At 43.8% G+C, this 60,948-nt stretch overlaps 1 protein-coding gene across 1 annotated transcript; it reads left to right on the top strand.

Annotated features, from left to right (window-relative positions):
- Positions 1-7,176: 7,176 nt before the first annotated feature.
- LOC143767386 (uncharacterized) lies at positions 7,177-33,765 on the top strand. Its single transcript, XM_077255691.1, has 5 exons — positions 7,177-7,254; positions 11,667-11,787; positions 11,871-11,968; positions 12,158-12,248; positions 31,577-33,765. The coding sequence occupies exons 2-5, from the start codon at positions 11,706-11,708 to the stop codon at positions 32,821-32,823; spliced, it is 1,518 nt and encodes a 505-aa protein (XP_077111806.1). The 5' UTR covers positions 7,177-7,254; positions 11,667-11,705; the 3' UTR covers positions 32,824-33,765.
- The last annotated feature ends 27,183 nt before the right edge of the window (positions 33,766-60,948 follow it).

Below are 60,948 nucleotides of genomic sequence, written 5' to 3'. Positions count from 1 at the left end.
AACACATACAGCAAACACACACAACATACAGAACACACACAACACATACAACACAAACAACAAACATACACACACACAACATACAGAACACACACAACACATACACAACACATGCAACACACACACAACAAACACACACAACAAAACACACACACAACAAACACACACAACAAAACACACACACAACAAACACACACAACACACACAACAAACATACACACACACAACATACAGAACACACACAACACATGCAACACACACACAACAAACACACACAACAAACACACACAACACATACAGCACCTTTCGACAATTCTCGCCTCTCTTTACAGAGCCACAAACTTATAATGGCAAAATGTTGATGCCTCCATCAGCACAAAGCTGGATTTTTGCATTATTTCACAGTGAATGATGAGTTCAGGAGGCAAAGGTGGAGGAGAAGTGGCCATGAGTGCAGAAGTATTATTTCTATAAAGATTGAGCTGCGGGCACGCTCACGGCTTGTGCCGTACTACCTTATATGTTTTGTTTGCGTCAGTTCAGAGAAACCAAAAACCATATCATGTTTGGTGCACTATATTAAATCACTACAAGGCCGCATGTATTTATGTTACACAGCATGGTGAAGACCGGTTAGAAATGTAACAAAGCTTTAAAAGTATACATAAGTTAGATGTTTTTTGAATAAAAATAATCTGTCTTATATTATTCACTGAAAGGAAGCAAAATTTACGGTATACATAGAACGCCAAAGAACGGCGACAAACTATAACTAAAAGTCAGATTATAAAGAAATTAAGATTTATTATCTGCAAAAAGTGGAGAAACAAACTTTGAATGTTTTGTAATTGTAATATTCAGGAGCCTGCACACTTATGTAGCTTGGTGGCTCTAATAGCCTATCTTGGGAGCAAAAATAATTGTAATGACTAACAAATTCCATGGAAAAATAAATAAATAAATAAATAAAAATAAAAATAAATAAATAAATAAAAATAACTGAATGTAACAATTGCCAAGTAGTAGAAACAATAAATGGTTTTACAATATCACCCAAATCAGCTAGGTCATTATTCTTTATTTTAATCCAGTTACATACAAGTTGAAAGCAGGAATCATTAGCTGCATGTTATAAAATATGACAAACGTTATTATATTCACTAATCCAACAAGTTCTAGAGCCAAATTTCTACACATGGTGTTTATTGTAGAGATCCATAAACCCACGGCATAAGCCTTTTTCACATTAACATCATGGATAATTTTCATCATTTTTGTTTTATAACCGGAGCGGCCAATTCTGTAGCATTATTCTTTCCATAACTATTATGTGGAAACCATGATAGAACCCCCTTAGACCCCATTAAAATCAGTGGTGTATGTCCGGATTTGAAAGTAGCTATTTGGCTCTATTTTAAGCTACAGATATTACAATAGTCTGAATGGGGCCTAAGATGTAACTTCATATGAAACTACTGTGATACATTATAAATTACAAAATAGTTTGAAGCTTTGTGTAGAAATATATCAGGCAAAGAATATAAATCTACTAGGCACTCTAAAAGAATAGTTAAAAGTAACTATTAATAAAATAAAATACTGTAACATATGTAAAACATTATATTCAATAATACGCATATTTTTTAAAGGAAAACTGTCCATGGTTGGGAATAGTGTACATTCAGAAGCAGCAAAGAGAAATGAGTGCAGTGGTAACGCTCAGCGAGCTGCGCTAGAAAAATCATGAGAAACACAGCTGTTATACAAATGTTTAAGGTCTGCAAAACACGGCTTCAAAATGGTTGTGTGCAAATAGATGGCACAGACATCTGTGAAATTAATGTGTGATAAAATAATGTTGAATTAAAGAATGATGGAATAATATACGTGTCTGTGGCGGTTGTAAAAGTCCTGCATTTGTTTCTTACGTGTCTTGGGCTAACCAAGAAGATTTTTATGGAAAATTTCATAGTCGTTCAATATTGACACAATTTTGCGGTGTATGATTATTATTATTATTATTATCATCATTATTATTATTAAAGTAACACCAGGAAAATAAAATACTGTGACATATGTAAAACATTATATTCAATAATATTCGTATTTTTTAAAGGAAAGCTGTCTATGGGTAAGAATAGTGTACATTCAGAAACAGCAAAGAGAGGTGAGTGCAGTGGTAACGCTCAGCGAGCTGCGCTAGAAAAATCCGGAGAAACACATCTGTTATACAAAATGTTTAAGGTCAGCAAAACACGGTTTCAAAATGATTGTGTGCAAATAGACGGCACAGGCGCTACGATATCCGATGTCAATAAAAGAGAATAAATATTGTTGGTACACTTTTGATATTATTATCAATTTGTTGGAAGCGTATCAGTAATCAATTTAATACATTTTGATTCGCTGTGATTTTGGTGTACTGTCTATTTAACACGCTTTATGCGCTTTTAATTAATTATCTGCAGTCCAAATAAATATTATTGGGGCTATAGGTTTATGAAAATGTCAGAACACTGGCTTGTCAAGCAAGACTAATCTTAATATATCATATAAACATCTAATATAAAACAATTACTGGGATAATATTCACTGTATTAACAAATTAAACTATATCACACAACCTGACATCTAGTTAGTGGTCAGTACAGATACATTTTAACAGCTGCTAGCAAGTTGAGTGCTTGTATCTGCACCACAGAAAATCTTAGCAGCTGTTAGCAGTTATAGTGCCCAGACTTCAAGCTCACAACAGAATAATACTGTAGAAACACACCCCGCTCCCCCTACAGAAACTGAGGTGGCCGGTTATACCACCAGACTCTATTACTGTGGTTGAGATCTGAGACAGCAAGCAGAGGTGGGATGTTATAGCATTAGAGCCTATTACGGCCGGGGAGATATGAGGCTATTCAGTAATATTCATATCTATACATAATAATCCCATACAGTGAGGTATAAATCAAATAATCAAATAATCGGGCAGAAACACAGAATATACATAATATACTCTATTTTATAAGAAGTGTAATGGTGTATGTTAATTGTACATGTGATGATTTTTACTTTTTATATTCATATACCTGTCATGTATAAAACAACCGCTTTATACCCTGTCAAAACACTGGTCCCTAGTTTCTGTTACAGAAACTCTAGCATTTAGTTAATGTATAGCATTGAAGTGGTAAAACAGACAGCAAAACAAATGTAACACCGGGAAAATAAAATACTGTAACATAGGTAATACATTATATTCAATAATATTCATATTTTTAAATGAAAACTGTCCGTGGGTGGGAATAGTGTACATTCAGAAGCCTCCAAAGAGAAGTGAGTCCGGTGGTAACGCTCAGCGAGCTGCGGCTACGGTCACATCTTTATGGCCTGTCGGCAGAAAAATGCGGCTTACAGAGGCAGCCGCACAAACAGCTACAAATAATGTGAAAATCTAATATGCTATAAAATAAACAGATAAAATGCTATAAAATAAACAGATAAAATACTGTAACATAAGCTCTAGCATTTAGTTAATGTATAGTGTTGAAATGCTAAAAATTGTGTCATCAAATTAGCAATGGCTCATTTGGGGATGAGTGTAATAAAAATACGAGCCATAATATAGGATAGCTTTTGTCAAAATTTTCAAGTTTAACCCGCTGTTCGGGCAGAAATTATCATTTTAGTGAACAATTAACTAATAATTATACATAATATGACCTGGGGTGAGTGTAATAAAAATACGCACATTAATATAGGATAGTTTTTGTCAAAATTTTCAAGTTTAATCCGCTGTTCGGGCAGAGATTATAATTTTAGTGAAAAATTAGCTAATAATTATACATAATATGTCCAGAATATACTGTGCTTGTCTGAAAGTTTCACAGTGATAGCTAGCAGTATCGCTCTGGTTGCAGAATGCCCTCTCAGCACAAATACATATAGAAGCACTATTCACTATATGTGAACACTGTGTATAAAATACACTGCTCTGATTACAGAGGCAAATTCATTTCAGCTGCCTTAGTAAATATCACGCCTGTCTGATACATACTTTATTAAAGTCTATTAAAACTCATACAGTGACTGTCATTTTTGCACTTCTACATCTGTGTTTTGCTTTTACCGCTTCGGTAAGTTATCACACATAACACAGTCCTCTGAAAGTTTCACACTGATAGTTAGCAGTATTGCACTGATAACAGATTGCACTCTCAGCACAATTGCATATAGAAGCTCTATTCACTACAGCAAGCAGTGTGATGTGCCATTGCAGTCTGATACATACTGGTACAGCAAGACATGTAATGTGATAGTTAGACTCTATTTAATACAACATATAATGAATAAACAGCATGGTGTATTATAAAACACAATTTTGTGTCATTTTAGTGAAAAATTAACTAATAATTATACATAATATGTCTTTTAAGCTAAATCATGCATGTGTACATACATATTTAATGTTTTTGCTTTTTATATTCTGTAAGAATTTTTATATTATTGAATTGTCTTTGTCAAAATTTGACATTGTTCTGTCAGAAATGATCGTTTTAGTGAACAATTAACTAATAATTATACATAATATGTCCAGAATATACTGTACTTGTCTGAAAGTTTCACACTGATAGCTAGCAGTATTGCTCTGGTTGCAGAATGCACTCTCAGCACAAATACATATAGAAGCACTATTCACTATATGTGAACACTGTGTATAAAATACACTGCTCTGATTACAGAGGCAAATTCATTTCAGCTGTCTTAGTAAATATCACGCCTGTCTGATACATACTTTAATAAAGTCTATTGCCTTGTATTGTATATCTACCCTTGATTATTGTCGAGTTATGTGTAAGCCGGTCACTGTTGGTGAATTGGCATATCATATCTGTATTTTATCTATTAACCACACGAGCATGTAGCCCCCGTATCACACATAACACGACCTCTTAAAACTCATGAAAATGAGAAACTGCGTTATAAGCTGAAAAAATATGCTGTTTCACTCTAAATGTGCAGTGGCCAACTGCACTTGTCTTCACTCACGATTATTTCGTCAACATTTTCAAATTTACCGCGTTCTAATTGCAATTATCAATTTAATCAAAACTGCACTTGTCTTCACTGATCTAACTAGTTGTTTAAATTCTTAGAGGACGTTCAAGGTGACAGATGCTTTGTGTGACAGCTGCTAGCAAATTCTGTGTTTTCTCGGCTAGTGGGATATCTACCATGCTTTATTTCACACAGTAAACTATTTTTAGCCAGCCTCTGCTTGCGCCCCGTTATTTGGGGTACCTGAGAAACAGCTGCGGGGAGCCCCACAAACACAGGTTTGAATCATACGCGGTCATTTTCCAAGCACAGTGATCCAGTCATTTTCCAAGCACAGGGATCCCAGCTGTTAGGGTAATTAAGTAGGAGACAGTATTCCATACTTAAATGCAAGCAGTTGTGTGGCCATTAACTAGACAGCCAGTGTTTCTGCAGTTAGAATGTGTTCAGTGATAATGAACCACGACTTATAGTGGATAAATAATCACATTATTTTGTAAGGCGTTTGTTGCTGTATAACCAACGTGTTATTTATTTTGTGCGTTGCAGTATTGATATTTATTTTGAAAGAAGTGTACTGTGTACAGGCTGCAGGGGCTCCAGTCAGAAAAAAAAAAAAAAAAACAGGTGTGTGTCTGCATGACATACATTCGAGCCAGAGTTTCTGAGTTTTAACAAGTGTTCAGAAAGTGATGATAGTGTGTTACATAGACATCTAATCAACGGTTACTTTTACAATACCCCGACTTTTGCTTTTTTATAAACGTATAAAACACCACGATTCATACCTGCGATTGTTGTAATATGGTCGCACACATAATGCGCCCATTATAAAGCACCTATAAATATAAAACTCTAATATAAATCAATTACGGGGGTAACACTCATGTTGTAACATGCCCAGGGGCATGTTGTAACATGCCCCGGGGATAATATTCATGTTGTAACATGCCCGCATACATAATGCGCGCATTATAAATACCCATATAAATATAAAACTCTAATATAAAACAATTACGGAGATAATATTCCCTGTATTAACAAATTAAACTATATAAAAAGGGAGGGGGAGCTGCCACACAGCTGCTGTTAGAAGACAAGGAGGCCAGCTGTCAGGGGGGAGGGGTTACACACTTTGATACAGCTTGATAGGGGCGTGTCCACCTGTCAAATTGAGTTTGACGAAACCACCCGACGCTCCACTACTGATGTGCTCCCAGGGTTGAGGACAACTTCAGGGGTTGGTTGGGGATCACTTCCAGGGTCCGTGGGGGACCATTTGGAGTCTGAGGACATAAGGTCTCCAGGTAGGTGGGAGAGATCTGGCTCGGTGTGTGGACTTGTGCTGCGAGCGCATTACACCCGTGCAGGCTGCATGTATCTGGTTTGCCAGGATCAGGTGTTGGACAGTTCAATGAGGGAGACCACCAGTCAAAAATAAAGTTTTTACTGAACATGAACTCGGGGAGGGATATATACAGGAGATAGCAGGTACCGTATTTTTCAGATTATAAAACGCACCTTTTTTCCCCCAAACTTGGGGGGAAAATAGGGGTGCGTCTTATATTGTGGATATACCTTACAGGGGTAGTGGCTGCAGTGGAGCAGGGTTGCAGGGTCACTGCTGGAGGAGGCAAGAGTGGAGCATTGCTGCAGGCCGCAAGCTGGGATGAGGGCGTGTTCGGATGTGCGGCGCGCCGCTGCGGGTGTTCGGTGCTGTGCTCTGCCAACATTTTGTGAAAGCCCAGATCTTCCGGAGTTACATGGTTTCCTAAGCTGTGGACTCCAGGAAAATGGCTGCCGGGGGCTGCGCATGCACAGTTGGAGATCTCGGCATCAAGATCTCGGGAGATGAGATCTCAGTGTTTTTTCCCATAGACTGGAAATCGTAATTTTCTCTTCAATTTAGCCCCTCCCAATCTGGGATAATCACAAATATTAAATCTAACTATCTTTACTGTCAAACTACACACATTATCAATATCATTATCACAAGTCACACTTCATAATATATTTCAAATTATACACTGAGGCCCCTGATCATGTGACCCCTGACTCCTCCCCTCCAGTGATATCATCACAGGTCCAGAACAGCCATATATGTGGAGTGTGGCTCTGCAGGTGGAGGTAGGTGCTGGATATTCCCTATTATTCCCTATTACTGGGCGCAGGGGACATTAACCCCCTCACTGCTAACACAAAGTAGGTGTATCTGTGTTGCTCCATTTGTTTATGCGCAGCTTTGCTCCGTACTCACACTGTGCATGCGCGGCTATTCATCATACATGCACAGCTCTCTGTACACATGCCGTACATGTTTAGCTCCGCTCGACACGCCTCGCACACACGCGGCTCCGGTCCGTACACTTCGTACCCACACGGCTCCGGTTCGTACACACACGGCTCCGCTCCGTACGCGTCGTACACATGCGGCTCCACTCCGTACACGTCGTACACATGCGGCTCCGATCCGTACACGTCGTACACACGCGGCTCCACTCCGTACACATCGTAGTACATGAAAAGAGACGCATGGCATGGAAATGCCAAGAAAAACGACCAAAACAGTCCAGTATACGTATAAAAGTGAAAATACTTTATTGATACATAATAATAAGGACAAAAAAAGCCATCAGGCCAAGAGATGACATGAAATACATGAAACCAACATGACAATGGTAAAAAAACTGCAGGTGTGCACACATGCCAGAACCACACAGCACAAAATAATGATGCCCATAAAAAGTCTCCCCGTCACAATATGGTGGTATAAGAGAGGGTGCCCAAACAGATGTAATCATCCAGCTAACAGAGTAAATAATGCTCCAAGAATCAGAGCAACATGCTTAGGCAATATACATGTTAAGGATACTACCTTATTGATAGATGGCACCAATGTGGGGGTTCCTGGGATGTGTGCACACACCCCAACGCACGTTTCAGATGTTATCCTCCCTCAGGGGGCCCCTCTCCTATACCGCCATATTGTGACGTGGAGACTTTTTATGGGCATCATTATTTTGTGCTGTGTGGTTCTGGCATGTGTGCACACCTGCCGTTTTTTTACCATTGTCATGTTGGTTTCATGTATTGCATGTCATCTCTTGGCCTGATGGCTTTTTTTGTCCTTATTATTAGGTATCAATAAAGTATTTTCACTTTTATACGTATACTGGACTGTTTTGGTCGTTTTTCTTGGCATTTCCATGCCATGCGTCTCTTTTCAGTATCTTGTGTAGCGACTAGTCCGTATTGAATAAGTCCTGTTTATTCAGCTGGTCATTTACTATGATTAATAATTATATATATTTTTTTACTTATATGGTACCATGCTGATCGTTTTTGTAAGTATTGTTTTTGCTTACATCGTAGTACATATACGGCTCAGCTCCGTACACACACGGCTCTGCTCTGTACACTTCGTACACACGGCTCTGCTCCGTAAACCCGCGGCTCCTGACCATGTGACTCGGTGCCTGATCAGTATAGGAGGATTTCTCCCTCAATGGGCATTGTTGTCTCCTATATCACAGGCAGATTGTACTGGAATAAATCCATCTCTACAGATCGGGGCATTTCTAGGTCCTCGGATTCTGGGGGGAAATTACAGTCACAGACTTTTATTCTTCCTATAAAATTTCTAAAAATGAGAAGCAATTACAGTAATGACGCAAATAACAGACAGATTTGTGTCCCTGTAATCGGAGCGACCGCACAACACCGAATCAGATTATTTACAGAGATTGGTAATTGGCGTGATTGATTTTTTTTTTTTCTCCATTAAACCCATGAAAGTCATAAATATGTAATGCTGAGGCCGAGTTCACATACAGCATAAATGGTGATTTTTTTTTTCTGCTGCTTCTTTTCTGCAGGTGTCTGCACCACACAACAATAACAATATTCTCAGATTATTGCAGTTTTCACCTTACTTCCGCTATTTGATGCATTTTTGGAGAAGATTTGAAGCCGCTTTAAAAGCAGTTTTGATTCTGCGCCTAAAAATGCAGCTGTGGTTTTTATTTCTCAGCAGCCTATAGAAAAAAGCCCCAAATCCACACAGTTCAGCAGCGTCTTCAGACGCCCGAGGACGGAGTTTTCATGAAATCACTTCCACTAGGACATTTATGCCGTGTTCACACGTTGCTGTTTTAACTGAAAATCTGCTGTGTTAACTGTCAAAGCAGAGTGGATGTCATGGTGATTCCGCCCCCTGTGCGTCTGAAGATGCCGCTGAACTGTGCGGTTTCGGTGCTTTTTTCCTCTATTTTAGAATCTATAGTACAGGGGACTTGGGGAAAAAAAAAACACGTGAAAAATGCAGTTTTGTTTTGTTTTTTTAATTCAGATTCAAAGCTTTTCTGTAGTATAAAAAAAGCAAATTAAAAACACAGTTTAACATTTGCTCCAAAAACACATCATATGCAGTGCCATGTAAATTTGTCATTTTTTCTTTTTACATTTTAAAAATTGTCATTTTGACCAGGTTTGCCCAAACTTTTACTTGCCACTGTAAGGAGGAAAATGCCTAAATAATGCAATAACCTGAGAAGTTTTTCACTGCTGGAACCATACAGTAGACAGAAAAAACACAGCATTTACAGTTGGGCTCAAAAGTTTACATACCCCGGCAGAATTTTGGCTTTCTTGGCCTTTTTCTAGAGCATATGAATGATAACACCAACACTTTTTCTCCACTCATGGATAGTGGTTGGGTGAAGCCATTTATTGTCAAACTACTGTGTTTTCTCTTTTTAAATCATAATGACAAACAAAAAAAAAAATGACCCTGTGAACCCTTTCACACGTCTTTATTTCCAGTACCGGGAAAAAAATGGTAACGGAGATATCTGTGTGGGTACTACATGTGGCACACGGACAGCTGCCGGGGAAGAAGCGCTACAGTAAGCGCTGTTCCCTGGCAGCTGGTGCTGAAGCTAGCTTTCATCATTCTCCCCTTCTCTGCCGGCGAGCAGAAGAGAATGATAAGCGTTTATATTAAAGTCCGAACGACAGCAGGTGTTTTTTTTGGGGGGGACTATTACCCTCATCATCCCACCCCTGCTGCTGCTAATAACAGTGACAGCAGGTGTGGCTGATCAGGGTATTCCACAGCTGCCGGCTGCGATAGTTCAGGCTGCAACCCCCAGCTGTCAGCTTCTGCAAGGTTGGTTATCAAGAATAGAGCGGTCCCTACACTGTTTTTTTTTAATTATTTAAATACATAGTTATCATTTATTTTTGACAACCAGCGTTGCTAAAGCTCACAGCTGGGGGTTGCTATTCTTAGGCTGGTAAGGGGCCATTGATATAGCCCCCTCAGCCCATCAAGCCCATGGCTTAGTAATGGAGATGCGTCTGCGACCGTCCTAGCTGAAAACCACGGGTAAATAAGATGCTGACAGCGCAGCATCATTCACCAGCGGTAACATCATCATGGCCGGGCTGAACTGAGGTGAACTCTGGACCGTGGGAAAAAGCCGGTGATGATGTCACCGCTGGCGAATGATGCTGCTCTCTCAGCATCTCATTCACCTGTGGTTTTCAGCCAGGATGGTCGCATCTTGGCACCGTCCTGGTTGAAAACTGTATATCCCACAGATATGGATTACGGCGTGGGACGCAATGACAGACAGGTATGGGTATATTGTTGGTTTATTATTTTACTTTTATTACAGGAGATCAAGGGCTAGGTGTTGCAGTAAGTATGGTTTAATTTAGAACATTAAAGGTGTCTGCAATTTTTTCAAATAAAAGACTTTATTCTGGCCGTGTCTCTATTTAACATTACAACTATAAATTTATTAATGGATTGGATGTCTTATAAATATCTCTCCATTACTAAGCTGTGGGCTTGGTATCACCTGAAAGGTGACATCAACCCCACAAATATTACCCCACTTCCACCGCTAAAGGGCAAGTGGGAAGAGCTGGGCACAGTGCCAGAAAAGGCGCATCTAGTAGATGTGCCTTTTCTGGGCAGCTGCGGGCTGCTTTTTTTAGGCTGTAGGGTCCTATATCAATGGCCCCTCACCAGCCTGAGAATAGCAGCGCCCAGCCGTGAGCTTTAGCAAGGCCATTTTTTAAAATTATTTAAATAATTAAAAAATTGTGGGATCCCCTATTCTTGATAACCAACCTTGCAGAAGCTGACAGCTGAGAGTTGCAGCCCCCAGCTGCGAGTTTTGTCTGGTTCGTTCAATGAATTAGGGGGAAACCCATATCGGGTTTTTCATTCATTTATTTCTGAACGATCGCAGCCGGCGGCTGTTGAGTACCCTGATCATCCACGCCTACTGTCACTGTTATTACCAGCAGTAGGTGTGGGATGATGGGGGTAACAGTCCCAAAAGCCCCCACCTGCTGTCGTTCGGACTTTAATATAACGCTCATTATTCTCCTCTGCTTGCCGGCAGAGCAGCGGAGAATGATGAAAGTCGACTTCAGCACCTGCTGCTGGGGAACAGCGCTTACAGTAGCGCTTCTTCCCCGGCGGCCATCCATGTGACACGGAGGACATCAGTGTGTGTAATTGACCCATCAAGGAAGGAGAGGATTTACACCTGGTAGGAGATTCTGATGTCGCATTACATTATTCTTATTGTATGTGTCAGGTTCCTATTAGGTGTCAGGATGTCACCATCTATTTCTCCATGGAGGAGGGGGAGTATTTAGGACACAAAGATCTGTACAAGGACGTCATGATGGAGGTTCCCAAGCCCCTCACATCACCAGGTAATAGACAGGACTAAATACACACGGCCTATAATTATCTGTATATAAAGAATGATTTCAGTTCCTGTATGTGTTTCCTCCAGATCTATCCAGTGAGAGGACAACACCAGAGAGATGTCCCCATCCTCTTCTTCCACAGGACTGTAAACAAGAAGATCTCGATGTTCCTCAGGATCATCAGGTAGATGGAGAGAAGGTGTCATGAGATCTCCACTAAGATGTGTAGATGGCAGTGAAGGTCTTGTGCTCAGTCTTGTTTTATCCACCAGTATTATATGTTTTATACTCGTGTAATGAGAATGGTGGAGATGGCAAGATTAGAGCTGATCATAGATATGACTTCTCCATATTTTTACAATATTTGTTTCAGGGTGAAGATTTGCCCCATATTAATACTACAGAGACAAATGTGAGAGGCGATGAGCAGTGTAAAGAGGAGATTCCTACAGATAACAGCACAGGTGAGTAATGACCACTAAATGTAGAGAAGTTACAGATTCTTTCGAGTCACTGAATGCTACAATTATGTGTTGATTTTTTTTTTTTTTAGTGTGTGTGACAGATTTTGAAAACTTTTTTTAATGTATTTGTATTGTTAAAATTGAAATGCTGTCTTGTTACAACACGGAAAAATAAAATCCATGGCTGGTCTCCAGAAATGTGACTTCTACTCCCAATCACCTGCCACAGGAGACTCCTTAATTTCATTTAGCCTTTCAGCAAATATGTTACCAATGCTTAACTCCTCCTTATTAAAAATTAGAATTTATTTCCATATATTAAATTAAAAGGCATTCGATTGTCGCATATAGAAAACCACAACAATTAAACGTAATCGCAATGGGCCAAGATAATATCTAGCAGCAGAAAAGATGCGTTGTTAACCGCTGTGTTTGCAGTGATCAGTGACATGCCGTTCCACCCAGGAGATGAAATCTAGATATTAACAAGGTGCCTGGGCAACATTGGAGGAAAAGCATTATGGGATCGGTAAGGTTAGTGTGCTGTATTCTGTTATTTTGATGCATTCTGAACTGCAAAGTAACAGAGGAACTCCTAGAGAAATGGTTTAGAATAAGAGGCTGAAGAGAAGACTCATGAAATAATGGAGAATCACATTACAGAGCCCTGTTTACAAACGTCTTGAGTTGCGTCAGTCCTTGTTTCCAGGCCAAGATGAATTGACTCATTCAGTTTGACCTTTGATCGAAGCTCGAGCTTGGCTTATAATAATTCACAGAATTCACTCTAAAACTTTGAAGCAAACTGTATACCACCATGAGAACCAGATGAAAGATGTAGTAAACTTTACTGTCAGACTTGAAGCTATTTGAAAACCAAGAGGAAGAAGAAAGTGCACCAATTCTGGAGAATCTGTCTCAAAACGCTCAAATGAATAAACAATCAGTTAAGCTGTAAAAATCTATTTTAAAGTCCCATAGTGATAGAGTCCATGACAAATTGGACACAGGAGAAGATGGCAAGTTTGAGGTGAGAACTGATTTTTAGAAGTAGAAGAAATGTTAATAAAGAAAATTCAGTGATTTGCGCACAGCAAGATGTCGGCCAACTTGAGGAAATGCTCCAATGATGGAATCCCTTTTTTTTTTTTTTCTCTTTGATTCTGTTGAACGATGACTATAGTCTCTCTCATAATACGATTGGGCATGGTAATGAATGAAGGGTCAGTAGCTTGGTCTGTAGCGTCAAGCTGAGGCATTCGCTTTAACATTTTTGTTAAGTAGGAAAAAAAGACAAATGAAAAGTAGTAGAACAAGACCCCTTAAAAACAAGCTCTATTATCAAGTTTTAAATTGTATTTTAAAAGAACAAATAATAGTGTGTCTATCATATACACTATATTGCAATGTAGAGTCAAAAATATCGACAGATAAAACTACCAGATTATTGTCAATCTAATCAACAAAGTCTATAGGGTGGTGAGGGGAATGTATTGACTCTCACTGACTCAACATAACCATGATGGTTGACACTGTGTTGATTTGGCAACAACCGCTCAACGTAGGCTGTCCATGAATGCGGCCTCCCTTATAACACTACCACCATCACCCATATAAAATACTAAAGTATTTGTAAATAGTGTAATATTACTGTGATTGGCTGGCCTTACAGCATCATAGGGGATATTTAATTCCTGCCGGCTTCATCTTGCGCACATTACAGCTGGACAAAGCATAGTGTGAGTGTAGGGAGAGTGAAAGCAGTGTATAGGGAGAGTTTGTGATTACAAAAAGCTCTTTTAAGAACTACTAAGGCTACTTTCACATTTGCGTTTGGAGCCGCTGCGGAGGGCTGTGGACTTCCTCCGTGAAGCCCCGCCCTCCGCCGCTAGCTCCGCCTACTTCTGCATGCGGCCGGCATGCGACCTGGGTACCTATATTTAACATTATGTACGCAGGTCGTGCCGCAGTATGCGGATGCTGCCGCATGCGTCGTTTTGACGATGCGGAGACGAGCGTAGGACGCAGCTTGTAGCAATTTTTTTTTTTTCCGCATCGTCAAAACGACGCATGCGGCAGCAGCCGCATACTGCGGCACGACCTGCGTACATAATGTTAAATATAGGTACCCAGGTCGCATGCCGGCCGCATGCAGAAGTAGGCGGAGCTAGCGGCGGAGGGCGGGGCTTCACGGAGGAAGTCCACAGCCCTCTGCAGCGGCTCCAAACGCAAATGTGAAAGTAGCCTAAGAGTAAAGATTAGTTCTCTGTTAGGTGGAGATAGCATTGAGAGAGATTTGATTATGAGGGAAAGGCAGGCACCTGGGTGTTATCATTGCAAGCACATGCTGCAGTTCTCTGCTAGTTTGAATTGTGTTGTCTAGTATAGAAACAGACTGTGGGATTAGGGAGAGATAGGCAGGGTTTCATATTTTGTAGAATATACAAAACAGCTCTTTTAAGAGCCAAATAATATTACTCAGTACTAGCATATACTAAACAATTTTTTTTGAGCTACATAATATTCCTGCTTGCAAGCATAAACTAAACCACTTTTTTACAGCTAAATAATATTCTTCAGTGCCAGCATATACTAAACACATTTTTTAAAAGATAATTGCTAAATAATATCCCTCACCTATTGGAGAAATAGCTAATATTTATCTAGCGGTTGTGCGACTGGCGCAAAACCCGCAGAGATACGCAAACATCACTATTTTCCAGTGCCACTAATTTTCTCGAGTCTGCTGTTGGCGCGTGTCATAAAGGTGATATAAATTTATTTTTTTCTGTGCTATTGGTTAAATAAATAGTGTATATTTATCTAGCAGTTGTGCGACTGGCACTAATCCTGCTGAGATACGCAAACCTGACTATTTACCAGTAATTTTCCTGGATGTGGTGGTGCCTGCCAAGGCTGTATGACAGATCAGAAGGTGACTCTCATTCTAGCTTCCTGTCAAAACTGGATGGCAGACAAAGGCTCCAGTGTGTTGACAAGCAGCACTACAAAGTCTTACACATGGTCCAGTAGCCAAGAGGTTGGGCCTCACAATCCTCAACCTGGTCCTCCTTCCACCCTTATCAAGAGTCCCAGTAGACATATGACCCCAACACTGGCCAATCCTAGTAACTGTTTACGTTCCCTTGTAATTATTCAGGTCTCTCATGTACTGGTTGCTTGTGCACCTTTTTCTACCCCACTTTTTCCTTCCACTCAACTTTCCGTTAATATGCATGGATACAGCACTCGGTGAACAGCCAGCTTCTTTAGCTATGACTTTTTGTGGCTTACCCTCCTTGTGGAATGTCAGTGACTGCCTTCTGGACATCTGTCAATTCAGAAGTCTTTCCCATGATTGAGAAGCCTACAGAAACAGACTAAGGGACCTTTTTAAATGCTTAGGAAGCCTTTGCAGGTGTTTTTTGTTAATTATTCTAATTTACTGAGTTAATGACTTTTGCGTTTTCATTGGCTGTAAGCTCTAATCAAAAACATAAACAGAAATAAACACTTGAAACCAGAGGCGTAGCCAGGGCTTTAGGTTAGGGCGGGGGGGAGAATAATCTGAGTGGGCCCCTAATCAGGTACTCCTGACTACAGCTACGTGGTGCACTCTAATTGTGAGCATAGGGGAATGACAGCAGATGACCGCACTGTGACTGAAAATACATCTGTATCCAAAAACAAACACTGATATTACTATATGAGGACCACATATTGGTAGATACCAGTACTGCAGACCATAGAAGAGATCACAGTACAGTTATAGATAGTGACTTACAGATGAGGTTCTGTCTGATGGAATCGTTCACTTTTCTCATCTTTTCCATCTGGCCCAGAGCAACATGACAACTTCACCACCCAAGACTCGTCTGCAGAAATTACAACAACACATCAGACTTCTCACATTTAAAGCCCCGTCCCCATCTATCCCCAACCTGCACAAACTCCTCATTCTGCTGATAACTCAATACTGAGCCGCTGCTGCCATATGTGTCCTACATAACCTGCTGTGTGGTACAATAATGGTATCGCCCCACATAGCAATGCCACCACTGTGCCACTTACATAGTAATAATGACTCCTTTGTGATCTCTAGATAATAAAATTCGCCCCTAGAAAACATTAATGCCCTCCACATTTTATCCCTAAAAAGTTAAAATATTACCACATATGCAATTTTAATGGTCAGAGTACTCTGAGCGCCCCTATAGCAATAATGTTTAAGTGCCCACATAACATTTAATAATGTCCCCTTAGTAGCCCCTATGTATAGCTTGACTATACACAGTATGGTGGGGCCACAGCTTCCCTATACACACTATGATGATCCCACTGCTCCCCTCTACACAGTATGATGAGCCCACAGCTCACTGCTACAAAGTATGATGAGCCCACAATTCCCCTATACACAGTATTATCCCGAAAAAGCTCCACAATAGAAAATATGATGCCTCCCAGAGCTCCCCTATATACAGTATAATGCCTTTATTGCTCTCCATGTACACAGTATGGTGGGCCCACAGCTCCCATATAATACAGTATAGTGTTCCCCACAATTCCCCTGTACACAGTATAATGGGCTAACCTCTTCCTTATACACAGTATGCTGGGCCCACAGCTCCCCTATAAACAGTATGCTGGGCCCACAGCTCCCTTATACACAGTATGATGGACCCACATCCCCCTACATACGGTATGATGTCCATTAGAGTTCACCTATACATGGAATGATGTCCCCACTGGTCCCCAAAAACACAGTATAATATTTAAGTGTTCTAACACTGTGCGTCGCCTACACTGAGAGCCACACTGCCAGGAGGAAATTAACTTTATTCCTCACTGCAGCCTCAGGGGCGGCGCCGATGTGGTTTCAGTCACTGCTCTGTGTATAGAGTGCGGCAGCTGTAACGGCGCCTCTTACCCTGACTGACACCCGGCTCAGCAGCCTCTACCACACAGTAGATGTGCACTGATGCCACCAATAAATAATAATGCTTCTTAAGTGCCTACTTGACATTTAATAATGTTCCCGGAGTCCCCCCATGTACAGTAACAATGGCCCCAGCATCGCTGATGTCAGCAGGTGGTCAAGTGACGACTCTTTTGGCTTCTGTCAATTCTCTTCTATTGAAAGAAACGAAACCTTTCTAGTTGACACAAGCACATAGCAAACATGTAGTCGCATGACCTCCTGATAACGATAGTGATATTGGGGGCTCATGCAGCAGGCGCTTCCTGTCATGATTTGGCAGTCTGCTTATTAAATTAAAGCACCACTCTATCAGGATTTTTTTTCACTGCTGGAGTAGTGCTTTAAGCACAAAGCCCCTGCCCCAGTCATATACTCATCCTCTGCCGTATTCACCACTTTTTGACACCGCTCCAGTCCCGCAGCTCCATCTTTTGAGCGCAGCTTCTGATTGGCTAGAAGTTAGAAGCTACATCACAAGTGCTCAATGTAAGTCTATGAGGGCTAGGAAGAGTCAAGAAAGAGGCCAGAATGAGACTCTCATAGACTCAAATTGATTAGTGACCTCCGTACCGCTCCATGAAACACTGGGGCAGCGGACAGGTCATAAACTGCAAGAGACGGACCAAAGCGGTGCAGTGGCGAAAACAGATGAAAACGCTGGAAGGTATGTATCAGACAGTCGGTCTTAAGCGGTGAAATAAAAAAAAATGCTGGAGTGGAACCGTATAATAATCAGCCCTCAGTGCCGTTGCCCCTCACCCACCTCAGCCCTCACAATACCCTTTGTCTTCTCATATTCAGTGCCCTGTCAACGCTCCCCCACGTCAGCCCCCACAATACCTCCATAATCTCACATTCAGCCCTCACAATACCCCCATCCTCACATTCACCCACAAGTGTCCTGTCACCTTAACCTACTTGAGCACCACAATAACCCCATCGTCTCACATTCACCCCCCAGTGCTCTGTCCCCCTCCACCACCTCAGCTCCCATAATACTCCCATCCTCACATTCACCCCCCAGTGCGGTCCCCTTCCCCCACCTCAGCTCCCATAATACCCCCATCCTCTCACATTCACCCCCCAGTGCCCTGTCTCCCTCTCCCACAACACCCTCATCCTTTCACCCCCAGTCCCCTTCCCCCACCTCAGGTCCCATAACACCCCCATCCTCTCAGATTCACCCCCCCAGTGCCTTGTCCCCCGCCCCACAATACCCCCATCATCTCACATTCACCCCCCAGGTGCCCTGTCGACCCTCCCCATCTCGGCCCCATAATACCTCCATCCTCCACAACACCCTCATCCTTTCACCGCCAGTGCCCGTCCCCCTCCCCACCTCAGCCCCCACTGTACCCCCATCCTCTCGCATTTACCCCCAGTGACTGACATGCCTATCAATCTAATAGATTTTATCCTCACTTACTGATGAAGTTTGCAGCAGGACCAGGAAGTATCTGAGTGAAATGCAGGTGGCTGGGCACTAGGACGCAGCGTGCCTGTCCTGAGCCCATTCCAGCTCGCACAGAGTGAAGAAAACTGCAGCCTGGGAGAAGCTCCTGAGGTCGGTCAGCACAATACAGTGCAGGAGGGAGATTCTGCAACTGGCCACTGTGCTAGCACTGTAGCGTGCAAAATCTCCATCAGGCAGGGGAGCAGGCATTTTACTGCTCTCCTCCTGTGTTGTATTGTGCCTCATCACTGAAGTGGCAGTGCCGGCTCCCAGTGGGCTACTTCATGTGACTGGGCCCGGGGCGAAGGTCCCCTCTGCCCCCCAGTAGCTACACTACTGCTTGAAACAGATGACTCTGTTTGTAATGACTCTATATAATGAGTTTCACTTTTGTATTGAAGAACTGAAATAAATGTAACGTTTTGATATTATTCTAATTTTGTGAGAAGCACTTTTATGTATACCCCACGTGGGTAAGGTTTTTAAATTTGTAAACCTTTGTGCAATGGTAAAACTTGTACTCCCTACTAGGGTTGAGCGAAACTGGTCGGCCATTTTCAGAAGTCGCCGACTTTTGGCAAAGTCGGGTTTCATGAAACCCGACCCGACCCCTGTGTGGGGTCGGCCATGAGGTCGGCGATCTTCTGAATCTGGTATCGGAATTCCGATACCGAGTTCCGATATGTTTGCGATATCGGAACTCGGTATCGGAATCCACATTTAAGTGTAAAATAAAGAATTAAAATAAAAAATATTGATATACTCACCTCTCCGACGCAGCCTGGTAGTAACCGGCATCTTCCAGTCCTAAGAATGGCGCTTGAAAGACCTTTCGAATGCTTCACGGCTTGTGATTGGTCGCGGCGGCCCACGTGACCGCTGAGCGACCAATCACAACAAGCCGTGACGTAATTCTCAGGTCCTAAATTCCTCATTCTAGGAATTTAGGCCATGAGAATTACGTCACGGCTTGTGATTGGTCGCTGAGCGGTCACGTGGGCCGCCGCGACCAATCACAAAGCCGTGATGTCATCTAAGGCCCTTCACGCGCTCATTCTTAAGAAGGAAGGCTGCCGGAAAGAAGCCGAGGGTGAGTATATTCCTATTAGGTATATACTCACCCTCGGACGCATCCTGCTTCTTTCCGGCAGCCTTCCTTCTTAAGAATTAGCGCGTGAAGGGCCTTAGATGACGTCACAGCTTTGTGATTGGTCGCGGCGGCCCACGTGACCGCTCAGCGACCAATCACAAGCCGTGACGTAATTCTCATGGCCTAAATTCCTAGAATGAGGAATTTAGGACCTGAGAATTACGTCACGGCTTGTTGTGATTGGTCGCTCTGCGGTCACGTGGGCCGCCGCGACCAATCACAAGCCGTGAAGCATTCGAAAGGTCTTTCAAGCGCCATTCTTAGGACCGGAAGATGCCGGTTACTACCAGGGCGCGTCAGAGGGTGAGTATATCAATATTTTTTATTTTAATTCTTTATTTTACACTTAAATATGGATCCCAGGGCCTGAAGGAGAGTTTCCTCTCCTTCAGACCCTGGGAACCATAGTATCCCATTGCACTGCATTGGGTTTCGCGTTTCGGCCGACCCCGACCCCGACTTTTTTATAGGATCAGCCGATTTTACTCGACCCGACTTTTGAGAAAGTCGGGTTTCGTGAAACCCGACCCGATCCTATAAAAATAAGTCGCTCAACCCTACTCCCTACCTCTAGCAACTATAATACCTGCAAAATGTATTGTGTGGTCCCCATCACGGTCTCTTTCGGCATGTATGACATAGACCCCTTGGGTAATTTTTGGAACACTTTGTACATTGTGCAATGGTCATATTTCTACTGTCAATCTCTATATATTATAGTTTTTTTGTGTTGCCCTTTTCACGGTCTCTTCAAGCGTGTATCTTGGAGACTGATGATTTTTGGGTCTGCGCTTGGACATTGTGGAACATCAATGCGTTAATATGCTCCACACACTTCTTCAGGTTTCAGCCTTGCACAGAACAATAGTGGGTAATGAAACATGCTCTATTTATATGCTGCTAGCTCGAAAATCTTACCCACACATCCCTTTTGTAAAGGGAAATTCTACATACCTCTGTTGGCATACGCCATATATTGCTGGCATACGCAGCACCCCAGTAGGTGGGCAGAGCACCTGGGTACAAAATCTGTGCTTGACGGTGAAACCACTGGCCCTTACCCTGTGTTGTGTCCTTCCCAACCTGCTATCCTGGAAGCCGCAAGTGATGTCTCTTGCCCACACCCTACAGTTGTACAGACACAACAGTCAGCAACCACATCCACTTTGTTGTCCCAATGCAGCCTTCAGTTGTCCCTCATAGAAAACAAAATCGCAGTCTCGTGAGGAGCACTGAGTTGAAAATGGTGGAAGCAAAAAAAAAAATATATATTTTTTTATAAAAAGTGCAGAACTTTATTGAAAGAATCCACAATGCGTTCTGCCACCTGATGAAGACTGCAAAATGTCATTAAAACTCTTTCTGGATTATCTTTCAATAAAGGTCTGCACTTTAAAAGAAATAAAATTGTATTTTATTTTTTTATTGCTTTCACTATTTTCAAGTCAGCGCTCCTCACCAGACCGCGATTTTGTTTCCTGTGACTGCTATTCTCCCTCCTTGAGGGTGCACAGCAGGAGCTGCTCACACAGGCAGATCAGGATCTTCCATCATGTGACCGCAAGGACCTACGGTCATGTGACTCCCAGCATGCACCACGGTCCTTCCAGGCATTGCACAGAGAATCTCCCTTCAGCAGGGAACACTGAAGCCCTACCTGGTAACCACAGCGGATCACCTTGCCACCACTCGCAGCTGTCAGCCATCTACCCCTTGGATGCACCATCAGCCTTCATGCTCACACTGAGGTTATGCAGGGGTGCATAACCTCCTAATGTTAGTGGCTACACAGCTTCACCCACAGTCTATTGCTCCACTGGTGCTGCTCATGCACGTCCTTATCCTCTTTTCTTTTGCATTCAGTTGTCCCTCGTCAACATATACTGTATGTCTCTTCCAAATTTGTTAGTTAGATAGGGCATACATATTTGTTAGCACTTTACGTTGTCCGGTGCTGGACAAAGACCATTCCAGGCTTTTACAGGCTCCTAAATGAGACTTGTGTATCTTTGTTATACTGTCGCTTACCTTAAATTTTATAAATTTGCCCACTTTCCTGTACATTAAATGGTAAAGCGAATGGTATCAACTTTATCCCGTCTTCTTACGGTTATGTCCATGAAAAAATAAAAAAATTACGACTCTTCAACACCTTCACGATATTTGACTATGGCTGTCACCGCAAGGAGTGGTGCTACCACTGCCCTGAACCATTTAAACCCTTAAATGCTGCGATTGATGGCAATCTCAGCATTTAGAAGGCATGGAGTGGGAGGGGGCTTCCTCTGATATCAGAACGGTGCCCCGCAATGTCCTCATCAGGGCTTGAGCGTTGCCATGGCAACTAAGGTCGCCATGATGACTTCCGGGTCAACCAGCTACGGCAGGCCTGTTAGAATATGCTCAGAGCATGGCCTGAGAGGCTTCTGTCAGTGCAGCACTCACCAGTATAATACATTGCAATGCATTATTCCAGCGATCAGACTTATAAGTTAGTCCAATAGAGGGACTAAGTAAAAAAAAGTTTTAAAGAAAATGTAAATAAAAAAAGTTAAAATATTTTTTTTAAAAATTATAAAATAAGCAAACAAAAATTAAACCAATGAATAGGTACATTTATGTAAAAATAAAACACACATTAAGTATTGCTGCATCCGGAACGACCCTACCCGTGAAACTGTCACACTATTTAACCTCTAGATTCATCTGTGTAAAAGCAAAAAAAAAAAAAAAAACTTGGCAAGCAAAAAGCTTTTTCATCATCCCACCAGAGAAAGTGGAAGAAGAGCAATCAAAAAGTTGAATGGAATTAAAATTGGTAAAGCTAAAAACGTCTCCTTGTCCAACAAAGAACAAGCCACCATTCTGCTCCAACAGCGGAGAAATAAAAAAGTTATACCTCTCAGAATAAAGCGATGCAAAACAATACTTTTTTCTATAAAATTTGATTTTAACACATTAAAAGACACTGGTCAGAATTGTAAAATTCGGCCTAGTTAGGAAGGTGAAAACAGGCTCGAGGGTGAAGGGGTTAAAGAAGGGGAGAGAAAAAAGAAAGCTCAGAAAATCACCTGGTCGGGAAGGGGATTCTTTGTGAGATTTCATTTGTTCGGCCACTTCATGCTTCCCCTGAGAGAATCCATGATCTTGATGCACCATTGGTTGCAGAACATCCGTCTTAGGCCTCATACAGACGTCCGTTGTTGAAGTCTGTGATGCTATTCACATATTTTTATGTTGTTGTGGACTGTGTGTGTGAACAAGAAAATCACAAAGATTAGAGATAAGCGAGCACTAAAATGGTCGGATACTTATTAATCAAACCGAGCTATTTCTAATTCTCAGCTGCTTGTTTCGAGTAGCGAGTATAATGGTAGGCAATGGAATATCCGAGTATTTTTTTGGCACACACTATAAAGAGGTGTGGGGGCAGTGAAAAAGACAGCAGCATCTCTGACTCCCAGATCGCTACTAAGAACAATGGTGTCACATTTTAACTCCACTTTCAAAATCGCCGAGAAATTTAAGTTTACAAGAAAAATAAAAGTTAAGAAACATTTTGTGCTGTGTAATAACTTTTTTTTTTTTAAGAAAACCAAAATTGATTTTTTTTTATGTTTTGTTTTTTTTAGAAAATTGGAAATGTCAATGCAATTTATGAAGGAAGCAAGAAGTGGTGAAAATTAAGGACTTAGACTCAAAAACACCCTGTATTAGACATAAAGGAAGGCCTCATATGAATTCTGTTCAAATTGTAATGTAGTGGTACGCCTAGACTCATAAAGGCGCTGCACTAACTACAAATCCTGCCAAAAATTACAAGCTGGTCTTCCATACACCGTTGAAGGCACCAACTGAAGTGCCTCATTCAAATATTGTTAACAAAATGTAGTGGTGGTGCTTCTACACTCATAAAGGCTTTGCTCAAAGTGCAAAGCCAGGTAAAAATTGTAAGTAGGGTCATCAATAGACTATCTCTGCATCTTCTGTACCTGGTGTGTATCTCCCTCGCCTCTCCTCCTTGGTTAGGCAATGAAGCTTGCCCCCTTCTAATAGTGTTGTCTGATGGGGAATTTTTTCAGCACATTTCCCACAATTTCCTTATGGTATAGCACCACTTCAGAAAACCTCTCCACCTCAGGAAGAAGAGATGCAAAGTTCTCCTTATAGCGTGGGTCTAGCAGGATGAAAAACCAGTACTCTTTTTCTTTTTTTGGCCAAGTTGAATGTAACGCGAGGGTCATGGGAAAAACAACGGTACATAATGTCAACCATATGTGTCAAGGGTCCCTACAGCCAACACTTCCCTGTCTCCACCATGAGGACTACTCTTCAACTCCATCCCCTCCTCCTCCGTCTCTTCCTCCTCATTCCCCTTCTAAAGCCCATCCACATATGAGAGATGAGATGAAGCTTGTGTGGGTACTATCCTCTGTTGCAATATCAGCCTGCTCCTGTTCCTCCTCCTTCCTCAGCTTCCACCTCCTCATTGTTTCCTGATCCATTCTGAGCAGATGAGATGTGGCTTGCCAGGGTAGTTTCTCCCTGTCCATGTGTTCCTCCATCTCCACGTGGTCTGCATGCAAAGCTACATGTTTAATTGTCAGCAGCAACTGTTTAATTAGGCACAGAAGTGGGATTGTTGCTTTGACGATGTCATTGTCACTGACCATCTTTATGGAGTCCTCAAAGTCTTGGTGAACCGCCCAAATGTCAGACATCCATGCCCACTCTTTAGTTGTGCGGAGGCCATGGAGAATACTGACAGGCGTGATGGAGCTGGTATTCCGCAACTGGCCTCTGCTGCTGACAAAGTTTTGCCACCATATACAGTGTGAAGTTTCAGTGCGTGGCATGTTGTAGACCAGTTGGTGAGTTGATATTTGCATGCGCTGCTGCAGCACTGTCAGAGCGGTGGCATCTATAGCTGACTTGTGGAAATTGGGCACTGACTTGGCATAACTTGACTAGAAGTTATGGAAAAACTATGTAGGTTTTCAGAAATCAATGAACTACTAAGTTGAGTTTATGGGCCAAGCATGGTATGTGTGTGAGCTTGACAAGCTTAACAGTGGCCTCCAGGTTACGCCCATTATCACATACGACCACGCCTGGTTGTAGGATTAGTGACGAACTACAGATCTGTCTGGGCTTTTAATAACTCTGCCGCGGAGTGCGGATTGTCTTGTCAAAAAATTAGTTTCAGCAGAGCCTGTTGCCACTTTGCTGTGGGCAGTGATCAAGAGCTTCCAGCTTCTGGCTGATGTGGATGACGTAATCTGAAATAGTACATCAAAGATTGAGAATTAGGGGGTGCAGGAACTGGTGGTGGAGGTGGAGTAAATCCTGGTAGAAGTAGCACCAGCAATCCTCTGCTTTGGTAGCACATATGCTATGGCAAAGTGAGACTCGGATCCAGCCTCCACAAAGTTCACTTAGTGTGTCGCCAGGGAAATTTGGCATCTCTGGCCACAAGCACTTGTCCATGTGTTGTTCATTAAGTGGATATTCCCAGTAATTGCGTTGGTAAGGGCACGTATGATGTTTCTAGACACGAGCTGGTACAAGGCAGGGATGCCATACCAGGAGAAATAGTGATGGCTGGGGACCAAGTGTCGGGGGACCAAATTTGTACGCCTATAGCAGGCCGATTTTTGGTTTTTGGTTTTTATTTAAAACCATCAAAATTTCACACAAACAAAGTTATAGAGTATATATGACAATAGCCAATTTTTGTGACAAAATTATATTTTGTGAACTGTACCAGACCAAGCATTTTTTTTTAACCCACCATAATAGTACATAGAAAGTTAAACTGTATGGATGAACTTTTTTTAAAAAATTTAGATAGCACTGTCATGTAACCACATTAAACTGTATGACTGAATCCTGAAAAAAAATTTATGGTAAATATTTTGAATGTGTAGTTGATGTGCTCCTACACTCATAAATGATTTGCACTTTGTGCACAGCCAGGAAAAAAATATAAGAAGGTAAATCTCTTCAGGTGTCTGCTTCTTCTCTTTTTTTTCGCGAGGCTCTGGGGACTGCCTCCACCTGCTTCCTGGACCCCAATTCCCAGGTGCTTGGGCTTCCTTCTGTGCCGGAGCACCCGACATGCTGAAATGGGTGACAGCCTCCTGTGTCACCTGCACCATTGCCAGCTCCCGCATGGGAGGTGGTTAACCTCAAGGACAGTACAATCTCTAAGGGGTTGTAGCCCCATCTCAAACTGTCTCAAGGAGCCTCTCCTATGCCCATTAAGTTCTCAATAAGAGTTCACCCTGCTCTCTTCTTTCTCAGATCACACCCTCCGCATACCAGTGATGATGCTCATCCATTTTGAGGGTTCCAGTCATCAGCTCTCACAGCCTTTGAAGCAAGTGTTCCAACTCTACTGCTCACTGGTTGAACGAGATGTGATGATGCGTCCCAAACTCTTCAATGGACCCCTTTCTCTGCTGCCGGTCATATGTAACGAACTCCCCTGGGATGTCAACAGTCGGTACCTTGCAGCCCGATAGCATTTTTCCAGCCCTGGTCCCCAGCGGTGAAGGCTGTGGCCTGGGTTGGGGTTTTATTTTTTCTTGGAAATCAGCCAGTTCCATACCGCAGGCTCCTGCCTTTTCCTCTGTCGCGCCAGCTTCCTCTGGCTTCGAAATTCCACCAGTCACTCCCTTGGAAATCTTGCCTATTAAGCAAATTACACTGTATGGATGACTAATTTAATCCAGACAAATTTTTCAACACTTTTATGGATTGACATATAACACAGAAATATACCTCAGAGCATTGAATGCTTTATGGATAAGTGAATACAAAAACTTTTTTCAATGCTTTTTTTGGAGTGTCATATGCAACAGAAATGTACCTCATCCAGGACTATGGGTCTTTAAAAATAATGGACAGCACACGGATGGCAGCGGTACTTAGTTCATGGGATGTCCATGATTTGCAGTCAGTAGCAGAAGCTTTGCAATTTCTTTTACCATAGTTAAAAAATCTCTGATGAAAATTTGATGGTAAAAATTGAAACCTTCACCAAACATTAAGGAAATTTGGATAAAATCATGATGACATTTATACATATGTGAAAAATCACTGATGTCTGAAAGAGGCCTTATTTGTAGAGCACATTGATTGTTATGATTGTACTTACCAGCAAGGTGGAACAAACCGCCATTAGCTTGGTTGTGACCAAATGCGACAGTGAGTCCAAAGCGCCCCTGTTGTTCACTTTTTAACCCCAATACAAGGATTTGTATTTTGATACAGGCAGTTCCCAGGACATAAATTGCAATATAGTCAATGACTATAAGTTTACACTGATGATCATAGATAATTAGGTCATACACAGAAGTCGGGCAGGTGGACAGCTAAGCAGAGGGATGCAGGTGAGATGCAAGTTAAGGTCAAAAGATAGCAGCATTTCAATTAAGGCAGGCTCGTTAAAGGGTCGACATTGACCGTTTAGGATTGCTACTTCCAATAAGTGACGCTGGAGTTCTAGTCCTCTTCCTCTCTGAAGAGACAATTTGCAATTAAGGCAGGCAAAAGAGAAAAGTCACATTATGGGGATTAGCTTCAGCTAGAGAGACAGATGATGAGAGGAACCAGAATCCAGGTCAAAACCAAGCCGCAATCTCTTTACTTTGCAAAAACATTAAAAAAAAAAATACAAAAACATATCTGGTACCAGAGCACTGCACTTAATGCAAAGCTGTGGCTCATGTGGTCTGATATCTATTGTATGTAATGGACATTGTGGTGTCGTGACCAATCTTACAGCCAAGGGGTGCTGTGTGTGCACTGCAGGATGCGCTTGGATGTATAACTGTGGTGGTGAGAGAAAGTCCGGCAGGATTATAAATGGCCGGTATGTGTGTCGCTGCGCTGTCAGTCTAAAGTTATGTTGTGTTCTGGGACCTGTAGTCCCACAAGTGATTGTGTAGTTCTAATGGGAGACTGGCAGGGCTAGTTATGAGAGATGGGAAGTTCAAACTAGCCAAACACACCCACACTCCCACCCAGGGGAGTGGTTACAGGTATGTAATGGGACCAGCGAGTGAGTCACATGGTTCCTGTGGGTTAAGAGTGTAAGGATCTGTGTGATCCATGTGCAAGGTCCTGGACGGTCAGTGTTGGAGTCTCCTGGCAGTGCAGATGTCCTGGAAGCACTGAAGAGTGAGTCTTGCAATAGCCTGTGTGTTGGATTGTCCTGGAGTGGGCTGGAGTCCTGGAAGCACTGCTGAGGCTATGGACTGAATGCTCAAGGGTGTTGGATTGTCCTAAACACACTCTGGTAGCGTATCACCACAACATCTAATATCACTGACTTATATGAGCCATCATGAGTCTTCACAAAATGTTTTACTGGGAAGGCTGCCGAAGGGCACAAAGAAACCTGAACCCATGACAAAGCTACAGAGAAGTGAACTATTGAATGTTCACAACCTGGTGACCAAACATATTACACTAGTCCCTGCTTTGACATCTATTAACCTTTAAACAACCAGAGGTAGTTTTGGTTTTGCATTTTCATTTTTAGCTCCCCTTCTTCTCAGAGCCATAACTTTTTTTTTTTTTGTCAAAATGGCCTGTGTGGGCTTGTTTTTTGAGGGACAAGTTGTTCTTTTGAACAACACCATTGGTTTTAACATATCGTGTACTGGAAAGCAGGGAAAAAATTTTACGTTCGGTGAAATTGCAAAAAAGAAAGTACAATGTCGCAGTTGCTTTTTGTTTTTTACCATGTTCACTAAATGGTCAAGCTGACCTGGTCATTATGATTCTAAAGGTCATTATGAGTTCATAGACGCCAAACATGTATAGGTTCTTTTTTATTTAAGTAGTGAAAAAAAAATTCAAAAGTTTGTTAAAAACAATTCTCATTTTCCAAATCCTGTAGCATCTCCATTTTTCGTGATCTGGGGTCAGGGAGAGGATTTATTTTTTGGGTGCTGAGGTGACATTTTTACAGATACGATCTATTGATCATTGCATTTTAATGCAACGTTGCGGCGACAAAAAAAAAATATAATTCTGGTGTTTTGACTTTTTTCTCGTTATGACATTTAGCGAACGGGTTAGTTATTTTTTTTCATATTATAGATCGGGCGATTCTGAACGTGGCAATACCAAATTTGTGTGTGATTATTAGTATTTTTTGTAGTTGTTTTATTTTGAATGGGGCATCTTCATTTGAAAAAAAAAAAAATTATATATATATATATATATATATAGGACTTTATTGCCTGAACGGCGTGGCAACGTTTCGGATGCAAAAAAGGATTTTTTTTTTCTTCTATGTTGTGCTGCTCTTTTTTTTTATTTTATACTATAACTGGAGGCTACTGGGTGGGAAATCTCTGCACGCTATTGAGGTGGTACTGGATGCTGTTCCAATTCTTATATATATATATATATATATATATATATATATATATATATATATATATATATATATATATATATATATATATATACATACATACATACATACATACATACATACATACATACATACATACATACATACATACATACATACATACATACATACATACATACATACATACATACATACATACATACATACATACATACACACACTTATATCTCTACTATATAATTGTCTAAGGGTCACTTCCGTCTGTCTGTCATGGAAATCGCAAGTCGCTGATTGGTCACGACAAAACGGCCATGACCAATCAGCGACGGGCATAGTCCGGCGGCGAAATGGCCGCTCCCTACTCTCCTGCAGTCAGTGCCCGGTCCATACTCCCCTCCAGTCAACGCTCACACAGGGTTAATGGCAGCGTTAACGGACCGCGTTATGCCGTGTTGTAACGCACTCCGTTAACGCTGCTATTAACCCTGTGTGACCAACTTTTTACTCTGTGTTACCAACGTAAAAAGATCTAATGTTAAAAATAATTTTAAAAAATAAATCATTATATACTCACCCTCCGTCGGCCCCTCGGATCCAGCCCAGGCCTTTCCCGCTCCTCGCAGCGCTCCGGTGACCGGTCCATGCATTGTGGTCTCGCAAGATGATGACGTAGCGGTCTCGTGAGACTGCAATGCGCTCTTGGGACCGGAGCATCGGTAAATGCCTGGGCTAGATCCGGGGGGTGAGTATATAACTATTTTTTATTTTAATTCTTTTTTTTAACAGGGATATGGTGCCCACATTGCTATATACTACGTCGGCTGTGTTTATATACTACATCTCTGTGCTATATACTATGTGGGCTGTGCTATATACAATGTGGCTTTGGTATATATTACGTGTCTGGGCAATATACTACATCGCTGTGCTCTATACTACGTGGCCTGTGTTATATACTGCATGGGCAGTGTTATATACTATGTGGCTGTGCAATATACTACGTGGCTATGCAATATAGTACGTGGCTGTGCAATATAGTACGTGGCTGGGCAAACTAGTACGTGGCTGGGCAAACTAGTACGTGGCTGGGCAAACTAGTACGTGGCTGGGCAAACTAGTATGTGGCTGGGCAAAGTAGTACGTGGCTGGGGAAACTAGTACGTGGCTGGGCAAACTAGTACGTGGCTGTGCAATATAGTACGTGGCTGTGCTATATACTACGTGGCTGTGCTATATACTACGTGGTTGTGCTATATACTACGTGGGCTGTATTATATGCTACTTGGCTGTGCTATATGTCTCTGCTGTATCTGTGCATCATGAATCGTGGTATTGTTAAAGAGGGGGGGCCCACTGAGACTCTTTTGCCTGGGGCCCTCAAAAACCTGGAGCCGGCCCTGGCTTCACTGATTGTTCGCGGCCGGCCGCGAACAATCAGCGACCGGCACAGTCTGCCCGCGAATTGGAGCGGAATTTGAACCACGCTTCGCCAATTGGTCGCGGCCAGCCGAATCCTCTGTATAAATTGCATTATTCTGAGAACTTCATAAATAAACTACATACATATTCTAGAATACCCGATGCGTTAGAATCGGGCCACCATTTTATATATATATATATATATATATATATATATATATATATATATATATATATATATATATACTGTATGTACGTATGTATGTATGTGTACATATGTGTATATATAATATTTATAATTTTTTTTTTTCTTCCTACTTTTGACATGCTTTAATAGTTTCCATGGGAGACTAGAAGCTGCCATAAACCGATCGACTCTGCTACATACAGGTGATGATCAGATCACCTACATGTAGCAGAATTGCTTACTTGCATCGGGCGGCACTCATAGCAATCCGGCAGTGACAATCTCATAGGTCTGCTGGAGACCTCTAGTTGTCATGCCAACCCATCAGTGACCCGCAATATCAGTGACGGGTTCACTGATGGACGGGATTTCCGGCGCGCTTCCAGAAGCGCGAGTTAAATGCCTCTGTCAGATTGACAGTGGCATTCAACTAGTTAACAGCCGCAGGTGGATCACAATTCCACCTGCAGCTGTTAGAGGCACATGTCAGATGTTAAAAACAGCTGATGTGTGCCGGAAAAGATGCGGACTCAGCACCGGAGCTCACATCAGAGAGGGAGTCCGACATCGGTGTAGTATTATGCCCAATGTTGGAAAGGGGTTAATGTCAACTTTCTCCTACTCAATTGAATTTTACCCCAATATGTATAGGAATGCTTCTACAGAATCGCTTTAAAATATCTAATATTGTAAGAAATAATATTATTCTGTTATTGAAAAAAAAATTAAAATCCATTTTATTTTTGTCAGATGGCTGTAGAAGCTCAGAGGAACATCTTTCATTTTCACATTTTAAAGCACAAGATCATGGTGTCACACCAGATTCGGATGAAGAGCAGATCCCTACCACGGATCCACCTCCAAATCTTCACATCAAAAAGCTTTCAACTGATCCTTTTCAACAAGGCCTGTCTTCTGATTCATCACAGACTGTTAAGCATAGTAAAAATAACAGAAAAGATATGCAACATAAAAGAACTAAATCAAGAGAGAAATCCTTTTCATGTTCAGAATGTCAGAAATGTTTTATAAGCAAATCACATCTTGTTATACATGAGAGAATTCACACTGGGGAGAAGCCATTTTCATGTTCAGAATGTGGGAAATGTTTTACTCGGAAAGGAGATCTTGTTACGCACAAGGTAATTCACACAAGGGAGAAACCATATTCATGTTCAGAATGTAGGAAACGTTTTTTACGCAAATCACACCTGATTGCACATCAGAAAATTCACACAAAGGAGAAACCACATTCATGCTCAGAATGTGGGAAATGTTTTAAACAGAAAGGAACGCTTGTTTATCATCAGAGAACTCACACACCAGAGCAGGCATTTTCATGTCAAGAATGTGGGAAATTTTTTCAAAGCAATTCACACCTGGTTAGACATCAGATAACTCACACAGGGGAGAAACCATTTTCATGTCCAGAATGTGGGAAATGTTTTACTCAGAAAGGATATCTTATTATACACAAGAGAAGGCACACAAGGGAGAAACCACATTCATGTTCAGGATGTGAGAAATGTTTTACAGGCAAATCACACCTGGTTACACATCAGAGAACTCACACAGAGAAACCATTCTCGTGTTCACAATGTGGGAAATGTTTTACACGCAAATCAAACCTGGCTACACATCAGAGAATTCACACAGGGGAGAAACCATTTTCATGTCCAGAGTGTGGGAAATGTTTTACACGCAAATCAAACCTGGATGTACATCAGAGAATTCACACAGGGGAAAAACCATTTTCATGTCCAGAGTGTGGGAAATGTTTTACAAACAAATCACACCTGGATGTACATCAGAGAATTCACACAGGGGAGAAACCATTTTCATGTCCAGAATGTGGGAAATGTTTTAATAACAAATCGGACCTGGTTAGACATCAGAGAATTCACACAAGGGACAAACCATTTTCATGTCCAGAATGTGGGAAATGTTTTAATGACAGCTCCACTCTTAGCAAACATAAGAGAACTCATAAAGAGTAAAAAAAAAAACATTTTTCACATTCAGAATGTAGTAAACATTTTACAAATAAAGCAAGCCTTGTTGCGTATCGGAGAATTCGTATAGGGAGAAAGCCATTTTCATGTCCAGTACATTTTACTCACATACCACATTTTCGTTAACATGAGAGAAATCACACATAGAAGCAGCTATTTTCTATTTTTTTACAAATTCATTAAAAACTGTCCTTTATTTTCAACGATTACAGCTCTGTATTTGAGCTTCATTGATAAAAATAGGATTTTGCATCAATAATATTTCTTATATTTATATGTCATTATAATGTCCCATATATTACTGTATTTTTCAGATTATAAAATTTTTTTGGGGAAATGGAGGTTCGTCTTATAATGCGGATATACCTTACCAGCCGTGGTGGAGCAGGGTCCCAGGGTCGCTGCTGGAGGAGGCAAGCGTGGAGCATTGCTGCAGGTCACAGGCTGGGATGACGGGGTGTTCAGATGTGCGGCGCACTGCTGTGGTTGTTCGGTGCTGCGGGGTCTCTGCCAACATTTTGTGAAAGCCCAAAGACCCCGCACTTAGAGTATGTGCACACGTTGCGGATTTGGCTGTGGATCCGCAGCAGTTTTCAATGCGGTGTTACACTACTATGTAGACCTATGTAAAACCAAATCCGCTGTGCACATGCTGCGGAAAATTCCACGCAGAAACGCAGCGGTTTATTTTCCACAGCATGTCAATTCTTTGTGCAGAATCCGCAGTGTTTTACACCTATTCCATTATTGGAATCTGCAGGTGTAAAAACGCAGGCGAAATCCTCACAAATTCTGCACAAAATATGCAGAATCCGTGCGGAAAAATCTGCAATGTGTGCACATACCCTTACATGGTTTACTATGCTGTGAACTCTGGGAAAATAGCTTCCGGGGGTGGCGCATGCTCAGATGGAGATCTTGACACTTAGGGTACCGTCACACATTGAAATTTCCATCGCTACGATGTTACGATTCGTGACGTTCTAGCGATATCGTTACGATATCGCAGTGTCTGACACGCAGCAGCGATCAGGGATCCTGCTGAGAATCGTACGTCGTAGCAGATCGTATGGAACTTTCTTTCGTCGCTTGATCACCCGCTGACATTGCTGGATCGTTGTGTGTGACAGCGATCCAGCGATGTCTTCGCTTGTAACCAGGGTAAACATCGGGTAACTAAGCGCAGGGCCGCGCTTAGTAACCCGATGTTTACCCTGGTTACAAGCGTAAACGTAAAAAAACAAACCGTACATGCTCACCCGTCGGTGTCCTTCAGGTCCCTTGCCGTCTGCTTCCTGCTCTGAGTGCCGGCCGGAAAGTGAGAGCAGATCACAGCTGCGATCTGCTCTCACTGTACGGCTGCACTCAGAGCAGGAAGCAGACGGCAAGGGACCTGAAGGACACCGACGGGTGAGTATGTACTGTTTGTTTTTTTACGTTTACGCTGGTAACCAGGGTAAACATCGGGTTACTAAGCGCGGCCCTGCGCTTAGTTACCCGATGTTTACCCTGGTTACCCGGGGACTTCGGCATCGCTCCAGCGCCGTGATTGCAACGTGTGACCGCAGTCTACAACGCTGGAGCGATATTCATACGATCGCTGCGACGTCACGGATCGTGCCGTCGCAGCGATGAAAATTTCAATGTGTGACGGTACCCTAAGATCTTGTGAGATGAGATCTCAGCGCTGAGATCTTGGTGCCGAGATCTCTATCTGCCCATGCGCCGCCCCCGGCATCCATTTTCTCGGAGTCCGCCGCATAGTAAACTATGTAAGTGAGGGGGCTCTGGGCTTTCACAAAATGTCAACAGAGTCCCCGAAGCAGCACACCGCACATCCAAACACCCCCTCATCCCAGCCTGCAGACTTCAGCAACACTCCATGCTTGCCTCCTCCAGCAGGGATCCTGGGACTCCGATTCACCGCAGCCACCACTCCCATTTTCGTAACAAAAAAAAAAAATTCCTATTTTTCTCCTCAAAATTTGGGGTGCATTTTATAATCTGGTGTGTTTTTATAATCCGCAAAATGTGGTATATTATATTGGATTATTCAGTGATGTGATGATCCCTTCCCTCTATCTCTCTGACATTAATAATGTATATGTGTTACTTACCTTATATTTCCTGAACTATTATTATCTCTCACTTATCTGCTACTTCTGCCCAGGATGCAATGTTGTATCGTATGCACATGTGCTCTAGATCTACTGAATGTTCCACATATATATTTTGTATGGATATACTCCATTTTCCATTGTTCTCTGATGTGTTCCTCTTTAAACATGTATCTTTCTTGACATCAATGTTTGATTTGTAATCTGTGCTATGGAATAATTGGGCGTTCTACATATTATGTAAGGGTACCGTCACACATTGAAATTTCCATCGCTACGACGTTACGATTCGTGACGTTCTAGCGATATCGTTACGATATCGCAGTGTCTGACACGCAGCAGCGATCAGGGATCCTGCTGAGAATCGTACGTCGTAGCAGATCGTATGGAACTTTCTTTCGTCGCTTGATCACCCGCTGACATCGCTGGATCGTTGTGTGTGACAGCGATCCAGCGATGTCTTCGCTTGTAACCAGGGTAAACATCGGGTAACTAAGCGCAGGGCCGCGCTTAGTAACCCGATGTTTACCCTGGTTACAAGCGTAAACGTAAAAAAACAAACCGTACATGCTCACCCGTCGGTGTCCTTCAGGTCCCTTGCCGTCTGCTTCCTGCTCTGAGTGCCGGCCGGAAAGTGAGAGCAGATCACAGCGGTGCTGCGATCTGCTCTCACTGTACGGCTGCACTCAGAGCAGGAAGCAGACGGCAAGGGACCTGAAGGACACCGACGGGTGAGTATGTACTGTTTGTTTTTTTACGTTTACGCTGGTAACCAGGGTAAACATCGGGTTACTAAGCGCGGCCCTGCGCTTAGTTACCCGATGTTTACCCTGGTTACCCGGGGACTTCGGCATCGCTCCAGCGCCGTGATTGCAACGTGTGACCGCAGTCTACGACGCTGGAGCGATATTCATACGATCGCTGCGACGTCACGGATCGTGCCGTCGCAGCGATGAAAATTTCAATGTGTGACGGTACCCTAAGAGTTTCTTATCACACATGCGCATTCTTCTTACAAATCATTAGTGACGCAGAGTTTTTAACATACTCCACCTTCTCTTATGAATAACTTTGTCGACCTCACATTCTATTTTGCGCACATGCGCTATAGCTCAACTGAACGTTCCTATATTCTGTATGAATATTATTGCATGTATGCACAGCTTGTCTACCAATTACAAGGTGTCCGCATGTTTTGTGCATATGCGAAGCTCTTACCTATAATGTTTCGCTCACGCATGCGCCTTGATAATTCTATGAACCTTGACACTTGTTTGTACATATGCAATTAATCTTTCATGCAAATTTTATTAATAGAAGGTGTTCACTCCTGTGAAATTGCAACCTGAAACCAACTTTATTTATATTTTAAGTTCATGCATGCGCATTACACGTTTCCAACCTGATATATAACCCATTGATTTAATCCGTCTGCCTCCTACACCTGGTAATGAAATTATGTACTTTATTATTCTATTATCTTTGTGTATATAAGGGTCATTATCTGGCACCATTACTCAGTCTTACCCCTGAGGAAGCTACAGCTGCGGCGAAACAAATGGAATTTCCTTTCCTCATGCTATTTTTGCCTCATTCACTGGTTCTTAGTTATATTTATTGTGCCCTATTTGTTTAATTAATCTAATGGTTATCTGTGCTTAGTTTGTCATTATGTTCTGAGATGCATATCACTAAATGTATTAATTATAATTGAGGAATATTTATTTTTTGGTATCTTGGCATTACAAATTGTTCATATTCCTTTGGTTATCATTCTTGGTCAGTATAAACTAAACTTTTATTTTCTTTGCTAGAAACTCTGTGAACTGTAATGTATCAAACATATGAGGATAGGTAGTAATCTAACTATAGACACAGATTTGTGTATAAATGGCCTATTGGCTTTTTTAATGTGTTTTACATTTTTGTACCTTTTTGTCTTCCAATGCCATTCATAATAAAGGCTTTTAGATGGTGATCGCTGTGCACTTGCATACTTCTTCTTCTATGTTGTTATAAGTGTTTTAACAGCTCAAATCTTCGATTGAGATTGGACAAACTATCCCTGCTGTCACACTACACACATTATCATCAGTAACACAAGTCACACTTCACATTATACATTACTGCAATTTTCATTTCTTCCAGGTGGAATGTGGGCAGTATGTCCATGTCCTTACATTTCCCCTTCACCAGATGCTTGGGAAGAATGCCAAGTCATCCTCCGGTGTGTATCCCTCCGACGCCGGGAAAGAGGTCCTGTAACCCTAACCGTAATTCTCACGCAGCATTGCTGTAAAGTGAGAGCCTGAACTCAGGTAACCTCAGTGATGCACTGCAGGAGCCATAGTCTCCTGTCAGTTCATCACTGGGAGGCCCTATAGAGCAGTGACATCACCTGATGTCACTGTTCTATAGGGGAGATCGTCATGGGACACTCGTTATTAATTGGACTGCGTCAGACAGGGAGTATACGGTTGGTTGATTTTTAAAATTTTATTATAGGAGAACGAGGGCGTTGCTTGGATCTGGGCGTACAATAAAAATATGAAAACCGTGTTGTGTTTTATTTCATTAAAAAACTTTAGTCTTATGTGGTTTTTTTTAACCCTTTCCTACTATAAGATGCGAACCCTGTGGACAATCAGTGGCTGCTTCACTGTCTTCGCCTTAGGAAAAATGGCTTACATTTTTATTTTTTTTAAAATGCAGCAACACTCACTTCCTACAGATATAAGAGGTTGCTTAGAAGGTGGGGAGAGTGATGCGGCCACTGATTGACCACAGGGTACAATCGCCGCGAGACACCGCGCCGACACCATTGGAACGAGCAGGCAATGGAGTTGTTAGAATAGTGGACAAACCCTTCAAAGTTCCATATGTATGCATATATCACTGCATCAAAATATTAAAATGTATGTATATGAATAAATTATTTTTTGATACATACACATAGAAGTATATATTTGTGTGTATATATCAGGTTTGACAGCACATTGGTGCAATCTGTGCAGCTAAGAGGCAATGGGGCCATTTCTACCTTCAGAGCAGGTGGAATCGTGACTTATGATGATCTGTTGTACTGCAAATGGCTCATATATTGTTTCTGAAATAGGGGCCTCTCCTGTATATGAGCATTAATGGTGTAAAATTAGAACACCCATATGGAGCGCCCCCAGACGCAGGGCAGTGGGGTACTCGGTATCGGGTCCTTCTGTCTCGGTTCTAGGGATGTCACGGTGGCCCGACCCGGTCCGTTGCCCTGCTAAGGGGCGTCCAATTAAAGGTGTGGGTAAAAGTCTTTCAAGTGTTCGTGACGCCACCTGTGGTATTCCGTCAGGATGACCGACGCTGCTAGGGGTCCGCTGGGGTGATGGTATGGCAGCTAGGTGGTATAACTTCCCACAGGTGAAGTATGTCCCCAGGGCTTCCCTTGAGGTGTAGATGGTGATGGTGTATAGGTCGCAGTAAATAACGAGGACACAGGGTTGCAGTCTCTTTACCTTTTACTGTAGACTTCGGCATCCACAATCCAGAGCACTGCTAACAGGGCAAGCTGAGACCGGCCGTTCCGAAGGCACATACAGAGTTCCCTTGGCAGGTGGAAATCAGTAGCCTTCCTACTTAGCGCCTGTGTGTTGTAGAACCTCCCTGCTGAGCACCACGGGATAGTCCTCACTAGGGTTGAGCGAAACGGATCGTTCATTTTCATAAGTCGCCGACTTTTGGCAAAGTCGGCGTCTCATGAAACCCGACCCGATCCCTGTGTGGGGTCGGCCACGTGGTACGCGAACTTGTCGTGTTGTCGCGTTTCGTATGACGCGTTTAGCGCCATTTTTGCAGCCAATGAAGGAGCGGGAGAGTGATGACATAGGTGTTAGGGGGCGTACACAACTACCGGCATTTTTTGCGCGTGCATTACAGCGATGTGCAAAGTGTAAAATGAGCGTTCTGGGAGCGATGTGCAAAATCAGCGTTCTGGCGTTCAGGGGAGGGAGAGAGAGAGAGAGAGAGAAAATTAAAAAAAAAATAATACTAATTTCTTCATTGTGTTTCGTGTTTCGGCCGATCCCCGAATTTGAACGATGGTCGGCCGATTTCACTCGACTCGACTTTTAAGACAGTCGGGTTTCACAAAACCCGACTCGACCCTAAAAAACTAAAGGTCGCTCAACCCTAGTCCTCACAACTCTTGTATCTGTTTCTGATGTTCTCTCTCTCCATCCCCCAGTGTGGATAGGACGCACCCGTATGACGGGGTAGGCCTGGAGCTTTTTTATAGGCACCCTAGAGACGACCCTCTCCCGCAATTGCCTCCGTTGTCTGCTTAGGTGAAAATGGTGAGACAGCCAACCTAAAGTTAACTGCCCGGCCGTGGTTGGAGTAGTGCGTAGATCCAGTACTCCCTCGGTATTCCGGTTACCGGCTACGCGCCTCAGAAGGATGTTGCCACAATCTTAGGGGCACGACTCCTCCCGGTTTATCTCCTTAGTGCTGTGATCTCGTTTTCTCACTTCTCCACAATATACTTCGCTTCTTGTCCTTTCTTAGGATGCCGCCGCAAGGTAGTGCAGGTGCGGCTCCGTAAAAATCTGTCTCTTGCTAGGCCACTGTCAGGATCCCACCCCTGACAGGGACCCCCCTGAGTCTTCCCAGTAACTCCCTCTCTCACAGGATGTTGCCCCGGCAAAACCCAGTCAGCTTCTCCCTAACTTCCTATCCAACCCCCAGTTTTACCAGAGTGTGAGGAGTGGCCTAATACATAGCACCTTTTGCTCCCCCTGGTGGCTGGAATGTGAAGTGTAGTGTGTGACTGTGATACCTGGTCAGGTGAACTCCTTTAGTGCAATCAGACGTACCATCACTCCCCTTAGTGGCAGAGTGACATTACTGCAACGACCAGGACTCTGGGGCGCTGCACATACTATAGACATGCACACAAGTATATGTAGATGGACCTATATACCCACACATGTACTGTGTATTTACATATATAAGACATATGTGCACTCTTTATATCATATATGTATACTAAACTATATATACTATGAAATAGATGATAAAGAGAAAAAGCTAAAAGCTTGATCACCATGGTTGTGCAGTCCTTGGTGCTGCTTTTGCGCTTGTGACCCCGATGTGACCTCTCCTCATCAGCCTAGGTGCTTGCAATGTGTTAAGAATGGATGCTTCAGATTGAAGATAGAGAGAGGGGTTGGCGTGTGTTTTGGAGTGGGTGTGCTAGGTTCGGGCTTACAGGCCAGTGCAATGCATCATGGAACTTGTAGTATTAGAGCACAATAAGTCAGGAGAAAGGAAGTTGTCGATTAACCCCATGAGAGCTGGATCCAGCACTGAAGATGTGCTGCTACAGCATGATAATAGGTAATATTGCTAAAATAAACACAGTGGATGTTTTGAGTGGCAGATAATAGCAAGATTTATGAAAAAAAAAAAAGTTATAGTAGTGGACAACTTCTTCAACTACCAGGTTTCGCGAACACTATAGAATGATAACTTCAGGTAAAGGGTCTTTAGATTAATACAACACATAAAAGAACAGCATAATTCTAATCCTGATACAATAATGTTTGCAGGTCTCGAAATTGTAAAAAATCCACCACAAGATGGTTAACCATAATAAAAGGTTAAGTCCACACTCTCTCCACATGCATCCTTGACCTGCATGTCCTCTTCACTGTCTATGTGACAAAAAGTGAAATAAAAGACTTTGAAAGATCAATATCAACGTGGCGAGTGCGGCATTTTTCTATGAATATAAACTTTACATGTGGAATATCCCATGCAGATCACCACAAACAAGTTGAATATACTGTTGTGAATCAGCAAATAAGGGAACTTGCATCTTAAGGTGTGACACACATACCCCACTAGTGCAGTTCAACGCATCTCTTCATGTATAAACACATAGATAACACCTTCAGAGGAACAAAAAGCTGCCCAAACAGCTAAACTTAGGTACATACACCAGGAAAAGTGGCATCAATTCTGTTATAAATAAATAATTTAACAAAAATTGACGTGAGTTCCCCTGTAATTTTGATAAGCAGCCAGGCAAAACTGACAGCAGCGGGCTGCAATTGTCAGCTGTCAATGTTAGCTTGGCTGGTAATCAAAAATAGAGGGATCCCCATGCTGTTTTTAATTATATAAATAATTTAATAAAACGGCATGAGGTCCCCACATATTTGACCACCAGCCAAGCTAAAGCTGACAGCTGGGGTCATGGATATTGCCCCAGCCTAAAAATAGCAGCCAGCAGATGCCCCATCTATTAGATCTGTCAATTCTTGCACTTTGCCTGACTCTTCCCACTCGACCTGTGGTTGTGGATAGTGGGGTTCATATTTGAGGGGTTGATGTCACCTTTGTATTTTCCAGTGACATCAAGCTCACGGCTTAGTAGTGGGGTGGGGACTCCCTCTATTCTTGATAACCAGCGTTGCTGAAGCTGATAGCTGAGGGTTGCAGCCCGCAGCTGTCAGTTTTGCCTGGCTGGTTATCAAAAATACAGGGGAACTCCATGTCTTTTTTTTATTTACTTACAGCGCAGGCAGCAGATGATGAATACTCCCATCAGTCACCCCCTGCTTTCGCTGTTAACAGTTGAATACAATACTACAACTCTCAACATTGTACTCTGCTAGTGCTGATCGCAGGCAGGGGACAATGATGTCAGCTGTCTTCTTAAAGGGAACCTGTCACCCCGTTTTTTGAAGATGAGCTAAAAATAGCGTTAAATAGGGGCAGAGCTGGGCGTTACATTAGTGTCTTCGTGTGCCTTTATTACCCACCTATGCTGCTTAAATACCTTTGTAAAGTCGCCGTTTTCTGCTGTCACTCACGCTGGTCTGGTCCTATGGGCGTGGTGACAGTGCTGTTTCTCCCCCAGATCAGGCTCATCATTCCGTTTGTGGCGTAGTGGTGTGCGCATGTCCAACAGAGAATATCCACTGCCCAGGAGATGAAAAAGAGCGCGATCTGCACTATTCAGCCGTTTACCGGTGGGCGCGGCCATCTTTCCTGTGGCCGCGCGTGCGCAGATGGAGCGCTCTGCTGCCCGGGGCTTCAGGAAAATGGCCGCGGGATTCCGCGCGTGCGCAGATGGAGATTGCGGCGGCCATTTTCCTGAAGCCCCGGGCAGCAGAGGGCTCCATCTGCGCACGCGCGGCCACAGAAAGATGGCCGTGCCCACCGGTAAACGGCTGAATAGCGCAGATCGCGCTCTTTTTCATCTCCTGGGCAGTGGATATTCTCTGTTGGACATGCGCACACCACTACGCCACCAACGGAATGATGAACCTGATCTGGGGGAGAAACAGTGCTGTCACCACGCCCATAGGACCAGACCAGTGTGAGTGACAGCAGAAAACGGCGACTTTGCAAAGGTATTTCGGCAGCATAGGTGGGTAATAAAGGCACACAAAAGACACTAATGTAACGCCCAGCTCTGCCCCTATTTAACGCTATTTTTAGCTCATCTTCAAAAAACGGGGTGACAGGTTCCCTTTAAGCACACAGTGCCAGGAAACAGCGCAAACAGTACCGATGATTCTCAGGCGCCAATACGTGTTACATTGATGACACAGAGATGTCATCAGTGTGCACATGTGCGGGACATTGTGAGGCATGTGCTGCTACTAGAAACACTGATGTTTGAAAGAGCCTTTAGTGAACTCTGTCATTTACCGAACTTTATCCAAATTTGGCAGATTTTTAGGAAAAAATTTGGAGAACACTAATCTGAACATGCTGCATTTGGGCCGAATTTCAGATTGGCGAATGTTCTCCGAACAAGTTCTCTTATCCCTGCTTATGGTCTTAAGAAGTGACACCTCTCGTCGATGCTGCACGGCTGCAGGCACTCCTTTTATACTGAAGACCCATTCAATTAATAATAATAATAATGTTATTTATATAGCGCCAACATATTCTGCAGCGCTTTACATTATAGAGGAGACTTGTTCAGGCAATAGACATTACAGCATAACAATAAACACAGTTCAAAACAGATACCTAGAGGAATGAGGGCCCTGTTCGAAAGCTTACAATCTATGAGGAAAAAAGGGAGACACGAGAGGTGGATGGTAACAATTGCTTTCGTTGTTCGGACCAGCCATAGTGTAAGGCTCGGGTGTTCATGTAAAGATGCATGAACCAGTTAACTGACTAAGTATGTAACAGTACAGACACAGAGTGCTATTAACTGCATAAAGTGTATGAGAACATGATGCAAGGAACCTGATTATGGTTCAAGTTTTTTGAATGGGCCACACAGGGATAGTTAGGTTAATGCGTTGAGACGGTAGGCCAGTCTGAACAAATGCGTTTTTAGGGCACGCTTAAAACTGTGGGGAATAATCGTATTAACCTGGGTAGTGCATTCCAAAGAATAGGCGCAGCATGTGAAAAGTCTTGGAGATGGGAGTGGGAGGTTCTGATTATTGGGGATGTTAACCTCAGGTCATTAGCAGAACGGAGAGCACGGGTAGGGTGGTAGTCTGAGACCAGGGAGGAGATGTAGGGTGGTGCTGAGCCATGGAGTGCTTTGTGGTTGAGGGTAATACGTTTGTACTGGATTCTGGATGGTTAACTAGTGTAATGACTGGCACAAGTCCCTCGTCATAGGATTGAGCACCCTTCTTTTTATGTTTATTTTCTGTTTTTAATATTTACTAATAAAAATAATTTTATTTATAAAGTACTATTGTGGGGATCAGTTCTTTACACCAGCTGGTTACCAAACAGTGAAAGTCATAGCATTTAATAGTACTGTACCCATAAGGTGACGGGTTAATTACTCTGGGCATCTTGAGGTGAATATACAATGTCAGGCAAAGGTAGGTTAGTAGAGGGAGAGAACACGAGGAGTTCAGTTTTTGACAGGTTCAGTTTCAGATAGAGGGAGGACATGATGTTAGAGACAGCGGTAAGACAATCACTGGTGTTTTCTAAAAAGGTAGGCATGATATCAGGAGCAGAAGTGTATAATTGGGTGTCATCAGCATAAAGATGGTACTGGAACCCAAATCTACTGATTGTTTGTCCAATAGGGGCAGTATACAAAGAGAAGAGGAAGGGGCCTAGGACTGATCCTTGAGGAACCCCAATAGTAAGGGGAAGTGTTGTGAACTTTACTTTTTGGCTCCCTCTTGTGGTCACTAGTGGTATGACACTGGGATTGTCTTTCCCCAGCTTGGTACCCACCTGGTTCGTTAGGCCAGGGGTGTTGCTATTTAAACTTCCTGGATTCTCAGTCTGGTGCCTGGCATCGTTGTAATCAGTTCATTTCTGTTTGCTCCTGTCTGCTGGTCCTGGTTCTTTGCAAGATAAGCTAAGTCCTGCTTCCTTATTTTTGGTTATTTGCATTGTTCTTATTTTTGTCCAGCTTGTACAATATGTGATTCCTAATATTGCTGGAAGCTCTAGGGGGCTGATATTCTCCCCCCACGCCGTTAGTCGGTTCGGGGGTTCTTGAATATTCAGCGTGGATATTTTGATAGGGTTTTTTGCTGACCGTATAAGTCATCTTCCTATATTCTGCTGTTAGTCAGTGGGCCTCTCTTTGCTAAAACCTAGTTCATTCTTACGTTTGTCTTTTCTTCTTACCTCACCGTTATTATTTGTTGGGGGCTTGTATCCAACTTTGGGGTCTTTTCTCTGGAGGCAAGAAAGGTCTTATTTTCCCTTATAGGGTTAGTTAGTTCTCCGGCTGGCGCGAGACGTCTAGAATCTACGTAGGTACATTCCCCGGCTACTGTTAGTTGTGTTGCTAGGATCAGGTTTACGGTCAGCCTAGTTACCACTTCCCTATGAGCTGGTTTTTTGTGTTTGCAGACTTTGTTGTAACCTCTGAGACCCTCTGCCATTGGGGTCATAACAGTATGCCAGGCCTAAGTGAATAGTTAATGCATTGCCGAAGTGGGATTAAAAGAAAGGAAATTCTGAGTTTTTTTTATTTTTTTTTTCTTCCTCCCCTTTTTCTCTGAGTGGCTTTAAGCTTTGCTGCAGACATGAATGTCCAGACTCTGATTACTAGTGTGAATCAGCTTGCTGCTCGTGTGCAGGGCATTCAGGATTTTGTTACTAGTAGTCCTATGTCAGAACCTAAAATACCTATTCCTGAGCTGTTCTCTGGAGATCGATTTAAATTTAGGAATTTTAGGAATAATTGTAAATTGTTTCTATCTCTGAGACCTCGTTCGTCTGGAGACTCAGCTCAGCAAGTTAAAATTGTTATCTCTTTTTTGCGTGGCGACCCTCAGGATTGGGCTTTCTCGTTGGCGCCAGGAGATCCGGCATTGGCAAATATTGATGCGTTTTTTCTGGCGCTCGGATTGCTTTATGAGGAGCCCAATCTTGAAATTCAGGCAGAAAAAGCTTTGCTGGCTATCTCTCAGGGCCAGGATGAAGCTGAAGTGTATTGCCAAAAATTTCGGAAATGGTCCGTGCTTACTCAGTGGAATGAGTGTGCTCTGGCTGCAAATTTCAGAAATGGCCTTTCTGAAGCCATTAAGAATGTGATGGTGGGTTTCTCCATTCCTACAAGTCTGAATGATTCTATGGCGCTGGCTATTCAGATTGACCGGCGTTTGTGGGAGCGCAAAGCCGCTAATCCTCTGGTGGTGTTGTCTGAACAGACACCTGATTTAATGCAATGTGATAGAATTCAGACTAGAATCGAACGGAAAAATCATAGACGTCAGAATGGGTTGTGTTTTTACTGTGGTGATTCTACACATGTTATATCAGCATGCTCTAAACGCCTAACAAAGGTTGTTAGTCCTGTCGCCATTGGTAATTTGCAACCTAAATTTATTTTGTCTGTGACTTTAATTTGCTCATTGTCTTCCTACCCTGTTATGGCGTTTGTGGATTCAGGTGCTGCCCTGAGTCTTATGGACTTGTCGTTTGCCAAGCGCTGTGGTTTTGTTCTGGAGCCTTTAGTAAATCCTATCCCTCTTAGAGGTATTGATGCTACGCCATTGGCGGAAAATAAGCTGCAGTTTTGGACACAGGTGACCATGTGCACGACTCCTGAACATCGGGAGGTGATTCGTTTTCTTGTTCTGCATAAAATGCATGATTTGGTCGTTTTGGGTCTGCCATGGTTACAGACCCATAATCCAGTTTTGGATTGGAGGGCTATGTCTGTGTCAAGTTGGGGCTGTCAGGGAATTCATTGTGATTCCCCGCCGGTGTCTATTGCTTCCTCTACTCCTTCAGAAGTTCCTGAGTATTTGTTTGACTATCAGGATGTATTCAGTGAGTCCAGGTCCAGTGTTCTTCCTCCTCATAGGGACTGTGACTGCGCTATAGATTTGATCCCGGGTAGTAAATTTCCTAAGGGAAGATTATTTAATCTGTCTGTACCTGAGCATGCCGCAATGCGTTCTTATATCAAGGAGTCTTTGGAGAAGGGGCATATTCGTCCATTCTCTTCCCCTCTTGGTGCGGGATTCTTTTTTGTGGCCAAGAAGGACGGATCTTTGAGACCTTGTATAGACTATCGGCTTCTGAATAAAATCACTGTTAAATTTCAGTATCCTTTGCCTCTATTGTCGGACTTGTTTGCCCGGATTAAGGGTGCCAGGTGGTTCACCAAGATAGATCTTCGTGGTGCGTACAACCTTGTGCGCATTAAGCAGGGAGATGAATGGAAAACTGCATTTAATACGCCCGAAGGTCATTTTGAGTACTTGGTGATGCCTTTTGGGCTCTCTAATGCTCCTTCAGTGTTTCAGTCCTTTATGCATGACATCTTCCGGAAGTATCTGGATAAATTTATGATTGTTTATCTGGATGATATTCTGGTTTTTTCTGATGATTGGGACTCTCATGTAAAGCAGGTCAGGATGGTGTTTCAGGTTTTGCGTGAGAATGCTTTGTTTGTGAAGGGCTCAAAGTGTCTCTTTGGAGTGCAGAAGGTTCCCTTTTTGGGTTTTATTTTCTCCCCTTCTGCTGTGGAGATGGACCCAGTCAAGGTCCGAGCTATTCATGATTGGACTCAACCCACGTCTGTTAAGAGTCTTCAGAAGTTCTTGGGTTTTGCTAACTTCTACCGTCGTTTTATCGCTAACTTCTCTAGCGTTGTTAAACCTTTGACGGATATGACCAAGAAAGGTTCTGATGTTGCTAATTGGGCTCCTGCAGCCGTGGAGGCCTTCCAAGAGCTGAAGCGCCGGTTTACTTCGGCTCCTGTTTTGTGTCAGCCTGATGTCTCACTTCCCTTTCAGGTTGAAGTGGATGCTTCTGAGATCGGTGCAGGGGCTGTTTTGTCGCAGAGAGGCTCTGGTTGCTCTGTAATGAGACCATGTGCTTTTTTTTCTAGGAAGTTTTCGCCTGCTGAGCGGAACTATGATGTTGGGAATCGGGAGTTGTTGGCCATGAAGTGGGCATTTGAGGAGTGGCGTCATTGGCTCGAGGGTGCTAAGCATCGTGTGGTGGTCTTGACTGATCACAAAAATCTGATGTATCTCGAGTCTGCTAAATGCCTGAATCCTAGACAGGCTCGTTGGTCATTGTTTTTCTCCCGTTTTGACTTTGTGGTCTCGTAACTGCCTGGTTCGAAGAATGTGAAGGCTGATGCTCTTTCTAGGAGCTTTGTACCTGACTCTCCTGGAGTCTCAGAGCCAGCTGGTATTCTTAAAGAGGGAGTAATCTTGTCAGCCATTTCGCCTGATTTGCGACGTGTGTTGCAGAGATTTCAGGCTGGTAGACCTGACTCTTGTCCACCTGACAGACTGTTTGTTCCTGATAAATGGACCAGCAGAGTCATTTCCGAGGTTCATTCCTCGGTGTTGGCAGGGCATCCGGGGATTTTTGGCACCAGAGATTTGGTAGCTAGATCCTTTTGGTGGCCTTCCTTGTCACGGGATGTGCGGTCATTTGTGCAGTCCTGTGGGACTTGTGCTCGGGCTAAGCCTTGCTTTTCTCGTGCCAGCGGGTTGCTTTTGCCCTTGCCTGTCCCGAAGAGGCCTTGGACACACATTTCCATGGATTTCATTTCAGATCTTCCGGTGTCTCAAGGAATGTCTGTCATCTGGGTGGTATGTGATCGTTTTTCCAAGATGGTCCATTTGGTGTCCTTGCCTAAGTTGCCTTCCTCTTCCGATCTGGTTCCTTTGTTCTTTCAGAATGTGGTTCGTTTGCACGGCATTCCTGAGAATATTGTGTCTGACAGAGGATCCCAGTTTGTGTCCAGGTTCTGGCGATCCTTTTGTGCTAAGATGGGCATTGATTTGTCGTTTTCATCTGCCTTTCATCCTCAGACTAATGGCCAAACGGAGCGAACTAATCAGACACTAGAGGCTTATTTGAGGTGTTTTGTTTCTGCAGATCAGGATGATTGGGTGACCTTCTTGCCATTGGCTGAGTTTGCCCTTAATAATCGGGCTAGTTCCGCTACTTTGGTTTCGCCATTTTTCTGCAACTCTGGTTTTCATCCTCGTTTTTCCTCGGGACATGTTGAGCCTTCTGACTGTCCTGGGGTGGATTCTGTGGTGGATAGGTTGCAGCGGATTTGGAATCATGTGGTGGACAACTTAAAGTTGTCACAGGAGAAGGCTCAGCGTTTTGCCAACCGCCGCCGCGTTGTGGGTCCCCGACTTCGTGTTGGGGATTTGGTATGGCTGTCTTCTCGGTTTGTTCCTATGAAGGTCTCCTCTCCTAAATTCAAGCCTCGCTTCATCGGTCCTTATAAGATTTTGGAAATCCTTAATCCAGTGTCCTTTCGTTTGGATCTTCCGGTGTCGTTTGCCATTCACAACATGTTCCATAGGTCTTTGTTGCGGCGGTACGTTGTGCCTGTGGTTCCTTCTGTTGAGCCTCCTGCTCCGGTGTTGGTTGAGGGCGAGTTGGAGTACGTGGTGGAGAAGATCTTGGATTCTCCTCTCTCTAGACGGAGGCTTCAGTATCTGGTCAAATGGAAGGGCTATGGTCAGGAGGATAATTCCTGGGTGGTCGCCTCTGATGTTCATGCGGCCGATTTGGTTCGTGCCTTTCACGCTGCTCATCCTGATCGCCCTGGTGGTCTTGGTGAGGGTTCGGTGACCCCTCCTTAAAGGGGGATACTGTTGTGAACTTTACTTTTTGGCTCCCTCTTGTGGTCACTAGTGGTATGACACTGGGATTGTCTTTCCCCAGCTTGGTACCCACCTGGTTCGTTAGGCCAGGGGTGTTGCTATTTAAACTTCCTGGATTCTCAGTCTGGTGCCTGGCATCGTTGTAATCAGTTCATTTCTGTTTGCTCCTGTCTGCTGGTCCTGGTTCTTTGCAAGATAAGCTAAGTCCTGCTTCCTTATTTTTGGTTATTTGCATTGTTCTTATTTTTGTCCAGCTTGTACAATATGTGATTCCTAATATTGCTGGAAGCTCTAGGGGGCTGATATTCTTCCCCCACGCCGTTAGTCGGTTCGGGGGTTCTTGAATATTCAGCGTGGATATTTTGATAGGGTTTTTTGCTGACCGTATAAGTCATCTTCCTATATTCTGCTGTTAGTCAGTGGGCCTCTCTTTGCTAAAACCTAGTTCATTCTTACATTTGTCTTTTCTTCTTACCTCACCGTTATTATTTGTTGGGGGCTTGTATCCAACTTTGGGGTCTTTTCTCTGGAGGCAAGAAAGGTCTTATTTTCCCTTATAGGGTTAGTTAGTTCTCCGGCTGGCGCGAGACGTCTAGAATCAACGTAGGTACGTTCCCCGGATACTGTTAGTTGTGTTGCTAGGATCAGGTTTACGGTCAGCCTAGTTACCACTTCCCTATGAGCTGGTTTTTTGTGTTTGCAGACTTTGTTGTAACCTCTGAGACCCTCTGCCATTGGGGTCATAACAGGGAAGATAAGAGGAGGAGGAACCAGCAAAAGATACAGTGAAAGAGTGGTCAGAGAGATAGGAGAACCAGGAGAGAGCAGTGTCCTTGAGGCCAATTGAGTGTAGCAATAGTGAGGAGGAGCTGATGATCCACAGTATTGAATGCTGCGGAGAGATCCAAGAGAAATAGCATGGAGTAGTGACCATTAGATTTAGCTGTTAGTAGATCATTAGAGACTTTTGTGAGGGTGGTGTTGTCGGGGTCGTCACGACAATATCCCTCATTCACCAGTCATTCCAAATTAAAGTGTGTGTGCAGAGCATCTGGTACCGAGTAAAAATGATTCAGACACGCAGCTGATTCAATCTTAGCTGATGTCCCTGCATCCACACGTGTCTGCAGCGGTACAGCAACTAACTTTATTTTCCAAATACACGGTACTAAAAAGGAATGCAATAGGCGGGGTTTAAGCAGTATACGTCTAGTGCTCAGTCCTTCTGATTTGTCCGGCCGTCTCCTGGTGGTTTCTCCTTCCTTCACATTCCTAAGTTTCGATTTCGGAAGAAATTAAACAACCCTTCGGACACTAAACGAAAGTGAACACTGGCAGCCATCTTTAAATACAGTTACATTCGCAAGCTAGCAGATAGGAAAAACTTATTGTTTCACAGTATAAGATATATAAAAGTACAAAAATATATAAGAAAAATATATTTTCACCTTGACAATCCCCCCTAAACACTAAGTTTTTCCCTTAAAGAAAGATCCTTCGAGACTGTCCATGTGATGGGAAAAGGGGAGGTGGATTTCCTCATCCAGACACCTCAGAATCTCTCCCCTAGCGAGAGGCCTCCAGGCAGCTGAACCCTTCACTAACCTCACATGGAGTTCTCCCACTGTCCCTAAACTAAATCTCTTAGCATCATCTGAGAATGGGGGGTTTTGTCTACTCTCTTGAGGGGGACATATTTAGGAATCTCCCCTGGATCAGTACCATCGTACTCTGGTGAGTCTACTTCTTGACTGAGGAAGGTGCCAGTCAGAGTTGCTTTGGCAATAACCTTTTTACACAAGGGAATAACACAACAGAGGATTATCGATCCAATTATAAGGAGGGCAATCAGTACTAGACAAGCTTGTTGAAGGAATCCCTCGATCCCACCTAACCAAACTCCAGCATACATGACACGTCGTCTTATTGTCCTAATTTGTTCAACTTCTTTTAGCAACCTTCAGGTCCTTTGGATCTACATTTCGCTATTCAGGTCTGGCTGTCTATATTTCGTCTCGTAAATCTTTGGTCATACCATCAATGAATGTATTTACCAATACTCTAACATCAAGTGGGTCTATGGGTCTGTACCCCATGTCTTCCCATTTCAGCTGTAACCGTCCAAAGTATAGCTCTACACTCTCTCCTTTTGTCACATCTGTAAAAAGTCTTAATTTGCGTCCTAGCACGTCACCTGCTTTTGTGCTCACTAACTACCTAGGCCTGCCTAGGTGCACTTATACGTCCATCATATTGTCTTTATCTGAAAAATGGGAAGGTTGGTTCTCAGGGTCAGCCAATTGTTTTTGCGTAGCTAGCTAGTCAGAGGGCCTCCAGGGATAATACTCCTGTATCTGTCTTACCCTACCTGATGTGGTTGGTACTCTGGTGGTGGGAAGTGACATGACATGCTGGTCTACAGCTTCTTCCCAAAAGGATTACTGTCAGCCTACTCCCAAAAGTTAATGTCCCCACTATCCACCAACCACAATCCTGTGTCAGCTTCTTATGTCACTACATGTGATCTTGTCTTGACAGGATTCAGTGTAATTCTCTTAGGTCGGGTTGCAGCACGGGTCATACAAGTGTTAGGGCCCAAATCCTCAACTATACCCTAAAAGGCATCACAGCTATAATTGACAAATCTTTGTTCTCTGTAATATATATATAATTGATCCATTCAACATTTTTATTAATCTGCACCTGTGGGATTATAGAAGCAAAGCCAGCATAAATCTGGTTCTGGGCTTTAAACTGGCCAAGGACCCCCCCCTTGGCACTCCAATGGCATCAATATATAATAGTGGATCTTCTTCATAACTCATGTGGAGCTGATCGAGACTTCTCCTCTTTCTGGTAGGTTCATCAGGTATCTTTGGATCCCAAGGTAAAATCTTGAACTGCATAACTAGTTTAACAAGGGTGCATTGGCCTGTCCAGGCATTAGGCAACCTGGGACGGAGCTTACCATCTCCACATAACCAATAAATATCGTACATATATTGTGTATGTTTGATTAGCAAGTCAGTATCTAAGGAACTGTTCTCCTTGCAAAAAACCTGTCTCAAAGATCCCTACTGGTGTACCTGTGGTGTCGTGGGAATTATAGCAGGTGTAATTGTCAGCTAATACGGTTACTTCTCCTGGGACCTTTAGTTTAGGTTCCCTATGAATTAGTGGGACGTAGTCTGGGCAATCAGTGGGCTTCAAACCTTTCAACAAATTCATGACACAGGCAGTGGTGTTGTCATCAGGGAAAAGCAATGCATGTGTGTATAGATGTGTATTCGCAGCAGCACAAGCAATACATCCTACAGAGATATTCTGGACTCTTACATTGTATCTCACCCATTCTAACCATAGGTTTTTCCTTGGGGCTGTTTGTGTTTCTATGGAGAAAACCTCTTGCCAACTGAGACCTGGAATGGGGATTACTTCATTAACTACATTTTGCAAACGCTCACCTGGGCCTGTTTTAGGTGTACTAGTAACGGGGGCCTTGGTTGGTCTGAAGCTAATATCCTGGAGCTGTATATGGCCTAAATTCCCATAGTATCCACTACTAAATACATAATTATAATGCCTTCCCAGTACAAACGTCTGCAGATCAGCAGATTGGGGGCTTTCAAGATTTAGGAGGAGGGGCTGACAACTTTTACCCCATTTACAGCCCCTAAGTGGTTGCAGAAGGGCTGTTAGATGCATTCTCTCACGAAGACTTCTACCCGTCCCATCCTTGGGGAACATGGCTTCGCTAGGTTTATACCCCCAATCATCTCCTGTATTCCAGGCAGCATCTGTCCAATAATAACAATTATTGTTGTCATTTCTGGTAACACACATATAAAACTGGATGATCCCCTCTACCACCCGTCCAGTCTCAGGGCACTTGACTACATCACGGAAATCAAATCGCCAGATATTCACCGGGGCTGTCAGGTTTACCCAGAGAATAGTGGGGCCAGAATTCTTATTTACAATAGGGGCCGAAGAGGTAGGGGCGAGGATGGCCCCCATTTCCAGGATCAAAAACAACAGCAACATTTCCCTTCAGTCACTACTGTGACTAAACACTGGTTCGGTCTCTTTTACAGTGTGAAGCGTGGATCCAGGTGCTCTTTCCTTCAAGTTTTACTGCAGTGGGGGTAACCAGGATCACCGTGTGGGGTCCTTCAAATCTTGGCTGGAGACAATCTCTGCGCACAAACTTTTTCACATACACCAGGTCTCCTGGCACAAAGGGATGGTGTCCAGGAACCTTGCCTGGGTCTGGAAGAGAACTGGAGACAGTTAAATGCACTTTGGCAAGGTTTCCATGTAAGGCCTGCACATAGCTAGTCAAGTCCTGGTACTTGAGTTGCAACTGTTGTGAAAAGAAACATTCAAGATTGGGGCTCCTGCCAAACAGAATCTCATACGATGACAGTCCTGTCTTCCTGTTTGGGGTATATCTTACTGAAAAAAAGCTAGAGGGAAGCATTATATCCATGGTTTTCCAGTCTCTGCCATTGCCTTCTGGATTTTAAGCTTAAGAGTTCCATTTAGTCTCTCCACTCTTCCACTGCTCTGTGGATGGTATGGACTATGCAATGCTTGACTTACCCCCAGTGCTGCCATTACCTCTGACATGATCTCTCCAGTAAAATGGGAACCCTGATCGCTTTCAATGACTTCAGGAACTCCATACCTGCATATGATCTCAGCCATCAGTTTCTTCACCGTTGTCTTAGCCGTAGCTTTGGCAACTGGGTAGGCTTCTGGCCAACCTGAAAATAAATCAATGCAGACCAACACATACTCATACGTCCCTACCCTGGGTAACTGAATATAATCAATCTGCAGTCTCTGGAATGGGTAAAGGGGCCGGGGAGTGTGTTTGGATGGGGTTTTCACTGTCCTGCCCTGATTATGTGTGGCACATATCATGCAGCTCTGTACCTGCCTTTCTGCGCAGGTGGAAAACCCCGGGGGCAATCCATTGTTTCTGTAGGGTGTCACACATGGCCGTCTTCGAGTGGTGCACATTCCCGTGCAGAACCTGTGCCATCATCGGGTACAGTACCTGTGGTAGGCAGACCTTTTCACCCCTCCCCCATAGTCCAGTGACGGTATCAGAGCAAGCCCCTATCTTTTGCCACCTATTTTTCTCCTCCTTACTTGCCTGTTCTTGTAACCGGGCTAAGATGTCTTTCAACACAAGTGGAGATAGTGGGGTGTCTAGGTGATGTACTTCAGAGGCTACAGGAGTGCTTGCTGCTTTCTTGGCAGCCTGGTCTGCCAGTGCGTTACCCTTTGTCCGTCCATCAGTGCCTTTGGTATGTGCCTTTACCTTTATGATGCCTGCTTGGGTGGGAAGCTGTAGTGCATTCATAAGTTGCTGGACTGCCTCAGCATGTTTAAAGGGGTGGCCATTTGCTGTCAGGAAAGCCCTGGCTCTCCAGATAGGCCCATAATCGTGTGCAATGCCAAAAGCATACCCGGAATCAGTGTAGATATTTACAGTCTTACCTTCTGCTAGTTTGCACGCTTCTATGAGCGCCTTGAGCTCTGCTTCTTGTGCAGACATATGAGCTGGCATTGACTCTGCCTTGATTACCTCATGTTCTGAGACCACAGCATATCTGGTACAGTAGCGTCCTTGGTCATCTTGGTGACGGGATCTATCTACAAAAAGCTCAAAATCAGCATTAGAATAGGCACACTAGAGACCAGCCGTTTCCTGGGACATCAATTCTAGACAATCATGTGGTTTGGAAATCTAATCTTGTTCCTCTGGATCCATTCTAGAAAGAAAAAGAGTGTCCTTTTCCATGTCACCTACTCCTCCCCCCTTTGGATCCATAGGAACTAGGAGAAGAGTAGCGGGGTTTAGGACAGTGCACCTTTTCAAAGTTACATTAGTAGGCATGAGAATAGCACACTGAAGTCGCAGCTGTCCAGCCATGGACATGTGGCTAGATTGTACTTGGTTAGGGATACTATGTACATTGTGTAGGGTGTGGACCATCAGTGGGTAATCCAAAACAATCTCTGAAGATTTGTGTAGCAACAGCTGGACAGACAACACAGCCCAAACACAGGAGGAACTTCCTCTTGCCACTGTATCTAGGCGGCCGCTGTAATAAGCAACAGATCTCTGTTTGTCTCCATGAAGCTGAGTCAGCACACCTGTAACATGTCCTGCATAGGTGAGCTCTGTCTGCAAGGCAGTCTGCAATACTGTACGGCAGTGCTCGGGTGTATTGTAATCATATACGGGGCCTGCGGCGTGTAACGTCATTCCCTCTTTGGGTGGACATAGCGTCTCCTGGATGCAAGGGGCCATAAGTGGCAAGGTAGGCCCGAACTCTTGGGCTATGACTGGCCCCCCTTTTTAGCTATCTGTTGGGCCAAACCACCTCTATGTGACAGGGTAGAGTTAGCTGGGTTCACTATGGCTCCTACCTGGTGGGTAATTATGTCCCCATACCCCACTGAGAAAAGAACCTGGGAGCCCTGAGGTGTGATATAGTAGCGTGAATGACAGGGGAACCAAACTTCAGGTTCCTGGAAAGTCTGGCCTTGTAAGTGTTAAGGTTTCAAGGGAAGAGGAGATGTAGGGGCCTTTCCGGGCTGGGGGGTCTGCCATCTACACCGATTAAAGCAAGCTCTTGGTCTGAAAATTGACATGACGAGGCTGGAGAGGGAGTGAAATTCCCATACAGGGTTAAAGGCGTATTGGAATAAAAGACTGGACTTGCATGTACGATAGGAGGGGGCAGAAACTGGAGTCTGTTACATGGAGATAAGGAACGCTGTGACCTCGCAGCTGCGGTACGGTACGGTGGGGGCTAGGGAGCGAGCTGCTGATTTAACCCTTGCCTTTCCTGCTGAAAACTCTTTACTATTTTCAATGCATCATCTTCTTCAAACTCTGATATTACTGACTCGGGCGGGAGGAGGTGGCGGCACAAGAGGCATCTGCTGCAGAAGCGGGGCAGGAGGCTCTGTTACAGTTAGAGACACCGGCAGAGATTAATGGCATGACCATTGTACGTGGAGGCATCGTACCGGGAGGAACGGAGGAGGCATACAGGATTGCGTTCTGGACAGTCTCAGTAAGTAACTGTTGGGACCTGGGAATGTTGGCAGGATTATACCGTCGCCCCACTGCATATATTACATATTGACACGGAAACTGTCCTGCTCTGGTTGCTGCGACCTGTCCTGTTTCTACCTGGCCATAAGTTTGTATATATATGAATTAGATTTTTCCTGTATCATGGGTCCACCTTTCTGTGAAATCACTGCAGCCAGTCCTCCAGCATGGCGGAGCTGGTTATCTGCGGCATTTACTATGGCCCCAACATATTGTTTTGTGAGATCCCCTGTCCCTTTCCTAAAGAGCACATCATGACGGTGGGGTCCAGGAATAACATTAGAATACATTTCCTGGAAATCTATCTACTCTGTATATCCTGTCTCTGACCGAGTGACTAAGGTAGGTGGGGGCGGATACTCATAACCACTAGCAATACTAGGCAGAACAGGTGCTGGCGGTGGCCGATAATAGGTGCCGTCAGCGTTTAGCAAGGGAAAGGTGGGGGCCACGACCCTGGATCTCCTCGCTCCACAATTGTAACAGACCTCTCTACACTGAGAATTAGTAACTCCGCATACATCACAAATCCACCCGTCAGGATCATAGGGTGGAGGCGCACAAAGTTTTGGCAACCCAGTATATATGGTTTGGGATTGAGGGGCACAGAGCTTACAGTCGGGAGCAGAGGCTTAATTTCCTGGGGAGGGACCATATAATCCAACAGGGAGCCCCCCCTGTTGATCTTCAATTTGCTATATATATCAACCACTCAACTTGAAGCAGGTAAATCTTTTACCAATCTTTCAATTACTTACAAGTTTTCCTCCAAGACTAGGCACAGGTCTATTTCACTTTCAATTTCATACAGTACTTATTGCTTTAAACACACATCTCTCAGCGTGTACTAAACCAAGGACAGAGAAAACAGAATGCAATACATGGCCCCCCTTCCTCTGGCCCACAGCACCGAGGGGAGAAATTTCAAGCAGGTCGCGCAGGGGCTCACTCACCCCTCCCCTCTCCTACACAGCACTGATAAAAGCTCCGTATCTTCTACACAGTAACAAATTGCAGCAGTTTTCAGACTTAATTTCTACAAAACCTTCCTATGATTCTCCCTGGTCTGGGCGGAGCCCCAAGGACGGCTCGCCCCGCACACACGGCAGGTTTCCACCCAGGTTGGATTCTACACGCCACAAACAGGACACACCCATACTTCCAGAGACCTCATCCCGCCGCCATTATAGGGCGGTGGCTGGGACTGCATTTTCATCATCAGTGGCGCGGCGGCCATTTTACAATCTGTGAAATTACAGTTCAAAGGCATTTTATAACCAAAAACGGGTTCTGCATTCTCTGATCCTTCCTCTCCATCAACCTCTTTCCATCCTTCATTCTTCAAGCCTCGCGCAACTCGCAGATAAACTTCTTGACTGCCTCTTGCCCTCCCGTGACTCTACTATTGTCCTGACTTCCACAGCATCCTCATTTGACTTGTGGGGCACAGACTTCTTTTGCTTTAAGAGACGTAGCATGACTCTTACAGAATACTATGGTCTTCTGCAGCAAACCACTGGCAGCGATATCAACACTTTGTTCTAAAAACACGGAGCCTCTCGCTCAACGTATTAGGAAAAGAGCCTCGTGCTCAATATTTCCTGTCCCTAACCAGTACAACAGTGATTAACAGACTATCCTGCCGCGATATTCCAAACCGTTGGGAGGCAGCCTCCTAATGAGACCCCTCCACAAAAATATAGGTGGTCCCCTCTCGGAACATCTTAGTTACCTATCAGCACAGGTGGTCCCCTCTCGGAACGTCTTAGTTACCTGTCAGCACAGGTGGTCCCTCTCGGAACGTCTTAGTTACCTGTCAGCACAGGTGGTCCCCTCTCGGAACGTCTTAGTTACCTGTCAGCACAATATCACAGAGGCTGCGTCTCCTATCCCTTTCTCTAAACCGCCCCACAATCTACAACTTGCTCAATCTATCACTCCACTTCACTACTAGGCAATAGTCATGGATAGGGTGGTTGAACGGAGTACAATGACCGGTGGAGGAGGTGTGGTGTACACGAGGACGCGCAGGATGCGACGTCTCTCAGTTGCTGGTTCAGAGCGTGGCACAGGATCGCGCTCGGTCTCACCACTCGACCGGTCACCTCCCGGACCCAAGGAGACCACAGACAAACCAATAATGGCTGAGACACTAGCAAGTGTGACACATACAGTGTATATGATCGCCACTTACCGTGTTCGGAGGGTGATCAGTCCTCGAGGTCAGCCACTACGGGTATCATCCACAGACATCCAGGCATGGGTCCAGAGGGTCTCAGATCGCTGGCCACGCCCCACATTGGTCGCGCCAAATTGTCGGGGTCGTCACGACAATATCCCTCATTCACCAGTCATTCCAAATTAAAGTGTGTGTGCAGAGCATCTGGTACCGAGTAAAAATGATTCAGTCACGCAGCTGATTCAATCTTAGCTGATGTCCCTGCATCCACACGTGTCTGCAGCGGTACAGCAACTAACTTTATTTTCCAAATACACGGTACTAAAAAGGAATGCAATAGGCGGAGTTTAAGCAGTATACGTCTAGTGCTCAGTCCTTCTGATTTGTCCGGCCGTCTCCTGGTGGTTTCTCCTTCCTTCACATTCCTAAGTTTCGATTTCGGAAGAAATGAAACTTAACCCTTCGGACACTAAACTGTCATGATCTCTGCAGGCAGAGATCATAGCAAGCCTATAGAGGGACAAGCTCTCGGAAGATGGAACTATACTGACCATGAACTAAGCCTGCCGCGCAACTAGAAATAGCCAGGTAGCATTTCCTATTTATCGCTAGATGCCCAGCTCTGGCCTAAGACCTAAATAGCTAGCAGAGGGAAATATAAGACCTGGCTCACCTCTAGAGAAATATTCCAAAGAAGACAGTAGCCCCCCACATATAATGACGGTGAGTTCAGATGAAACAACAAACGCAGCAGGAAAATAGTCTTAGCAAATTTGAGGTCCGCTTACTAGATAGCAGAAGACAGATAGTATACTTTCATGGTCAGCAGAAAAACACTAACAAAACACCATCCAGAGATTACCTTAAACTCGGGCATTAACTCATAACGCCAGAGTAGCAATCCCTGATCAACGAGAGCTTTCCAGACACAGTAACAAAACTTCAGCTGTGAACTGGAACAAATAGGCAAAACGAAACATGGACAAAAGTCCAACTTATCTAGTAGTTGTCAGAAGCAGGAACAAGCACTGAGAGGCATCAGATAACATTGTTGACCGGCAAGAAACCACCAGAGAAATGAGCTTAAATAGCGACACCCACTACTGATGGAACCAGGTGAAACAGGAAAGAGGATGACAAGTCCAATTCCACAAGCGGCCACCGGGGGAGCCCAGAATCCAAATTCACAACAGTACCCCCCCCTCAAGGAGGGGGCACCGAACCCTCACCAGATCCACCAGGGCGACCAGGATGAGCCCTATGGAAGGCACGAACAAGATCAGAAGCATGAACATCAGATGCATTGACCCAAGAATTATCCTCCTGGCCGTAACCCTTCCAGTTGACCAGATACTGGAGTCTCCGTCTGGAAACACGAGAGTCCAAAATTTTCTCCACAACGTACTCCAACTCACCCTCAACCAACACCGGAGCAGGAGGCTCAACTGAAGGTACAACAGGTACCTCATACCTGCGCAATAACGACCGATGAAAAACGTTATGAATGGAAAAGGACGCAGGGAGGTCCAAACGGAAAGAAACAGGATTAAGAATCTCCAATATTCTATAAGGGCCGATGAACCGAGGTTTAAACTTAGGAGAAGAGACCCTCATGGGGACAAAACGAGAAGACAACCACACCAAATCTCCAACACAAAGCCGAGAACCAACACGACGATGACGGTTGGCAAAACGCTGAGTCTTCTCCTGGGACAACTTCAAATTGTCCATAACCTGCCCCCAGATGTGATGCAATCTCTCCACCACCGCATCCACTCCAGGACAATCCGAGGATTCCACCTGACCGGAGGAAAATCGAGGGTGAAACCCCGAATTACAGAAAAACGGGGACACCAAGGTGGAAGAGCTGGCCCGATTATTGAGGGCGAACTCTGCCAATGGCAAAAAAGCAACCCAATCATCCCGGTCAGCAGAGACAAAACACCTCAGATATGTCTCCAGGGTCTGATTAGTCCGCTCGGTCTGGCCATTAGTCTGAGGGTGAAAAGCAGATGAAAAAGACAAATCTATGCCCATCCTAGCACAGAATGCCCGCCAAAATCTAGACACAAATTGGGTACCTCTGTCAGAAACAATATTCTCAGGAATACCGTGCAATCGGACAACATTCTGAAAAAACAGAGGAACCAACTCAGAAGAAGAAGGCAACTTGGGCAGAGGAACCAAATGGACCATTTTAGAGAAACGGTCACAGACCACCCAGATGACAGACATCTTCTGGGAAACAGGCAGATCTGAAATAAAATCCATCGAGATGTGTGTCCAAGGCCTCTTAGGAATAGGCAAGGGCAACAGCAGTCCGCTAGCCCGAGAACTACAAGACTTGGCCCGAGCACAAATGTCACATGACTGCACAAAGACTCGCACATCTCGTGACAGGGAAGGCCACCAGAAGGATCTTGCCACCAAATCCCTGGTACCAAAAATTCCGGGATGACCTGCCAATGCAGAAGAATGTACCTCAGAGATGACTCTACTGGTCCAATCATCCGGAACAAACAGTCTATCAGGCGGACAACGATCCGGTCTATCCGCCTGAAACTCTTGCAAAGA

This window comes from Ranitomeya variabilis, chromosome 4, assembly GCF_051348905.1.
Source record: "Ranitomeya variabilis isolate aRanVar5 chromosome 4, aRanVar5.hap1, whole genome shotgun sequence".
Lineage (NCBI taxonomy): Eukaryota > Metazoa > Chordata > Amphibia > Anura > Dendrobatidae > Ranitomeya > Ranitomeya variabilis.
The sequence above is the reverse complement of the archived record's forward strand: the minus strand, read 5'-3'. Positions and strand labels throughout refer to the sequence as shown.

Bases quoted from the DNA above. Each gene is read 5' to 3' on its own strand.
- LOC143767386 (XM_077255691.1), top strand. From the start codon at position 11,706: ATGGAGGAGGGGGAGTATTTAGGACACAAAGATCTGTACAAGGACGTC. The intron at 11,788-11,870 runs GTAATAGACAGG...TGTTTCCTCCAG, and splicing joins CAAGCCCCTCACATCACCAG to ATCTATCCAGTGAGAGGACA. The intron at 12,249-31,576 runs GTGAGTAATGAC...TATTTTTGTCAG, and splicing joins TCCTACAGATAACAGCACAG to ATGGCTGTAGAAGCTCAGAG.